The sequence below is a fragment of the Ranitomeya variabilis genome, chromosome 1 (genome assembly GCF_051348905.1).
Source record: "Ranitomeya variabilis isolate aRanVar5 chromosome 1, aRanVar5.hap1, whole genome shotgun sequence".
NCBI classification, from domain to species: domain Eukaryota; kingdom Metazoa; phylum Chordata; class Amphibia; order Anura; family Dendrobatidae; genus Ranitomeya; species Ranitomeya variabilis.
Window position 1 is genome coordinate 216810413 of NC_135232.1, and position 68716 is coordinate 216879128.

A 68716-nucleotide genomic window follows, 5' to 3' on the forward strand; every position below is an offset into this window, starting at 1 on the left:
TATTGTGTACATTCCTTGTATCAGTTTAGCAAATGTGTAATGTGGCCAACAAATGAGTTTGTCAAATGATGACTAGCATGTTTACATGGGCCAATTGGTGTGAGGGTTCTTGAGAAGACCCATTCATGGAGCACAAGTCTCTATTTCTATAATATTCTGGGTCAGACTGCTAATTAAGTTTAAATGGGTGCAGAGTATAGTGTTAAGGTGTCAATTAAAATTTCCACCGATCCTGTCACCTCAAAGGGCAGAGAAATTTCCCTCATGTTGTGCTGCTGACAAGTCTAAGGGACAACATCTATAGGGACCACAGCAATCATGGCCAGGTGCTTAATTCAGGGGACTCATAGTTCTATTGCACCACATTACTGTGATAGCCAGAATGCTAAATCCGTAGGTGTAGTCATGACTAATGTGGCCTGTATAGCTTTGTCACTTTTAACCCCTTCACCACCTTGGGATTTTCCATTTTTGCATTTACGTTTTTTGCTCCCCTTCTTCCCAGAGCCATAACTTTTTTATTTTTCCATCAGTATGGCCATGTTAGGGCTTGTTTTTTGCATGATGAGTTGAACTTTTGAAAAACACCATTGGTTTTACCATATAGTATACTGGAAAATGGGAAAAAAATTCCAAGCTCCCCATCCACCAAAATAAATTCAGCAAATTCTCCACTCTCAAATCCAAATGCCCCCCACATATTGCATTCACATTTGGCATCTCTGAAGTGATGAGAACCCACCTAACTTATGGGTGCATGTCACCAGAAGCACAGGCTGGGCATAATGTACTAGTGACTGCAACGTACTGGTCACTACAGCATACTGGTCACTACAATGGCAGTTTGCAATTTTCACTTGGAAACATTCATTGCTGCTTGTTCCTGGAAAATACCCATGGAGTCAAAATCGTCACTACACCTGTAGATACATTTCCCAAAGAGTATAGTTTCCAAAATGGGGTCACTTAAGGGGGGATTCTGCTCTTCTAGCAATTAGGGGCTCTGCATAAGGAGTCCGCAAACTATTCTAGGAAAATCTGCACTCCAGGAGGCAAATAGCGCTCCATTCCTCTCGAGTTTCTCGGAATGGCTAAGTAGTACTGTACAGCCACATATGGGGTATGGCCACATTCAGTGGAAATTGTGGGACAAATTTTGGTGCCATTTTGAATAATAATAATAATTATTATTATTTTCATATAGCTCTAACATATTCCGCAGCGCTTTAAAGTTTGCAAACATTATTATTGCTGTCCCCGTTGGGGCTCACAATCTACATTCCCTATCAGTATGTGTTTGGAATGTGGAAGGAAACCAGAGTACCCGGAGGAAACCCACGCAAACACAGGGAGAGCAGATGTTGTCCTTGGTGGGATTTGAACCCAGGACTCCAGTGCTGCAAGGCTGCAGTGCTGACCACTGAGCCACTGTGCCATTTCTATCCACTTCTTGTGTGAAAATGTTAAATTTGGAGCTGTTCTGGCACCTCTTGGGCTCTCTCAGTGGGTCATGGCACCTGCAAACCATAACAGTAAAATCTGGCGCTCCTTGCCTTCTGAGCTTTGCAATGTGCCTGAAAAATATTTCCTGATTACCTGTTGGGTATTGGCGCACTCAGGAAAAAATGGGCCTCAGTTTGTTGTTAAAAAAATATCCTATTAACCCTTAAAAAAATTAAAAACTTGGGGCTAAAACAACATTATAGTAGTAAAAATTTAATTTATTCTTTCTTCACCGCTCAGTGGTATAAAATTCTGTGAGGCACATGTGTTGTCAATATGATCACTGCACCAATAGATGAATTCATTTTGCAGTGTAGTTTGTAAAATGAATTCACATATATGGCGTGTTGTTCTGGCACCTCAGGGGCTCTACCAATGTGAAATGGCACCCTCAAACCATTCCAGCAAAATTTGAACTCCAATATGGCGCCTCTTCCCTTCTGAGCGTTGCGCTGTGCCTCAAAAGTAGTATTCCCCCACATATGGGGTATCAGCATACTCAGGAGATGTGATTTTTTTTATTTTCACGGCTCATCGTTATAAACTTCTGTGAAGCACCTGGGGGTTCAATGTGCTCTCTACACATCTAAGTACATTCCTTGAGGGGTTTAGTTTACAAAATGGGGTCACTTGTGGGGGGGTTCCACTGTTTAGGCACATCAGGTGCTCTCCAAATGGCACATGACATCCGCTATTGATTTCAGGAAATTTGACATTCAAAAAGTCAAATGACGCTCCTTTTCTGAGCTCTGCTGTGCCCCGAATCAGTATTTTTCTCCCTCATGTGGGGTATCGACATACTCAGGAGAGAATGCACTACAAATTGTATGGTGTAATTTCTCCTGTTACCCTTATTAAAATGCAAAATTTGGGGCTAAAATAGCATTTTTGTGAGGAAAATGTGATTTTATTATTTTCACAGCTCAACGTTAGAAACTTCTGTGAAACATCTGGGTTTTCAAGGTGCTCATCACGCATCAAAATACATTCCTTGAGGGGTCTAGTTTCCAAAATGGGGTCACTTGTGGGGTTTTTTCACTGTTTAGGTACATCAGAGGCTCTCCAAATGGGACATGAAATCGATTAAGGGTATGTGCACACGTTGTGGAATGGTGTGCGGATTTTTCCGCACTGATTTAGGTAAATCGCAGATTTACTGCGGTTTTTACTCGGTTTTTGTGCGGATTCCATCTGCGGTTTTACACCTGCGGATTCCTATTGAGGAGTAGGTGTAAACCGCTACGAAATCCGCACAAAGAATTGACATGCTGTGGAATAAACAACACTACGTTTCTGCGCATTTTTTTCTGCAGTATGTGCACTGTGGATTTTGTTTTCCATAGGTTTAATTCATGGTACTGTAAACTCATGGAAAACTGCGGCGAATCCGCAGCTAGCCAATCCGCTGCGGATCCGCAGCAAAATCTGCAACGTGTGCACATACCCTAATGATTCCAGGAAATTTTACATTCAAAAAGTAAAATGACACTCCTTCCCTTCTGAGCCCTGCTGTGCGCTCAAACAATAGTTTTCTCCCTCATATTGGCTATTGGCGTACTCAGGAGAAAATGCACAGCAAATTCTATGGTGCAATTTCTCCTGTTACCCTTATAAAAATGCAATATTTTGTGCTAAAAAAATATTTGTGGGGAAAATTAGATTTTTTGAAATTTTTATGGCTCAACGTTATAAACTTCTGTGAAGCACCTGAGGGTTCAATGTGATCACCACACATCTAGAACAGTTCCCTGAGGGGTCTAGTTTCCAAAATGATGTCACTTGTGGGGGATTTCCACTGTTTAGGCACCTCAGAGGCTCTCCAAACGCAGCATGGTGTACGCCAATTATTCCAGCAAATTGTGCATTCAGAATTTCAAATGGTGCTTCTTCCCTTCCGAGCCCTGCCGTGCACCCAAACAGTGTTTTTCTCCCTCACATGGGGTATCGGCATGCTCAGGAGAAATTACACAACAAATTGTATGGTCCATTTTCTACTGTTACCTTTGCAAAAGTAAAAAAAAAAATAAGGTCTAAAGGAAAATTTTTGTGAAAGAAAAGTAAATGTTTATTTTTTCCTTCCACATTCCAAAAATTCCTGTGAAGCACCTGAAGGGTTAATAACCTTCTTGAGTGTGGTTTTGAGCACCTTGAGGGGTGCAGTTTTTAGAATGGTGTTACTTTTGGGTATCTTCTATCATATAGACCCCCTCAAAGTGACTTAAAATGTGAGGTGGTCCCTAAAAAAAATGATTTTGGTAAATTTTGTTGTAAAAATGAGGAATCGCTGGTCAACTTTTAACCTAACCTAACAAAAAAAATGTTGGTTTCAAAATCGTGCTGTTGTAAACTAGACATGTGAGAAATGTTGCTTATTAAGTATTTTGTGTGACGTATCTCTGTGATTTAAGGGCATGAAAATTCAAAGTTGGAAAATTGCTAAATTTTCAATAATTTTCACCAAATTTCCATTTTTTTCCACAAATAAACGCAGGTAATATCAAATACATTTTACCACTATCATGAAGATAAATATGTCACAAAAAAAAATCTCAAAATCATCGGGGTCCATTGAAGCGTTCCAGAGTTATTACCTCATAAAGCGACAGTGGTCAGAATTGTAAAAATTGGCCCGGTCATTAAAGTGCAAACCACCTTCGGGGCTTAAGGGGTTAATAGACTCCTTCAGAGACTTGAATCTGTGATCTCCTGATTGACTGTGTTACACATAGCAGGGCTGAAGCTCTGCTATGTGTAGCAGAAATGCTCATCTGCTACGAACGCCGGCCACGGAGCTGGAAAAGATGCAAGCTCAGCACTGGAGCCCGCATCAAAAAGAGGGAGGTGACCTATGACGTGCTTATACGTCATAGGTCGTAAGACATATCTATCAAGTACAATGGGTATTAGAAGTACATTTTCTAATTTAGCTTTTCTTTGTTTTCCAGGCTGATAAATATTGGAATATCTTCATCAAAATATTCAATGATGAAATATGTGCAGTGCCTTGACAGCGTATTCATACCCAGTAAACTTTTTCACATTTTTTCACATTATACCCACAAACTTAAATGTATTTTATTGGAATATTATGTGATATACTAATGCAAAGTAGCAAGTATTTGTGTAGTGTAAAGGAAATAATAAATGGTTTTCTAAATATTTAAAAAATGTAAATCTGAAAATTGTGATGTGTATTTGTTTTCATCCCCCCTGAATTAAAACTTTGTAAGACTATCTTTCGCTGCAATTACTGCTGCAAGTCTTTTGGGGTCTGCCTCTACCAGCTTTGCACGTCTAGAGAATGATATTTTTGCCCATTCTTCTTTCCAAACTATCTTTAGGTCAATAAAATGGGACAGAGGCATCTGTAAACAGCAATTCTGAAGCCTTGCCATGGATTCTCAATGGTATGTTAGTCTGGACTCGGACTGCTTTTTCACACATGAGTATGCTTTGATCTAAACCATTCCATTGTAGCTCTGACAGTATGTTTAGGGTTGTTGTCCTGCAGGAAGGTGAACTTATGCCCCAATCTTTTGCAGCCTCTAACAGGTTTACCTCCACGATTGCTCTGTATTTACTTCCATCCATGTCCCCATCAACTCTGACCAGCTTCCCTGTCTCTGCTGAAGAAAAGCATCCCCACCATGTTTGACTGTCAGGATGGTGTTTTCAGGGTGATGTGCAGTGTTAGTTTTCCGCCATACCTAGCATTCTGCATTTAGCCCCAAAAGTTATACTTTGGTCTCATCTGACCAAATCATCTTCTTCCACATGCTAGCTGTGTCCCCGACATGGCTTTTTGCAAACTGCAAACTGGACTTCTTATGGCTTGCTTTCAAAAATGTATTTTTTCTTGTCACTCTTAAATACAGGCCATATTTGTGGAGTATACAACTAAGTATCCTGTGAATATATTCTCCCACCTGAGCTTTGGATCTCTGCAGCTCCTCAAAAGGGGCAGTGGGTCTCTTGTTTGCTTCTTGCTTCTCTAAATTGTGCTCTCCTTGCTTGGGATGTCAGTTTAGGAGGACAGTCATGCCTTGGTAGGTTTGCAGTTGTGCCATACGCCTTCCATTTTTGGATGATGAATTGAACAGTGCTCCGTGAGATGTTCAGTGTTTGGGCTTTTTTCTATAACCTAACTCTGCTTTACTTTTCTTCACAACTTTATCCCTGACCAGTCTGGTGTGTTCCTTGGTTTAAAAGATGCTGTTTGATCCTTAATTTTCTCAAGCAAACCTCTGAGGCCTTCACAGAATAGCTAGCTGTAGTTATACTTTGAATAAATTACACAGAGATAGACTCAATTTACGTTTTATGTGACTTCTGGAGGCAATTGGTCATTCAGGATTTTATTTAGGGGTATTAGAATGCAAATGCACGTCACAATTTTCAGATTTATATTTTTAAAATAATTAGAAAGCCATATGTGATTTCCTTTAGATTTCACAAATACTTGCTACTTTGTGTTGGTATATCACATAAAATCCTTATGAAATACATATAAGTTTGTGGGAAAACATAAAAATTGTGGAAATGTTTACAGTCTATGAATACTTTTTCAAGGCACTGTAGAATGGAGGTGTAGAAATATGATTTATTAATTTATGACCTGTCACACAAATGTTCACATTTTATTGATTTTGTGAGACTTGTCTCTTAGGTAAAATGTCCCTTAGTAAATGTCAGAGATTTCCAACCATTATTAAAAATCCCACAGATTGTTCATGATGTCCTACAGCTCTGGCAAAAAGTAAGAGACCACTGCAAAATATTCAGTTTGTCTGATTTTTCTTTTTATAGGTATATTTTTGAGTAAAATGTAAATTGTTCATTTATCCTATAAACTTCTGACAACGTCTCCAAATTTCCAAGCAATAAATTTAGTATTTCTTTTCTGAAAAGGAGAAATGGTAAACCCGATGCTTTCAGACCTCAAATAATGCAAAGAAAACAAGTTCATAATCATTTAGAAACAACAATACTAATGTTTTAACTCAGGAAGAGTTCAGAAATCAATGATTTTTAATCACAGCTTTCATGCATCTTGGCATGCTTTCCACTAGTCTTTCACACTGCTTCTGGTGCAAAAATATAAGCAGTTCTTCTTAATTTGATGGCTTGTAACTATCCATCATCCTCTTGATTACATTCCAGAGGTTTTCAATGGGGTTCAGGTCTGGAGATTGGGCTGCCCATGACAGGGTTTTGATGTGGTGGTCTCTTAATTTTTGCCAGAGCTGTAAGTCATAGGGGTTTGTGAGAGTAATGAAAACAATACTAACAGGATAGTAAGCAAAGTCAAGACTATTGTTTATTCCTCTTTCTCTTCACCATGGGTGATAATATGCACAAGGTTTTTGTAGTTTAAGTTTCCAGTCACGTCAGGTGGGAAAGCTGTGAACATCTGGTCCACCTTTTAAAAAATAAAGGACAAAAGAAAGTCAAGAAATGTATACATCTACTGGTGTTTCTGCAAAAATTGTAACAATAGTTTTTTTTTTTTAAAGGGTCCCCTGACTAGTTTTGCATCCAACAGGAATTAATTACAATAAAAAAAGTTTGGAAAATGGCAGTAGAAAGATGCCCCAAAAACACTGGAAAAAAAAACCTTCAACATCAAAAATGCATTCAAAATATGATTAAAAATGCTATAATTAAAAGATACTTTAGCTTTACAAAGCGCAAAGAGAAAAGTTGAAGTATCTTTCATATGAAAAATTATGATTCTGACTGCCTAAAAAGAGTCTTTTTGCAGAGTTTTTGTTGTAGAAACTCCCAATTAGGGAGGATTATTTTGTAGAATTTCCATTCTATTTCAGCTTCAAAGACTCACACCCTTAAAGAGTTTTCTCATGAAAGAGATTTATTACTTACCTACCCAGAATAGGTGATAAATGCTTGATCTCTAGGGGTCCCCCATTGATCGCAAAAATATGGGTCCTGATCCCCTTTTCCTCCTCACTTTCGTCAGGATTGAAGGGAGTATCATGGCTCTCCATGACCTCCACTACTCTATCCATGTCTATGAGACTAATGGAGATAGTTGGACACTTCACTCTGCTATCTCCTCGACTGCACATATAATGGGCACCAGGTAAATGTGCTGTTACATGAAGCCCAATCAAATGTTCTCTTAGGTGCAGCTCTATGTAACAGAAAAGCCCCAAGCAGAGAACATTAATTTTCTATTTCGAGATAAAGACAAGAAATTCTGACATTATTAAACCCACCACGGTATATTCACTCTTAAAACCCCAAATAAGCTGAATATTCTAAATTGATTATTCTGTCACACATAAGTACAGTAAATGAGCTGAAAATTGCACCTCTTCACTTGAGAACCTCTCAGCCTGTGTCATCAGCATTTCTCTTATGCTAAAAATAAAACATAAGAAAGAATTTAAAGACAGCGTAGAAATTGGTCCCAGCACAGCAGCTCTGCAGTCACCTGTACTTACTGATCTGATTTAAGAAGGCCACTGCCTTCAGGGTCGAACACTTTGAAAGCATTTAGAATTGTTTCCTCTGGATCGGCTCCTGCAAATTTAAATAATTACCTTTTATTATTAAAATACATCATAGGAACACAAAATATGCAAAGCTGGAGCACTTCTATCAATTGTACACAGTAGGTTTTGACATTCAGACTACAGCATCCACATCAAGAAGGCATTACCCTCATTATGAAACACTCATTGGCCACCACATGCAGACATGGTTTCAGATGCATTTACCATCTGGAGAGTGAAAACCCAGCCTTACGATATACTAATCTAGCTTTATAAAAGTAGCTATGTGCAATGAAAAACAAAGACCGAGAATGGACCTTGATGCACAGACTGACCAAGGATCTCCTGACCTGACCTCATATACCTATGAGGCTCTCAAGTTCCAGTCAAGAGACCCGCAGCTACATTTTTGGAGACATTTTGTATTAGGGTTATTTAATCTATTTGCTGTCTTCATGCAGAAAATACAGTGGATATAAAAGGTTTACGAACCCTTGTTAAAATGCCTAGTTTTTGTCATGTCAAAATATCATACCAAGAAGAGCCATCTTAGAACATTTTTCACCTTAATGTCATCCATAATCTGCACAATTCAATTGAGAAACAAACTGACGTCATTTTGAAGGGGAAGATAGAAATAACAAAATAAAAAAAATGTGGTTTCATAAATCTGAGCATCCTCTCTCTTATAATTGGGGATGTAGTCGTGATCAGAAATAGTCAATCACATTTATGCTCATGTTACATAGTGAGTTCACAGCTATCATCATTTAGAGTGATTTTGATTAATCCTACAGTTTAGCTGTTCTAGTAGAATTTTCTTGACATTTTCTTAGTTACATTTTACAGTAATGGTGCATAAATGTGCTATTCCACTCTCAGGTAAGGAGGGGCACTGCACAGAACCCTAATACCAGCATCCAACACTAGACACTTCAGTCAGGACATCTGGGTGTACCCTTAGGAAGGATGGCCTCATTCCAGTCTGGAGAGGGTTAATAGGTAGAAGATGTTGGTGGAAAAAGCAGAGATGTCATGGAAAAAGAAGGTGGAGTCAGGAAAGATCTAGAAAGTTAGTCAGTAAGTGAGAGGAAGTGAAAAGAAACAGACGTGCTGAAAAGGAGCCCCCTGTCAGAGGGAGCTAGAGAGAGAAAAAGCTGAAGGAAAGTGAAAGTACTGAAAGAAGAGAAGGAAGGTGTCCTAGAGGCACGGTAATGATAAGTCCACCTGTGGGGTTCGCATTCTCGCTGACCATCGTCAGGTGGAGGGACCAGGTCACAGTCGGGACCGGCCCCATTCTAGTGGAGAAACTAAGGACTCAGCTAGATAACTGGAAGCTGTGGCTTTTGCAAGAAGCACAGCCACATCTGCACACATTCGCTGAAAAAACAGCCATATAGGATCCAGGGGGACTTAGAGCTTGCTGCCCGACAAGATCCGAGGCTGCTGGCTTGGGACACTGTGTGGCAGGCGCAAGGCAGGAGAGGCGAAGCCAGCGCAGAGAAACAGCCAGGAAAGGACATAAGAAAGAGGGTTCTGTAAAGGGTACCCAAATTGCTTGAGAGCTGGCTGGCCCACATACTCAGAGGATACATCACCCCGGCTGGGGCAACTAAGAACTGAGTAAAGCATTGAAAACTTCACGCTGCTGTGTCTTCACACTTATTTACTGCGCCATCCACCCTGCACTACATCCACCATCAGCATCTCCATCTTTTACAATCTAAGTGCCCTGGGACTAAAGCTCTACCTGTGGAGAGCTGTACCAACTCTGCTGCATCACCATCAGCCCCAGCGGTCTCTTTAAGCAGCGGCGGCTAACACCTTTATTGCCGAATACCACAGATGGCATCACGAACATTTACAATTCCCTTTTTATTTCATTGACTCTTTTACTGGATGCCCAGGGCCACGGACCGGGTCACTGCTGCCGTGACCACTTTCCCCTTAAGAACCGGCCCGGTACCAAGTCCTCCCAGTTCCCTGGTGAGCACTCCATAAACAGCTTACAAAACAGCAAAGGAATCTCTTTGTTGAAAGTTATCAGTCAAGACAAAGGTACCAAACAATTTCCAAGGCATTAAATATACCATGGAGCACTGAAAACCGTCATCAATAAGTGGACAAGAGTTGCTACACCTAGAACTGGATATCTCTCAAAAATTAATGAAAAGGTGAGAAGAAAATTTGCTTGGGAGGCTGCCAAAAGGTCTACAGCAATATTAAAGGAGCTGCATGAATTTCTGACAAGTACTGGCTGTGCACTGCATGTGACAACAGTCTCACATATTCTTCACATGTTTGGAATGTGGGGTAGTGTGGCAAGACAGAAGGGGCAGCATGGTGGCTCAGTGGTTAGCACTGCAGCCTAGCAGCACTGGAGTCCTGGGTTCAAATCCCACCAAGGACAACAGCTGCAAGGAGTTTGTATGTTCTCCCTTTGTTTGCATGGGTTTGCTCTGGGTTCTCCGGTCTCCTCCCACATTTCAAAGACATACTGTTAGGGAATTTAGATTGTGAGCTCCATAAGGGACAGCGGTGATAATGTGTGCAAACTGTAAAGCGCTGCGGAATATGTTAGCACTATATAAAAATAAAGATTATTATTAAAGATTATTATTACCAAATAAAAAAAACTATCTATCCAAGTCAAGCTATGTTTTGCCAAAACCTACATCCAATCTGCCAAAAGTACATGGGAAAACATGTTATGTTACTATGAGATCAAGACTGAACTTTTTGACCATAAAGCAAAAAGATATATTTGATGCAAAACCAATCCTGCACATCACCAAAAGAACATACATACCCACAGTGAAGCATGGTGGAAGCAGAATTATACTTTAGGACTGTTTTTCAACAGTTGATACTGGGGCTTTAGTCAAGGTGGAGGGAATTCTGAACAGTTCCAAATATCAGTCATTTATGCATCAAAACATTCAGGCCTCTGCTAAAGCTGAAGATGAAGAGCAATTTCAACAACAACACCCTTAAGCATACCTCCAAATCAACAAAAGAATGGCTTCAGCAGAAGAAGGTCAAAGTTTTGGAATGGCCCAGCCACAACCTAGACCTGAATCCAATTGAAAATCTGTGCTTTGACCCGAAGAGGGCTGTACTCAGGAGATGCCCTCTCAATCTGACAGATGTGGAACTCTACTGCAAGGAAGAGTAGGCTAAAATAGCTTATTCTTGATGTGCCATACTGATAGACTTCGGCCCAAAAAGACAGAATGCTGCCATAAATTCAAATGATACCTAAACAAAGTATTAGTTTAAAGGCCTACATATTTATGCAACCACATTATTTTAGTACTTTATTTTTCTTTTTCCACTCAGCAAGATTTCTGTTTATTTTTTAATTCAGTTGTACAGATTATGAGTGACATTAAATTTGACTAGATTTCTTTCCTCCCCTTCCCAGTTTCCCTTTTTCCTACATTTCTAGGTTACCGTGGCATGTAAACGTTTGGGCAGCCCTGGTCAAAATGAACAGTTAAGCAAGTTGAAGATGAAATGATCTCTAAAAGGTCTAAAGTTAAAGATGACACAATTCCTTTGTATTTTAGGCAAAAAAATATATATCAATTGTCATTTTTTTCATTTTAAAAATTACAAAGAGGAAAATGGGCCGATGCAAAAGTGTGGGCACCCTCGGAGATGTGTGTGCACAGATAACTTTGACCAAGGTTTCAGACCTTAATTAGCCTGGGTTGTGGCTTGTTCACTATCATTGTTAGGAAAGGCCAGTTGATGCAAATTTCCCAGTTTTATAAAAACTCAGCCATAGATTCTTCTAAGCAGCTGCCTAGCTGTTTCCTCTGTTTGAAATGTAGTTAGGAAATGGCAGTTAACAGGAACAGTGGAGGTCATGTCAAGGTCTGGAAGACGAAGCAAAATTTCAGTGAGAGCTGCACATAGGATTGTCAGAGAGGCAAATCAGAACCCTCATTTCACTGCAAAATACCTTCTGAAAGATTTAGCAAACTCTGGAGTTGTGGTACATTGTTCTAATGTTCAGAAACACCTGCACAAATATGGCCTTCATGAAAAAGTCATCAGAAGAAAACCTCTCCTGCGTCCTCACCATAAAATTCATTGTCAGAAGTATGCAAAAGAACACCTAAACAAGCCTCAAGCATATTGGAAACAAGTCTTGTGGACCGATGAGGTTAATATAGAACTGTTTGGCCACAAAGATCAAAGGTATGTGTGGAGAAAAAAGGCACAGAATTTCAGGAAAAGAACATCTCACCAACCAATAAGCATGGGATGGATCAATCATGCTTTGGGGTTGTTCTGCAGCCAATGGCACGGGAACATTTCACGGGTAGAGGGAAGAGTGGATTCAATAAAATTTCAACAAATTCTTGATGCAAACATATCACCATCTGTAAAAAAGCTGAAACTGAAAAAAGATGGCTTCTACAAATGGATAATGATCCTAAACACTTGTCAAAATCCCCAACAGACTACCTCAAAAGGTGCAAGCTGGAGGTTTTACAATGGCACTCACAGTCCTCTGTTCTGAACATTGTTGAAAATCTGTGGCTAGACCTCAAACTAGCAGTGCATGCAAGACATACCAGGAATCTCACAGAACTGGAAGAATTTTCCATGAAAGAATGAATGAAAATCCCTCAAACAATAACTAAAAGACTTAGCTGGCTACAAAAAGTGTTTACAAGCTATGCTATTTGCAAAATAGGGTGCTACTAGGTACTAACCGTGCAGGGTGCACAAACTTTTGCATCTTCCCATTTTCCTTTTTGTAATTTTTGAAATGTAAAAGATGAAATAATATTTTTTTTTGCCTAAAATACAAAGGAAACGTGTCATCTGTGACTTTAACCCTTTTAGCGATCATTCCATCTTCAACTTGCTTAACTGTTCACAATAATTGTAATTTTGAACCCAAAATTTTTATGCCATTGTATGGTTTTCATATTATTGGTTGTATTACTTATATAATATGTTTAAGATAATAAAAAGAACTCTTGATAAAGGGTGACATTAAAGGTGAAAAAAGTTCTGAAATAATTCTTCTTGGAATAATTTACCTACATGACAAAATGACAAAAACCTGACAAATCAACTGGGGTGCGTAGACTTTTTGTAGCCACTCTAAGTGTTACAGTGCGTTTTACCATAGATCTGTATTCTGCCACAGTGAGAATAGTGCAAGTTTTTGTTCTGCACCTTATACTCATTGTAATTGCAGTATGTTTTTCTCTATTCACCTTTGTATAAAAGAAAACACACCGCAACTGTGTTTGTCACCAGGGCCACAGCTGCTTTTCCCACAAGCTCTTCGGGACCCTTAATCCTGCAGTTACTCTTTAAATGAATGGGGGTGCAGGTCCTTAGAGAATTTATTTACTTTGCTACACTCCTAACCAGCTGCTTTGCATAAAATTGCAATTCAGCCCCATTCAAGTGAAGGTACATGTGTAAAGATATCTGAAATTTTTGAAGTGTAGTATTTTAATCAATTTATTTGAACATATGGCATTGTTTGTTGCATTAATTTGGGGTTACAAACAAGTGCTACATTTTTAATTGTATCTATTGTATTTGAACAATAGTGTGTGTATTTCATGCTAGTAATAAATCATTAGGTAAAGGAGGCTTTTAGAGTTATAGCCCAAATATTTAGCTCTGTAGTTAAGGATGGGCATATTTCTAAAAGATATCGCTAGGCAAGTTTTTGGCATTCTAGTAATAACTCCTCTTGCTAGCATTTTAGAAAACTTGGACACATACATCTAAGATTCTTGGTACAAATTATAAAATACAAACCTTTCAGCTTCTCTCCAAACATTGTTAAGAACACTGTAAAATTGATTGGTCCTGGAGCTTCTTTTAACATTTCTTCCAGTTCTTCATTTTTTACATTCAAACGCCCTTTCAAGACAAAAGCATGTGAGCACAATAATATAATAGCTATATGTCATTCATTAGGTGGAAGTGTTGTACGTTTGTGCCCTTAAAGAGGTATCCACTATTTTGTCATTGATGACCTATCCTTAGGACAAGTCATCAATGTTTCATTGGTTGGGGGTCCGACACCCGGCAACCCCACTAATTAGCTGTTTTTGGTGGCAGTGGTGGCGCTGTAAGGGGATGTATTATGTCCTTGCTTCTTACCACATGCTCTGTTTGATGTAATGTTTTATTACTGATATTGTAAAATGTCCCATGTTGTATGTATTTACTGTTGCTGCTATGTACATATTTACTACTGTAAGTATTTAGTAAGTAAGTACAGTGTAGTACCCAAATTTAGCCACTAGATTGGGGCGTTATAGTATATGTAATATACAGTAGTATAGTGAAACCAGTTAGTAAACAGTTAAATGTAGGAGGGGTAAGCTGCAGCTAAGAGAGGGAGCACTTCCTCATTTGAGTTAGAAGGCCCAGGTGCCCGAATAGTCCACACAGGCTTAAGTGCCCAGGACAATAGCAGTTACCAAGCAACATTCTTTTATTAATAGAGAGAGCCCAGCCATCCACAGCATCGGGCCAGAACAGCAGAGGCCAGTAAAGCAACAGGAAAGGAGAAAGACAAGACAGGTAGCCCTAAGATGTGGCAGCTTATAGCTTGGGCGGATAACCTCAGTACCAGGGCAAAACGGTTGCCGGGGGAGCTTCCAGAAGCAGCGACCCTGAAACAGGACGATGGGTCACGACAAAGTACAATACTGAAGGGCAGGACAATCACCAGGAGGTGACTAGCTTCGGAGATGGAAACTCTCTTGTCTGGGGTGAAACAGACTAAGGAAGGCCTAACCGTAGCAGAGCTGAATTGGGAGGACACTGAGGAATCGTGCGGCACGGTCCGACCCTGGTATGTGTTATGTGACAGCAATGAATGTGCAAGGAAAGAAGAGATGTGTAATGCGAATTCTGTTGTAAATGCTGTGAGGAATATGGATGTGCTGTGTAAAGCTAACTGTAAAGTTATTTGAAACTTGAAAAGGACTGTGTATCAATCTTTATTACACCGACTGAAGGGAACTCACAGCAAAACAGAGGTGACCCTGACAGTGCAGAGAATGGAGCCACAGGTACACAAAGTGATGGACAATGTTTTTATGTATTGGGAGACCAGGCACTGATGTACCAGAGTGTTCGGCCAGGACTACGGCCCTGGTCGAGCCCCTTACAGCGCTGCCAGTCGAAATGGCTTGATTTTGGAGCTGCTCAGTCTCCTGATAGTGTCCTGATAGTAGGTACTGCACATCCGCCCCTATTGATGTTTTGTTTTTATTCTTCACATTCGAGAAAATCGGATCACACACTGAGTCTAATCAGAGTGTTTAGGGATCACTCACACTTGCGTATAAATTGGACTAGTGCAATCCAATAAAAAATCATATTGTACTTGGACCAATGTTACTCAATGAGGCTGTGCAGATCGGCTCTTTTTTTCTCACCTGTATTCAGCGTGAGGATAAAAAAAATAAATAAAGCAGCATGCTGTGGATAGATGCGTAAATCAGACAAGACTCGCCAATGCACGTCTATGGGTGCGAGAAATAATTGGACGACACACGGACCATCAGTATGGCATTCGATTTCTGCGCACACATCTCAAGGGATCCAGCCAAGCAGATTGTAACATTAGGTCTTGAGAATAGATTTAGAGATATGATAGAGTGTTAGGGTACCGTCTCACTATACGATTTACCAACGATCACGACCTGCGATACGACCTGGCCGTGATCGTTGGTAAGTCGTTGTGTGGTCGCTGGAGAGCTGTCACACAGACCGCTCTCAGCGACCAACGATGCCGAGGTTCGCTGGTAACCAGGGTAAACATCGGGTTACTAAGCGCAGGGCCGCGCTTAGTAACCCGATGTTTACCGTGGTTACCAGCGTAAAAGTAAAAAAAAACAAACCGTACATACTCACCATCTGTTGCCCGTCAGGTCCCTTGCCGTCTGCTTCCCGCTCTGACTGAGTGCCGCCGTACAGTGAGAGCAGAGTGCAGCGGTGACGTCACCGCTGTGATCTGCTCTCACTTTCCGGCCGGCAGACAGTCAGAGCGGGAAGCAGACGGCAAGGGACCTGACGGACATCAGATGGGGAGTATGTACATTTTTTTTTTTTTACTTTTACGCTGGTAACCACGGTAAACATCGGGTTACTAAGCGCGGCCCTGCGCTTAGTAACCCGATGTTTACCCTGGTTACCAGCGAACGCATCGCTGGATCGCTGTCACACACAACGATCCAGTGATGACAGCGGGAGATCCAGCGACGAAAGAAAGTTTCAAACGATCTGCTACGACGTACGATTCTCAGCGGGGTCCCTGATCGCTGCTGCGTGTCAGACACTGCGAGATCGTAACTATATCGCTAGAACGTCACGAATCGTGCCGTCGTAGCGATGAAAATGCCACTGTGTGACGGTACCCTTAGATATAGATAGGAATGGGAAAGTGCAGTGGAGGGCACAGTAGAAGCAGGAAATAGATAAGTCCAGCATAGGAACAATTAAAGCATCCAGGAACAGCCCCAGTTTGAGAGGGGCAAGGATAGTTATATTGGGAAACAATTCCTGGATTTAGCCAGATAGAGATAAGAGATTAGATAGGAGAACTGAACTTGTGGAGTTCATGCCCAGAGGGCTGAAAAGCACAGGAAAGCAACTGTGTCAGGAAAATGGGTCGGAACCCATGAAAGCTGCAGAGCCAGACAGAATATTTCAGGGGCCAGGGGTGCCAGACCAGAATGGGATAACTGAAGCTGAAAAACATGTGACTGTAACATCATATCGTGCTGTAACTAAGTTGGAAGTTGGAATATTCAGCAAAGTTCACTTGTTTGAAAAGGATCAATTATCTCCTATTCAATGTGCAGCTGATCCAAGAACCAGGAACGCAGGGTTAGTGATGTGTAATCTAATTCATACAATGCACAAGGGAGATGGGACATTATTTACTAGTGTGGTGCCAGAGGGTGGGAACACAGCAGCCCCTCAGCCATGACTAACGCCCTGTGCGCCTTACAACTGTTTAACCTAATAAATAAATACATTAAAAAAAAAGACGTGAGGTCCCCCTATTTTATGAAACCAGCAAAGGTAAAGCAGACAGCTGATATGATGCATAGTTATTGGACCTTTACCAGCCTAAAAATATCAGCCGTCAGCTGCCCCAGAAGTAGAACATTACAAGAGGTACTGGCACTTTGCCGTCACTCTTCCCGATAACCCTGGTGTGTTGGCAGTTGGGGTAATGGGGCTTGGGGTCACCTGCGCTCCACAGGATGAGGTGACGTGAAGAGCTATGATGTCAGTAATGTTACTGCCCTTCACAGTTGTTGGCCGTGTGGCTGTTGCTAAAAGCCTATGGAGTCTCAGAACAATGCTCCATAGGCTTTGGACTATGTCGGACCTGCGTAGGACTTTTTTTTTGTAAATTGGTGAGCGAGGGAAGTGTCTTGCTTTTATTTTTCTCTTTATATGTTTTTCAGGTTTCCATTTGTGGACTATGTCGGATTCCTTGGATTACATTGGACCTACTTGTTTTTTTTTTTTGTTTAACAATAAATTGGTGAACCAGGGAAGTGTTTTCTTAAACTATTTTTAAGTGGATGTTTTTTACTTTTTAGTACTGTGTTAGTAATGGGGGTGTCTGACACCTCTCCATTACTAACACTAGGGCTTGATGTCAGCGGGTTTTTGAACAGTTTACAGCTTATATCAACCCCAAACTCCATTACCTCTATTGCCAACGCACCAAGGCAGTCAGGAAGAGCGATGGCGAAGCATCAGACTTGGAGCAACTCGTGATGTGCCTCTTTTGGGGTGACTGAGGGCTGGTATTTTTAGGCAGGAAAGGACCCAATAACCATGGACCTTCTCAGCATGATAATATCAGCTTACAGCTGTCTGATTTACCTTTGATGGTTTCATAAAATAGTGGGGACAGCAAGTCATATTTCTAATTTATTTATTTATTAGGTTAAACATCTATCTATATCTTTATGTATGAATGCTTTATTATCTTTGTCAACTAGCTTTTAAGTTTACATAAACTTAGTAATATAGTATGTAAAAGGTGATGTTAAAAACACGTCATACGGATCACATATGGATCAGAGTTTAATAAAATAATCTTACACTTGCATGACAAAAAGTAAACCATACAGATTCCACTTGTCCAACTTTTCTGGATGAAAATCGGACCGATTTTTATACACTTGTGTGAGCTAACCCTTAGCATAATCGGACTGATTTTTGGGATGGAGAACACACGGTTCTCTGACCCCAGCCTTAGCGTGGATACACCTATAATTAATATCACCTAATTGTTAATGTAGTCAGCGATCATCAAGAGGAATAAACAGAAGAACACCAAAATGTTGGGTTTTAAGAAAATAGGTTTTGGAATTTTGATTCTTAAGCAGAAATATCGGGAGACATGACAGGTCCTCTTTAAATGGATGTTACTCCCCCAGTTAGCAAATACTTACGAGTTTGCCTTAAGTAAAATAAACCCGCTATTTTTATCTATCACTAACTCTGATAACAGCTGTATTCTCTCCAATGACAATTGAGGCTTGTGGATCCTACACAATTATGTGGATAGCGTTACAGTTTCATGTGCGGACATGGCAGTGTGGTATGTGTGACATTTAGATAACTTATGGACAGTATATCCAGGATGTAATAATGAAGGATTAGCTTGTAGCATCATTTCCATAAACTGCTCATATATTATTGGCAACATGTTCTCAGATATTGTACTAGCCGCCTGTGTCTAATTTGCTTTGAAGTTATTTTAGAAGCTTCTTTATATTTAGTAGGAGAGTGGACTATGTACACACATACATATGTAGCCTGTATTACCTAAAGCTGCAAAGGTATCTCTGAGATCTTCTTTATCGATGAACCCATCTCGATTCTGGTCCATAATGGTAAAAGCCTCAATTAAGAAGAATAAAATAGAAGTCAATCATTTTTATTGTAAGCATTTTGTATTTTTTTTACTATGTTTGATGAATTTGACCTGTGTGGTCTTTGTCCAGTGCTCTATAATGGGATGTGTGGGGCCTAATAAGAGTTATATACAGTAATAGATAAATCCCACAAAAAGATATAGGTTCCAATTCATCAAAGCTTTTACTCCAGTGTTCTGACATAAAAAGCTTTGAAAAGTCGCAACATTTTGGCGCAACTTGAGGCTGCGCTAAAATCTGGTGACTTTTGGCGTTCTCATTCATTTTCACCTAACTCAGACAAAGTTTGCTGTGCATAAGTGGAACAGATGGCGAGACGACCACCACTCGTCAAATTCATGAGAGGCAGCGTTCACTACGCCACAAATCTTACTCCAGCAGGGATTGGAGTAGGATTTGTGGCGAGGCACACACAGAGGTGCCTGCCACTTTTACGACGCTCCTGAATCATTAATAGGTGTATGCCTCTTCATGAATGAAGAGTGTTTGACTCAAGCACATACCTTAGTCAAAACTGATGTCAACAAGGCCATTTTATTTATCCCAGTTTACAATTTTTAACAATAGCATGAATACAACATAAAATTAATTCCAGGCCAGTACTTCAGGCATGACTAGGCCTCTGACATCCTTGCACGCAGTGAAGTCTAAAGTCTAGATGCACTGGATGCCAGGGCCTCGAGTGAAGCAGTTGAGAGCATTGTGTGTGACAGGGAAATGAGAAAAGAAGAGGAGTGGAGGAGCGGACGGTGAGCTGTTGGGACCGCAGGACAGGTGAGTGGTGAGGTATTATTTTTTTACATCCTACTTTATTTTGACCATGGTAAGGAACAATCAAATTGCAGGGAATAACTTCCCTGTGACCCAAATTTCCATGAAAAATTTGCACGAATTCAAACGTCGTCCGATTCGCACATCTCTAGTTTTCTAAAGGTACCTGAAGCTAGGGATGCCTTAAATAGACGAAACCTAGAGATGTGCGAATCGGCAACTTTTTAGTGGAAAAATACTGCTGTGGCTCTATGACGCTGAAGTCGAGCACTAGTTTTGGTCGATATCTGATGTCATAGAGCCAAAGCAGTATAGTAGATTCTGACTGTACCATTTACCTACGCACATCATTTACCTCCTTAAATTCTTGAATCTGGGTTTGCTCAAACATGGAGAATACGTTGGAGTTGGCCCCTTCTGCCCTCTTCTTTGCTTTCTTGGGAGACTTGAGAGGTTATGAAAAATAAAAAAAAATACATTTTATATTTGCATGTTATCAACGGGCTACTTCTGTGCAAAAAAAATATCTAATTTTACTCAGTAGGCTAAGTACGAATGGAAGAATAAAGAGATTTTAGAACTGTCTGCTAGATTACGATTAACCTCTTCATAATTATAATAGTCTGGTTAAGCACTCTGGTTACTCATCTATTATTTAAAGGGAACCTGTCAGTCTGCCAGTCTGATATACCAACCAGTGCCCTGAATACACTCAACTATGTTTTACTCTGTAGTGTTGAAAAAAGTCTAAGAAAATATATTGGGTGGCTCAGCGGTTAGCGCTGTTACTTTGTAGCACTGGGGTCCTGGGTTCATATCCCACCAAGGACAACATCTGCAAGGAGTTTGTATGTTCTCCCCATGTTTGCGTGAGTTCTCCGGTTTCTTCCCACACTCTACCGACATACTGATAGGGAATGTAGATTGTGAGCCCCAATGGGGACAGTGATGATGTCTGTAAAGCGCTATATAAGCAAAGCATAATAAACAAATAAATATATAAGTTTATAAACTGCCTGGTCAATATAAAGTGTCCAAAAAGTGCCCCTCTAGCTACTTCCCATCTAGCTGGATTTAAAGTACACCTCACAGATGATACATGCTGCCCAATCTGTGGGCAGCTTATTTCAGATTGTGGCTGCACAATCTCTGCAAGGTATATTTTACGTAGAAATGCTGGGGTATTTAAGAGAATAGCCGCCAGAAAACGAGCAGTGCTTTAGACTAGTTGAATAAGCAGGTCCCCGGCAGCTTCTGTCCGATCACTGTCCTGGATTGACAAATCTCTGCCTACATGCGCATATAGGCAGAGACATGTAAGTCATTGGCATTGGGTGAGGAGAAGCTGACGGGGACCCACCTGTCCGACTAGTCTAGAGCACCGCTATTTCTGATACATGCTGCTCACGGATTGGCTAGCATGTATCAGATGTAAGGTTCACTAGAGCCAGTTTTTGTTCTTATTTTATTCTCACTGCTCACTGAGTGCTCTGTTTTGTGTTTTTTTAATCTACCATACAGTTCCAATAATATGGGCCTGTTTATCAAGTACTATTTTTTATGGTCTTTAAAGAGTAACCGTCATTTAAATTTTTATTTTATGTCAATACTACCTGTGAAAATAAGCAAATTTATAATATATTTTATCAGAGAAATCTGCTTCTTTCTTTCTCCTCCAGGACTGATCATTTATTTTCAAAAGTGTAAATTCAGTGGTAAAATCTGTATTCAGTGAAGACAGATTGTTACATTCCTGATATAGGAGATGGCATTTGGTATTTTAAAAAATTCTGTGTAGAAAGAGGGAGGAGAGGAGAAGGGAGGAGATCTGGTTCTAGCACCTTTCTCCTCCTCTTCTCTCCCCTCTACTTAGAATCTTATAAAAAAAAAACAGTTTTCCTGTGTACTACTGATTTAGGGAATAAAAATGAAAACAACTGTTACTCTTTAAGGGAACATGGTTCACAGAGTAATAATGCAGAGCAACCTAAATATGTGCCCCCAGAGAATCCCGTGAGCCACATCCCCTTAGAAAAGTCCATTAAAATTATCACTAAATAAGAAGGTTCTAGATCTCTGGAACTGTAAAAAACAAACAAGTAAACAAAAATAATTGAATACTCAGAGGAGCAGCAGGAATAAAATAGGAGCAAAAACGAGCAACTTTTGACTCAGTGACAGGTCCTCATTAATGTGCAAGTCTCTCCCTGTTTGTACATAGGAAGAATCCCGTCAATCTGTCTGAGACAGGCGGGTACAATTCGGCAGGGAGACGTTCCTCAGATACTGTACATCTCTAAGGCCTCTTTCACATTTCCGTCGGTACGGGGCCGTCGCAAACCATCGGCCCTACGTACCAACGGACGTTGTGCAAAATTGTGCACGCATCCGCTGCCCATTCTGAAGTTCCGGGAGGAGGGGGCGACGGACGGACGAAAAAACGTTCCCTTGAATGTTTTTTCGTCCGACGGTTCGCAAAAACACGACGCATCCGTTACACGACATATGCGATGTGTGGCCATCCGTCGCAATCCATCGTCAATAAAAGTCTATGGCAAAAAAACGCATCCTGCGGGCACATTTGCAGGATCCGTTTTTTTACCAAAACGACGGATTGCGATGGATGGCAAAAAACGGAAGTGTGAAAGAGGCCTAAGGCACTTAGTTAAACTCCATATCTTAGAAAATAATTCCGCCAATGTAAATATAGGACCAATATATGAACCATCCAGCAGGGATGTATGGCGTGGAACACCGCAGCCCAGTACATTGCTTAGTGGCTGCTGCCGAGTGCTGCACTTTAATTCCCATTCATGAGATGTCGTGTTGATTACATATAGATGGTTCATCAATATGTCAGACCCAGAAAACGCCTCTAAAGTTATCTGTATAAATCATGAGATGATTAAAAAAGAAAAAACAATTGACCATAAAAAATGTGTTAAAAAGCAAACCAATTTTTAAATACTGTCCCCAAGTTCAGCACTCTCTCTGCTTCCTGCTATAGTTTTTGGTGATCAGCTGCAGTGTTGACATCACATCAACAATACTGCAAGCAATCATTGAGCTCAGTCGCTCTGCCAATGAAAATGGCACGAATTGCTGGGCACAGTTATTGGCTGCAGCGTTGTCACCATGATGTGACTGTTGTATCTGATCAAAGGAGACGGGGGCAGTGGCGGAGATACCGTGCTGGACCCAAGAACCCAAGAACTAAGTAAAATGTGCTTCTTTTTTTAAACATAACTGAGCTTAATGGCAAAAGTTTTTTGAAAAGAGGCAACCCCTTTAACAGTCATATAAAACATAAAAATATACTCTGGATAAAATAACTACACATATGTCTGCTGCTGAGAGTAACTGCTGAGGCAGGAAAAGGAGGATGACAACTGAATACTTCAACTTTATTTTTTTCTTAATTTTTGCCTGAAAGATTTTACAGAATTTAAAAGCATTGTTAAAGGGAATCTGTCAGTAAGATAAATCCCCCCAAAACAGTTTATATAGGTATGTTGGTCAGTGAAAGAAAAACACAGGGGAACCTTTCTAACCATTGTCGATTGTCTACAGAAATCCATGATATTTGCAATATGCAAATGAGTCATTAGGTGCTTTATCATGCTCAGAGAACTTAGCGAAACTCTGCCTCCTGAGGTCACTTCCCTCCTGAGTGCCTCCCCCTCAGTGTATCTGTGACATTTTGTGCTGGCCATAAAATCTAGTGTCTGTGTAGATCACTTTCCTCGCTCCTATGCCCTGCTAAGGGGGGCACCGGCCTCAGTATTGAACTGTCTGCGCTTACTCTGCCCAGTCATGCTGATCTCCTCCTTGCTCTTCTTCCTAGTGTACACTGGGGCTCGGCAGCACATGCACAGTTAAAAGCTGAAGTCAATGTCCTTCGCAGGTCACTTTAGTGCACAGAAGCATTGAAAGTGTCGATCTATGCAAGCGTTAGATTTCCTGGCCAGTTCCTGACATCACAGATACATTGAGCTACCACTCATATGGAAATAACCTCAGGAGGCAGAGTTTTGGTAAGTGCTCTGGGTGGGACAAAGCACTTAATGCCTCATTTGCATATTGTGAAAATTATAGATTTCTCCAAATTCAGGCAGTAGATAGCGGACATAAAGGCACCAATGTGTTTATCTTTCACTGATCTACATGCCCATATAATCGGTTTAGGGGAGGTCGATCTTGCTGACAGGTTCCCTTTAAACAATGCAGTAAGGTAAATATGTGATTTACATGGTTACACAAATTTTAATATGATTGTCAGTATTATAGCATTTATGGTAAAAATTTCCTATAAATGTAACAAGGTTTTAGTTTTGCCCATTGTGAGATAGTAAAAGTGTCCTATAAAATAAACATATGGGGCAGATTGACTTTTTGAAAGTGCAAACTTGGACTAGATAGTGTTAACATGCCCCTGATTTATCGGCGGTTTGATACATTTGGTGCATGTATAGACTATGTTGAGTTGAGTCTAGGTCTTTACTACCTATTTGTCGGTTTACTTTTTGCCATCAGACACTTACTAATGAGTCGTGTCCACTTTCAGCAGGGCCACGCCTCATGTTAATTGTGTCTTGGAAAGTGTCTAATGTTACATTCACACTCCTGTGTGTTGCGTCCTTTGTGCACAGAACCGGCCCTAAGTCTCCTGACCCAAACTCAACAGCCTTATAGGCATATGTAGTCTATGCATCACAGTCCTTACTCGGACCGCAACACACGGATGTGTGAATCCAGCCTCGAACAAATAATGACTGTGGTGAGCTGCAATGCAGGTAAGAAGGCTTTTTGGTGCCAAGTAAGGCAGAAGTAAAGAGGATGTCCACTACAATATATAATGCACCCATCAGTTTAAACAGTGGAAAAAAGTATTTTTGTAAATACCTCTGGTTGCCATTCTTGCCTGTGAGTGGCACTATTGCTGACTGCTCACTGGGCATCACGTGACCCCAGCTGCAGCCGCCAAAGACGTCACGTCAAGTTCTGGGAACCCAGAGGTGTGACCCAGTGGCATGCACCCCCCTGAGAGACTGGGCAGTGGGCGGTCATGAGACCCTGATATGTTGAGCCTATCTTAGTGCCCCCTAACGATCAGCTGTAATGTATGGGGATGCATTGCAGAGCACCCATTTAAATTATCATGTGATCTAGGTAAAGGCAGTTTCACATGTATTGTTTTTGCATACTAGAAAAAAATGACCAATTTTCATCAGTATTTTGGATCAGATTTTCATCAGTGTTTGTCCCATGTGTCAGTTTACACCATAGTGTGTCTTTTTCTTTTTTTGCATACAAGAAAAACTTAAAAGTGGATGAAGATTTCCTGGCTTACTGTGGGAGAAAAATGGACAGCACAAGTATCCTATCTGTGTGCTGTCCGAGTTTTTCACAGACCCATAGGTTTGAGTGGATGATTTTGATCAGTGACCAAGATCAAAACTGGACATGTCTCTTTTTTGGCAGGCATGTAGTGCTCAAAAAAGTGGACATGTGAACAGCACAGCACACCATAATGAAAAGCATGGATAGAAGACATAAGAGCAAAATGGACCGTGTGAAGGAAGCCTTACTTGGTCCTCCAGAAGGTTTTCAAAATCAGCAGCACAGTCTAATAACATGTGATCCGAAATGACCAGGTGAAAAAGCAGCTAAAAGTCCTGACTGCTCAGATTCTGTATCACACAGAATAGATGGAAACACCACAACAATTTATTAACAAACTGATGTGAATCCTTCATACTCACAAATGTCCGCCATCCTAAGCATGTCTGTGTAAATTAGGCTGGCTTCCCCGAGGGTGGCTGACCCACCTGCGGCCACCAATGAGTGCACGAGTTTGAGGATTACGAGGCTAGTTGCCAAGTCTTGTGCTCAGCCGCCCATACAGGTGGAGGTGGCTGTGCTGCCGCACGCGGAAACAGTCTCAAGGATTCACAATTATTTATTAATGAAGTGTTGTGATGTTGCCATTTATTCTGAGTCTTCCTGAGTGAAAGGGGCTTTTTCACTCCTCAGGTTGGGCCATGTTCAGAATTTGGTCAGGATTTTACATTAGTATTTGTAAGTAAAGCCAAGAATGGGTGAAAAATACAGAAGTGGTGACGTGTTTCTATTATACTTTTCATCTGATTGTTCATCTCCTGGTTTTGACTTACAAATATTGATATGAAATACTGTTGAAAATACTGCTGTGTGAATGAGGCCTATACGCGAGTGTCTTGAATAGAATTTTCTATTGAGGGATATATAAATGCATGTTCTACACTGGACAACCCCTTGGCGGACTCTCAAGTCCATAAAACTATCTCGATATTGATGAAGGCTGACTATAATATAACACCTGCAATTAAGGTTTATGTATCATACTTAATTCTGACACTATAAATGGAATAATTAGAAAAAAATAAAGTTATCTAAAATACTATAAAGCAATTGTCATGCAATAATTGCAAGCAAAATATTGTCAATAATGTTCAGCAAAAATGGTAACAAGCAGATATATTGTATATACTATGTGTTAAAAGACATCATTGCAAGGTATGAAGTAATTAGTAACACAGATGATGACATTTGTAAAATACCAGTTGTTAAAAACCACCAATGCCTTTAGTATACCAGTAACACATGTTAGATGTGGATTTTCTACCATCACTCTCCCACTACAGAACTCTCATCCCATCCAATTTACATGAACCATAACTCTCTGCTCCGACTCTTAATTCATGACTCTCCACTAGTGATGATATACACTGAGGTCACAAATGTCCATGTTGTACTTACCATGGTTTGGCTGGCACTTGGGGTGCTACTGTCAGGGAACCTCCTAGACCTGATCTGTGAGCTTTGCCCAGTCACACAATAAATATGCCCCATACTAGTTATAAATAAACTCATGACCACTTTTGGCAGTCTAGGGTAGCCCCATCCTCATACATGCCTTTCCCTTGTCTCCAAACTTGACACATTGTTGTACACGCTGATGATATGTGAGACAAAGAAGATCTGAAGGTTATGGAAACCCAACGCTTGTGAAGCTCCATCCCGTGTGCGGTCTTATTTAAAGCAACAATACCACAGCAGATGCTGCATACACCGCTCATAACAATTGCTGCAGAATGCCAACTCTTTTCTATTGTTTGTCATTTCTTCTTTTAACTACCTAAGTAGTGGTCTGCTGCTTACCCAGGGGATGACAGAGATGAAAAATAATCTTGTAGATTGTAAGCTTGCGAGCAGGGACCTCACTCCTAATGTCACTGTTTAAATTGCCTTAACTGGTACTGAATTTATTGCCTGTACATGTCCCCGCTTAAGTGTAAAGCGCTGCGGAATATGTTGGCGCTATATAAATAAAAATTATTATTATTTTTTTTTTTCTTTTATATCATCATGTCATAAAAAACCACCAATGCCAAGATTTTACCAATCTCCTCTAGATTGTAAGTGGCTCAAATGTTCCTCAATGTTTCCATAAAGACTATAAATTCACAAATCTAAGACAGCACAGTCTCACACAAAAAACAACATAATTTAAGGATGCCAGTAGACCATAGAAAGCCATGGGACATAATGCCTTTTTCAAGTCAATCAGAGCTATAAAAAATACAAATATCCCCATATGTAATATGATTGGGTAGCATGACTCATTGATACAGATAGAAATTAATCTTTATTTAATCTTTATTTTAAGAAATATGTTAAGAACAACATTTTGGGGCACTTTCTAATATATACATATTACAGGTCCTCCTCCTGCATATATCAGTGCCTGCTTATAGAGGTGCTTGTGACCAGACCTGTCCATCAGCCTCCTCAAATTGAAAAACACTTCACATGGGATAGCTGTTTTTCACTTGGAGGAAGGATTCACGTGGATGAACAAGGTCTTGTCATAGGAAGAGAACTTATAATACTTATATATTATTAAAAGGGTTGTCTGGTCTTAGGATACAAGTCTGCGGTGACTGCTGTGAGGATTCTCTGGCGCCAGGAGCAGCAGGCACATGGGTGTAAGTATGCAATTTGCATACATGCATGTCGCCTAGATGCACATGGCCTCACTCAATTATTATATATTTTTTATAGCGCCATTTATTCCATGGTGCTTTACATGTGAAAAAGGGGGCATATATAGACAAATACAATAAACATGAGCAAAAAACAAGGCACTAACAGGTACAGAAGGAGGGAGGACCTCACAGTCTGCAGGGGATGGGTGAGGATACATTATGAGAGGGTAGAGCTGGTTGTGCGGCTGTTCAGTAGGTTGAGGATCATTACAGGCTTGTCGGAAAACGTAGGCCTTCAGGTTCTTTTTGAAGAATGGTAGGCGAGAGTCTGATGTGTTGGGGTAGAGAGTTCCAGAGTATGGGGGAAGCACGGAAGAAGTCTTGGATGCGGTTGTGGGAAGAAGTGATAAGAGGGGAGTAGAGAAGGAGATCTTGTGAGGATTGAAGGTTGCGTGTAGGTAAGTACCGGAAGACCATGTCACAGATGTATGGAGGAGACTGGTTGTGGATGGCTTTGTATGTCATAGTAAGGGCTTTCAACTGGAGTCTCTGGATGATAGGAAGCTAGTGAAGGGCTTGGCATAGGGGAGAGGCTGGGGAATAGTGGGGAAACAGGTAGATTAGTCAGGCAGCAGAGTGAAGGATGGATTGGAGTGGTGCCAGAGTGCTGGAGGGGAGGCCAGAGAGTAGAAGGTTGCAGTAGTCAAGGCGGGAGATAAGGGCGTGCACTAGTGTTTTTGTGGTTTCGTGGTCAAGGAATGCGTGGATCCAGGAAATATTTTTGAGTTTGAGATGGCAGGAGGAGGCAAGGGCTTGGATATGTGGCTTGAAAGAGAGGGCAGAGTCAAGGATCACCCCGAGGCACCGAGCATGCGGGACTGGGGAAAATGAGCAGCCATTGACATTGATGGATAGGTCTGGTGGATGGGTAGAGTCAGATGGGGGATGGATGATGAATTCTGCTTTGTCCATGTTCAGTTTTAGAAAGCGAGCAGAAAAGAAATAGAAGTGTAATGAGCAAAGCCAAACATGTCTAGTTGGAATGTGACCAGAAGTATGAAAATCACATACTTGCGGTTATATGACCGCTTACCCCCGGTACCGGAGAATCCTGAAAGCCCGCTCTTGGCATTAGTACTGGAGAACTCTCACAGTGTCAGGGCAGATTTACATAGAGTGACTGCAGACTTGTACTCTAAGGCCAGACAACCCCTTTAAGTGTCACAAAATCATGTCACCAGCACATTTGATAAAAGATTAACAAGGTGGCCAACCCCTTTAACTATTGTTGTGTAGCCCGAGCCTTAAAGTACCTATACAAATTTGACGAATGTTGTTTGAATCTTCCAAGTTTGGTGGACCTGGTCAATCATCTAATGTCTATGGTGTAGGGAGTAGTAAATCACGTTCTTGAGTCCTTGTGAATAAGATGGACATAACTGCAGCAAAGGAGCACAAACAGAATCCATTGGAATTTTGTTTGTTTGAATGGGTCTGTCCTGCTCACAGGTATTCAGAAAAGCACTGGATGGAACCATCAAACCAGTGTTTAACACAGTGCGTACCTAGATATACTAAACTGTGAAAGGAAGACATACTTGAGGTTTAACTCAGGAAAATAACTGACAGTAATGTCCGTGATCTGCTGTCAAAACCACAAGTAAGGCTACTTTCACACTAGCGTCGGGAACAACCCGTCGCTGTGCGTCGGGCCGACGTTCCCGACGCTAGCGTGGTCTCCGCCGCACAACGGGGGCAGCGGATGCATTTTTCCCACGCATCCGCTGCCCCATTGTGAGGTGCGGGGAAGTGCGGGGAGGTGGGGGCGGAGTTCCGGCCGCGCATGCGCGGTCGGAAAAAGCGGACCGTCGGGAGCAAAAAACGTTACATGTTACGTTTTTTTCTCCCGACGGTCCGCTACCACACGCCCAAGCGTCGCAAAACGGACGCAACGTTTGGCAATGCGTCGCAAATGCGTCGCTAATGTTAGTCTATGACGAAAAAACGTATCCAGCAAGAACTTTTGCTGGATGCGTATTTTCGGCAAAACGACGCATTTGCGACGTATTGCAGTTAACGCTAGTGTGAAAGTAGCCTAAGATAATATTTAGTCTACATGATATACAGTAGAGTACGGTAAGTTTCTGCTGTCCACCAGGAAATATCTAATGATTCTGACTTTCTTCTAATCTAGAAACTGTGAAACTGTAGAAGGCGTGAGTCAGTATTTCATCACTAGCATTTATCTTCTATTCATTCTTACTACGTGCTTTTCAATATCGTTCCTACATTTCTAAAAGGATTTTTTTTCTTACATAGACTTACTTTCTGGCAGTTTTCAATTTTGTAAAAACATGGCATTTTTTTTTTTTTTTTTTCAAGCCAAGGTTTTCAATTAGCAACTGAATAAATCTGATGCTTTTCAAGGAAGCCAACGTCCAGTGACATAAAAACCATAACATTAAACTTGAAATGTCTCTTAATTAAAGATAATCTATAAGATGTGAATTTTAACTATTTGTAAATCAATTGGTGAAAAGCACCAAAAAATGCCCTCTGGCTTTTTACACAATTCACAACATTGCATTAGTAACAGAGTGCTAACACGATCTGAGGCACGACTGTGCAGGCTTCCCTGTAATGCTTTATAGCCATTACAAAATATTACAAAACGTGGTGTATCCTAGCCTATCAAGAGGGACTATCGGGGCCTGTAAAAAAGCAGAGGCAGGGAGTACAGCAACCATTTTATGGTGATTTTTGGATAGTGAGAACATTAGAGCCTACAACTCAACAATAGAGATAGGAATAGTATGACTTAAAACAATATACAAATACTCCAAACAGTAATGTGTATTACAACTACAGCACTGAAGAAAATGAGAGTAGAAGTCTGGGAATAATATAAAGATTCAATTGATAGAGGTAAGAGAGAGAAAATGGAGGTGCCAGCAGTGCTAGACTCTATTTGATTGATCAGTGGTAGGGCGTGTGCACGTGGCACGTGGCCGTATTATCGGTCTGAGTACAATCTGACAAAACATTGCATCGTACTCGGACAAATGATATTCTATGGGACCATGCATATAAAGATTGCTGCATGCCCGAGTTGGCTCTGATATTCAGATCGCACTCAGCCATGCAAGTCAATGAGTCCATGGAAACCATTAGACTGCATTCTGATGACATCTGAGTGCAGTCCAATTTTCAGTGACTGACTGAATGGAGAATGTGATGACACAGTGTCAATCTGGCTACTGGTGCGGAAGTGAATTATTCTTAATTATGCCAGACGTACTGTTCCTTTGTTCAGTAGGTCAAGGGACATGAGTCAGTGTTTCATATGAGACTGTCTGTTGACCCTTGTTGTACGTTAAATATGCATTATAATTTAACAGTCAAACAATGAGGGATTGCCTCCCACCAGTCCTGTGGGACATTTTCCTGAAATGAGAACTGTGGGATATAATAGGGCTCTGCTCCTGTCAGCCCAAGAACTATGGTTCTAGTTGGTGGAATACAAATCTGATCCACTGCCCATCACTGAGCCCACAAAGTTGTTTGGAGAACCTAGGTTGGGACAATCAAGTCACCTGGCCAAATACCTTGCTGTGCTCTGTTAGCTTGCTAAGCTTCCTACTACATCTTCTCTGTGGGTGCTCACCAAAAGTGGGGTGCTACTGGTTGGGGTAGCGCTGGATACACTGAAGTCGCGGAGGTCCTAATCCCCAGTGAGCCAGCAGAAGGGTAAGACTCTGTCATTTGCACTGTCTTACGTACTTGCTGGGAAAGTATTATACTGTATATTGTTGAACTGAACTGCGGTGAACTCACTGAGCTCAGTGCTGCACTGAGAGACTTTTTCTCACGGTGTCCAGGTCAATGCAGTTCAAGGGATCAGCTGGGAATGCAGCCTCAGTGACCCACGGTAACCTCGAAGAGGTCACCACTGGTCACTGACACTGCGCTCACAGCAGCTCATTCCTCAGTGGTTCTCAGCCTGGATGGTCTCATCTTGGCACCATCCATGTTTAAAACTATTTATCCCAGACATGGATTATGGCGTGGGACAGAACGACGGAGAGGTGAGGGATTTGGTGTTTTTCTATTTTTGTTTTATTACAGGAGACGAGGGCTTCATTGGAATGGTCATTAGGTGAGTATAACTGTGTGTTATTTTTTAAAAAAGGAAAAGTATGTTTTGTTTTATTTCAAATACAGGACTTTATTCTTGCCGTGTCTTTATTTACCATATAACTATAGGATTAGTAATGGATAGGTGACTTATAGACGCCGCTCCATTACTAAGCCGTAGGCTTCATGTTACTGGACAATACAAAGGTCACATCAACTCCACAAATACTACCCCAATTGCCCCCGCCACAGGGCAAGTGGAAAAAAACGGGCAAAGTGCCAGAATTGGCACATCTAATGGATGCACTTCTTCTGGGGCAGCTGTGGGCTGATATTTTTAGGGTTGCAGTCCACAGCTGTCAGTTTTGCCTGGCTGGTTTTCAAAAATACAGGGGAACCTCATGTCATTTTTTTAATTCATTTATTTATAGAAGGCAGCGACTTTTGAAATCTTCCATTAGCCGCCGCCTGCTCTTGCTGTTATCAGTTCAATACAACCCTCAACATTGTCCCCTGCTAGCACTGATCACAGTAGTATTTAAATGGCTGGCGTATTGAAGCAGTGGCTATAGGGAAAAAAGGAAGTTTTATTCTTCCTGCAGCTGCTTACATTCAGTCATCAAGGAGGTGGAGAGAGTGGTTACAGTCTATATTCACAATATAGATAGCACATTGTAGTCATTTCCCAAGACTTTGATTGACAGCCTGATCTGCTCTTGAGTGTGTGTGTGTTGAATTGACTGTCAATTAATGTGCCAGGGAATGATTACTGCCGTGCTTACTATACAGTGAGCGGTGACTGTTACAGCCCCCTGCACCATCCATTGACTGCATAGGAGAGCCTTGAAGGAGAATAAAATTTATTTTTCTCCCAGTAGCCGCTGCTCTAGTAAGTTAGACAAACATGATTTAACCAATATTTACCTGCAAATTACCACTATATCTGCAGTTAGGTAGTGTTTTTACAGGTGATAAATTCACATTAAAGCCCGGTTTACACACAAGTTCATTAAATAATGGTAAAAAGATTAATGTTGGAATAAATTTAAAGTAGGCTTGGGTATTAAAATTATTGGAGACGCTAAATTCTAAGCAATTATTGTATCCTGGAGGAGCTATTCTCAGAACTTTCATCATTATCCAGTATATTTGTGCAAAACTTTAAACAAACGCTTTGTGAGAAGGAAAACGCTCTGACCAACCCAGCAGATCATCCATGCTTCACCCACTGCATTAGACGATGCTTACATGTCCAGTAGTTTTTTGCATTTTTGGATCTGTTTTGGGATGCCAAAAATTGAAATCCCAAAACTGGAGATCCAATCATTAAAATACAGTAAGAACAGAAATTTCTACAATTGTCTTCTGTTTCATTGCAATCCAGCTGCAATTTGTCTTTTATATGGATCAAAAATTTTAGTCTGCACAACATTTTTGTCCTGCCAAAAGAAAATGTCTGGATCCATTTTTTAAAAACACTGAAATTTTTGGGAAACGCAGCATAAGACGTGGCAATTTATGATGTCATCAGCTAGTGGATCCATTTTTTAAGCACTGCACCTGCCCAGAAGACTAGAGTTCTTCAAAGACCCCTCTAGTAAAAACGGACCCATTACTGACTAATCAAAAACGGATGCAAGAGAGAATCTAAAGTTTACATTTGTTTTTGCTCCATTTGTAAAGAATCTATTTTTTAAACACTGGATCCAATGCATACAGATGAGAACAGGGCATAATAGTACTGACCAAAATATCTATCAATGGCTACATTCAGATAAAATCTTGCAATACAATTTTCAAGTTGTTTCATAAAGGAAGGCTTTAAAATGTTTTCTTATCATTCTTTTTATCTTTGCACATAAGGTCACCAACATAATGGAATCCGTATTGTAACAATGCCCCCACATCGGAGTTCTTTCATGAGTTTGTTCTTTTCTGGATTCATGAGATGAGAGCAGCTGTTGCTGTGGTTGCATGGTGGTCCCGAGGTATCATGGCATTGTTACAGCTGAACCTGTTCTTTCTTCTCAGTGTTACAAGCTAAATAAAGCTCAGGCTTCTCTTCACAAACTATATTTATTAAGTCGACAAAAGGACACAGCCTCTATTGTCATACCTCAGCTATTCAAAGGTAGCGTAAATTGGTATTGTATAAATATACGAATAAGGGTACTGTCACACAGTACCATTTTGATCGCTACGAAGGTACGATTCGTGACGTTCTAGCGATATCGTTACGATATCGCAGTGTCTGACACGCAGCAGCGATCAGGGATCCTGCTGAGAATCGTACGTCGTAGCAGATCGTTTGGAACTTTCTTTCGTCGCTTGATCACCCGCTGACATCGCTGGATCGTTGTGTGTGACAGCGATCCAGCGATGTGTTCGCTTGTAACCAGGGTAAACATCGGGTAACTAAGCGCAGGGCCGCGCTTAGTAACCCGATGTTTACCGTGGTTACCAGCGTAAACGTAAAAAAAACAAACAGTACATACTCACATTCCGGTGTCTGTCCTCCGGCGTCTCAGCTTCTCTGCACTGTGAGCGCCGGCCAGCCAGAAAGCGAGCACAGCGGTGACGTCTGACGTCACCGCTCTGCTTTCCGGCCGCTGTGCTTACACAGTGCAGAGAAGCTGAGACGCCGGAGGACAGACACCGGAATGTGAGTATGTACGGTTTGTTTTTTTTACGTTTACGCTGGTAACCAGGGTAAACATCGGGTTACTAAGCGCGGCCCTGCGCTTAGTAACCCGATGTTTACCCTGGTTACCCGGGGACTTCGGCATCGCTCCAGCGCCGTGATTGCAACGTGTGACCGCAGTCTACGACGTTGGAGCGATAATCATACGATCGCTGCGACGTCACGGATCGTGCCGTCGTAGCGATCAAAATGGCACTGTGTGACAGTACCCTTAGTAAGGTGGGTATATGGCAGATTTGACCACAAGAACCTCCTAATTCTAGATCTCAGTTGGCTGGGCCGGCCATTGTTTAGATTCAGACAATTATGCTAATATGGCTAATGTGATTTACATTTTATAGGAGGAAGTGTGCCTCACCAAACGTTAATCCTTCTATTGGTGCCACAACATAAAATTTCACTTAAATTAAATCACCTTATTGTTTATGGACCATGGAACTGCTTTACCCCCAAATAAGTGACGTTTGGCAAAGGCTTCAGTCAGGTGCCCCTTTTTTTCCCCAGCACATTAAAAAAACAAACCATCATCAGTGATTTTGTCGTATTGTAAAAAAAAAGAAATCACACAGCTTCGCCTCTCTTTACAATGTTAAAAATGTGCCATCCAGAGATTTCCATGGACCTGCAGACTTATATTGGTGATTTTGATCCGTGATAAAGAAACAGACATGTCCGTTAATTTTTTTTCTTGATGAATACAAAGTCCGCAAAAAAACCCCACAGAACTATGTGCATATGTTATCTTTTAGACACTGGTGTAGACGCATTTTTATTTAGGCCACTTCAGGAAACCACTGGAGCTATTTTCCCTGAAGTGTCCTTACTGACGTCTTTTGTCTTTGAAGCCTGAAACGGTTAAAAGAAGTCACAAAAGATGGAAATTGTGCACAGCAAGTCATATTGACTTTGCAGTGAATATGTTGATTTGTTCATTTGTTAAGTGATTTTTAAGCCAGCAAGGTTCCAGGTTGTGCGCGCACGCCTTAAAAATGTAGTCCAGGCTTGGGGTTGAAGTCTGCAGTCACATTCCAACTAGACGTGTCTGGCCTGACACAATTCTCTTGTATTGAATGAGGCTTTACTCGTCTAGTCGGCATGTGACTACATGTATGCAAATCAAATACTTGTAGTCACGTGATCACGCTCTCCCGATGCCGGCACTGGAAAATCCTGAAAGCACGAAGCCTGTGCGCTGTGAGTATTCACATGTCTGCAGTCATGAAGAGTGTCTTCAGACTTGAGCCCCTAGCCTGGACAACCCCTTTAATGAGTACATGCTCTGTCTGTGAAAAAGTGACATCTGAATAAAGTCCATCTTCTGGAATAATGCAGTATAAAATCTGAAACCGAAAATAGGAAAGGATAAGGAATTACCAAGCGTACAAACCAAACAACAGTCGCTTATGACTCCTTCACATACCAACTTCTCTCCCTCTTTAGCCATGCAGCAAAAAGCTACTCTGATGAGGATTAGCAATAGAACCCAGATTATGTAGTGAAAAGCAGTGGCTAACTGAACACAGCTGAGCACAGGGATTTCCAACATGGCCGATTAACCCCTGTTCTGCTAGAAGAAATAAACACATTTAATAAGCCGGGGAAGTGCACCAGAGTAGGAGCAACCACACGCTATGGTCCTCTGGCTCCGCTCCGTCGCTGTAACACCATGACATTTCATCGGCTGTAAGCCATAATCATCAACATTAACAGAAATAAACACTTGAAATAGATCACTCTGTTTGTAATGACTCTATATAATATATAGTTTCACTTTTTGCATTGAAGAACTGAAAGAAATTAACTTTTTGATTATATTCTAATTTTTTGAGAAGCATCTGTATATCACTTTTTGTGTTTTGGCGCTTCTACACAGTAAAAACTATTTTGTAGACTAAATAATTATTTTGCATCACTTTTTTATTTTTCCACTTATGGTGCTGTATGGCCGATGTTTTTTTCAGGATAATATGACAGTTTTAGTGATACTATTTTTATTTACATTCGTCTTTATGATCACGTTTTATTCCACTTTTTGTTCGGCGATATAATGAAAAAGCATTGTTTATGTTTATTGCCCCATTTTTTTTTTACAGTGTTAGGGCTCATTTCCACTTGCGAGGAAAACGAACGAGTGCCATCCGATAAAAAATCGGATTGCACTCGGACCAATGTTATTCAATAGGTGTCTTTTCATTTGCGATTTTTTTCTCAGCCGAAATCGGACTGAGAAAAAAATCGCAGCATGCTGCGATTTGCTGCGAGTCTCGGACGAGACTCGCCAATGCAAGTCAATGGGTGCGAGAAAAAAAATCGCACAGCACTCGCACCATGCGAGTTCTGTCTGATTTTTATGCACCGGTGTCCTTTGAAAAGCCGGCAATTCAGTGCGGTGTACAGTAAAATCACACTGACAGGTTAGAATAGAGTAGATATATACACATAGAATAGGTATGTATACATATATATGTCAGTGAGACACCTATATATATATATATTTATATTTAATGCAGCGCTAGATAGCATAAAAGCCGCTAATTCAATTGCCGGCTTTTGCTCTCTCCTTCACAAACCCGACAGGATATGAGACATGGTTTACATACAGTAAACCATCTCATATCCCTTCTTTTATTACATATTCCTCTTCACTAATGTAAGAAGTGTCTGTGTGTCAAATTTGGGGGCTCTAGCTATTAAATTAAAGGGTTAAATCGCGGAAAAAATTGGCGTGGGCTCACGTGCAATTTTCTCCGCCAGAGTGGTAAAGCCAGTGACTGAGGGCAGATATTATAAGCCTAGAGAGGGTCCATGGTTATTGGCCCCCCCTGGCTACAAACATCTGCCCCCAGCCACCCCAGAAAAGGCACATCTGGAAGATGCGCCTATTCTGGCACTTGGCCACTCTCTTCCCACTCCCGTGTAGCGGTGGGATATGGGGTAATGAAGGGTTAATGTCACCTTGCTATTGTAAGGTGACACTAAGCCAGATTAATAATGGAGAGGCGTCAATGATGACACCTATCCATTATTAATCCAAAAGTAGGAAATGGTTAATAAAACACACACACATTATTACAAAGTACTTTAATGAAATAAAGACACAGGGTGTTGTAATATTTTATTATTCTGTTAATCCACCTAAAGACCCTCGTTCTGTAAAAAAGTAAAAATAAAAAATCAACAATATCCCATACCTTCCGATGATCAGTCACGTCCCACGATGTAAATCCATCTGAAGGGGTTAAATAATTTTACACCCAGGAGCTCTGCTAAAGCAGCTGTGCTCGTTGGTGTAAAAATATGGGGAATGAATGGAGTGCAGGGGAATGTCCTGTAGTTACCTTGATTCGCGGTGATGCACCCCCTGCTGGATGTCCTCATATGAACTCGAGCGTGGGAACTTTTCCCAGGCTCGAGTTCATATGAGGACATCCAGCAGGGGCGCATCACCGCGAATCAAGGTAACTACAGGACATACCCCTGCACTCCATTCATTCACAACATTTTACAGACAGGAGCGGGTGCATTAGCACAGCTCCTGGCTGTAAAATGATTTAACCCCTTCAGATGGATTTACATCGTGGGACTGACGGAACGACAGAAGGTATGGGATATTGTTGTTTGTTTTTTTTTACTTTATTTCAGGTGACAAGGGTCTTCAGGTGGATTACCAGTATAATAAAATATTAAAACACCCTGTGTCTTTATTTCATTAAAATACTTTTTAATAATGTGTGTGTGTTTTATTAACCATTTCGTACTATTGGATTAATAATGGATAGGTGTCATAATTGACGCCTCTCCATTATTAATCTGGCTTAATGTCACCTTACAATAGCAAGGTGACATTAACCCTTCATTACCCCATATCCCACCTCTACACGGGAGTGGGAAGAAAGTGGCCAAGTGCCAGAATAGGCGCATCTTCCAGATGTGCCTTTTCTGGGGTGGCTGGGGGCAGATGTTTGTAGCCAGGGGGGGCCAATAACCATGGACCCTCTCTAGGCTATTAATATCTGCCCTCAGTCACTGGCTTTACCACTCTGGCGGAGAAAATTGCGCGGGAGCCCATGCCAATTTTTTCCACGATTTGACCCTTTAATTTAATAGCTAGAGCCCCCAAATTTGACACACAGACACTTCTTACATAAGTAAAGAGGAATATGTAATAAAAGAAGGGATATGAGATGGTTTACTGTATGTAAGCCATGTCTCATATCCTGTCGGGTTTGTGAAGGAGAGAGCAAAAGCCGGCAATTGAATTAGCGGCTTTTATGCTATCTAGCGCTGCATTAAATATAAATATATATATATATAGGTGTCTCACTGACATATATATGTATACATACCTATTCTATGTGTATATATCTACTCTATTCTAACCTGTCAGTGTGATTTTATTGTACACAGCACTGATTTGCCGGCTTTTCAAAGGACACCGTGAAAATCGGACAGCAATACGGGTGTCATACGGATGTTGCGATAAAAAAAAATCGCATGACACTCGCATGACACTCGCATGACAATCGCATGATTTTCCTCCGTTTTTTCGGTCCTTAAATCGGACCGTTTTGTCTCTTGCAAGTGGAAATGAGCCCTTACACGCGAGTGGATCGCGATTCCACTCACCGCTATTGCGCGCACATGTCAGCTGTATAAAACAGCTGACTTGTCGCGGCTTTGATGTGGGCTCACCGCCCATGTTGTGTATGGAGGTCACTTGTTCTCTTTGATATCAATAAGGGGAAGATTCTTTATTTCCAATAGAGATGAAATACTTAGGTGTTTAACTCTTCCCTGTCCTGTGACTATTAGGCCGGCGTCACACATGCGAGTTTTACGGACGTAAGAGCGCAGAAACTACGTCCGTAAAACTCGCATAACATACGGCACAATTATTCTCAATGGGGCTGCTCCTATTAGCCGTATATTACGGTTCAGTATTATACGGCTTTCTACGGCCGTACAAAATCGCAGCATGCTGCGTTTGTCAGCGTATTGCGCAAAAAATTCGCCAATGAAAGTCTATGGGGGCGAGAAAAATACGGATTCCACACGGACCAGCAGTGTGACTTGCGAGAAATACGCAGCGGTGTTAGTGAAAAGTCGGTAATTCAATTGCCGGCTTTTCATTTCTCCTTCACAAACCCGACATGATAGGAGACATGGTTTACATACAGTAAACCATCTCATATCACCTTTTTTTTTGCATATTCCACACTACTAATGTTAGTAGTGTGTATGTGCAAAATTTCAGCGCTGTAGCTGCTGAAATAAAGGGTTAAATGGCGGAAAAAATTGGCGTGGGCTCCCGCGCAATTTTCTCCACCAGAGTAGTAAAGCCAGTGACTGAGAGCAGATATTAATAGCCTAGAGAGGGTCCATGGTTATTGCCCCCCCCCGTGGCTAAAAACATCTGCCCCCAGCCACCCCAGAAAAGGCACATCTGGAAGATGCGCCTATTCTGGCACTTGGCCACTCTCTTCCCACTCCCTGTAGCGGTGGGATATGGGGTAATGAAGGGTTAATGCCACCTTGCTATTGTAAGGTGACATTAAGCCAGATTAATAATGGAGAGGCGTCAATTATGTCACCTATCCATTATTAATCCAATTGTTTGAAAGGGTTAAAAAAACACACACACATGATTTAAAAGGATTTTAATGAAATAAACACAGCGGTTGTTGTATTCATTTATTGTTCTCTCAATCCATTTCCAGGCCCTCGCTTGGCAAAATAATAAACGCACAAGATACATACCTTCTGATGTCAGATCACTTCCCACGAAGTAATCCATCTGAAGGGATTAATAATTTACAAGCAGGAGCCCTGCTAATGCACTCGCTCGTGCCTGTAATTCCCCGGCGAATGAATGAAATGTAGGTCATTGACCTACATTTCCTTCAGTCGCGGTGATGCGCCCCCTGGTGGATGTCCTCATATGACCTGGAGCGTGGGAAAAAGTTCCCAGGCTGCAGTTCATGAGAACATCCACCAGGGGCGCATCACCGCGACTCAATGTAAGTACAGATCCAGCTTTCCTTTCAGCACCCGGGGATTACAGGCACGAGCGAGTGGTTTATTGCAGCTCGTGCCTGTAATATTAGTTAACCCCTTCAGATGGATTACCTCGTTGGACGTGATCTGACATCAGAAGGTATGTATCTTGTGCGTTTATTATTTTGCCAAGCGAGGGCCTGGAAATGGATTGAGAGAACAATAAATTATTACAACAACTGCTGTGTTTATTTCATTAAAATACTTTTTAATCATGTGTGTGTGTGTTTTTTAACCCTTTCAAACAATTGGATTAATAATGGATAGGTGTCATAATTGACGCCTCTCCATTATTATTCTGGCTTAATGTCACCTTACAATAGCAAGGTGGCATTAACCCTTCATTACCCCATATCCCACCGCTACAGGGAGTGGGAAGAGAGTGGCCAAGTGCCAGAATAGGCGCATCTTCCAGATGTGCCTTTTCTGGGGTGGCTGGGGGCAGATGTTTGTAGCCAGGGGGGGGCCAATAACCATGGACCCTCTCCTGGCTATTAATATCTGCCCTCAGTCACTGGCTTTACCATTCTGGCGGAGAAAATTGCGCGGGAGCCCACGCCAATTTTTTCCGCCATTTAACCCTTTATTTCAGCAGCTACAGAGCTGAAATTTTGCACATACACACTACTAACATTAGTAGTGTCGAATATGCAAAAAAAAAGGGGATATGAGATGGTTTACTGTATGTAAACCATGTCTCATATCCTGTCGGGTTTGTGCAGGAGAAATGAAAAGCCGGCAATTGAATTACCGACTTTTCACAGATGTCGCGCTGAATGAAATCTAAATACAGAATATATATATATGTGTCTCAATGACATATATATATATATATATATATATATATATATATATATATATATATACTGTATATATGTTTTCCCTAACATTTGAGCACATAAATCCATTAGATGTTGGTTTTGCAAGCCTGCGCGAAAATCTCGCAGTACGGATGCCATACGGATTACATACGGAGGATGCCATGCGCAAAATACGCTGAAACACCCTGCCTACGGATCACTATTTTGGGAACATTTCTCCGTATTACGGCCGTAGTACGGACGTATAATACGTGGCGTATTGTCTTACGCCAAGTGTGATGCCGGCCTTACACTATTACTACTGGTTACGGTACTACTGGTACTACTGGTGTACCAGTAATTGGTACTGGTTCTACAATGAAAACAAGTAATCAAATATCCTAAGGCCATTTTCACATGTTCAGTATTTGGTCAGGATTTTACAAGTGTATTTGTAACCTAAAACCAGGAGTGAGTGAAAAATGTAGAAGTGGTGACGTGTTTCTATTATTCCTTTTCCACTCCTGGTTTTGGCTTACAAATACTGATGTAAAATATTGACCAAATACTGAATGTGTGAATGTAGCCAAAGAAAAAGTGATGTTATTGATTGGAGTGGATCCGACTGCACCGATCTCCAGAATGTGCAACGTTTGTCCTCATTAGTATGGAGCGGCATGTACGACTTGGTCACTGATCCATTAATTCCCTAAATCGTTGCTGAGTGTTGCACTTGGCTTTTTCTAGAAGCCCCAAACACGATGTATGGAGATGCGGTCAGACATCCCACCTGCCACTCCATTTTACAATTGTGATAAAAGTCCCATGATTTTTCCATTCAGTGCTGTTTCCAATGGTTGAATTCCATCAATCAAGTTATCACCTACTAAGCCTATGGATCAGTGATAATTTTTTTTCATCAAAGAACCCCAGTTATGGTGGCGTACAGTAGATGTGCAGTCAATTCTCCCTGAGGGCCCAAGACACCCCAGTCCGACCCAGCACATTTACATTTGCAGCAATTAAAAGACTCAGACCAGTGATGAGGGAATATACTCGTTACTCGAGATTTCCCGAGCACGCTCGGGGGTCCTCCGAGTATTTTTTAGTGCTCGGAGATTTAGTTTTCATCGCCTCAGCTGAATGATTTACATCTCTTAGCCAGCTTGATTACATGTGGGGATTCCCTAGCAACCAGGCAACCCCCACATGTACTTATGCTGGCTAACAGATGTAAATCATTCAGCTGAGGTGATGAAAACTAAATCTCCGAGCACTAAAAAATACTCGGAGGACACCCAAGCGTGCTCGGGAAATCTCAAGTAACGAGTATATTCGCTCATCACTAACTCAGACCCTATCTTTGGTATTGAAGCATCTAATGAGCGTGTTCAAATATCATTGTGAAGAGAGTGAGCAGGGTCAGCTGTGATATTGCATATTGTGATTGGTGGATCATGTGATATGTGGATCATGTGATATCTGTGTATAAAGGAATTACCGGTCATTGTAATCATACCTCTAATAATTAAAAATTGGTTGTAGTAAGATTTTTGGCTAGGAACACACCACTATTCAGATGCTCCTGATTTATTAGGAGGCATGCTGCTTTTAATTACTCAGGCACCTCTGACCGCAGCATACCCCTTTTTCAAGATCAGAATGAACACTGCCACCTGTGATAAATCGGGGCAATAGTGTTTTATTTCATTGTTAGGTGTCGAGTTCCTGCCACTACATAGGGGGAATCTCGAACTATGTCCGCTGCCGTCTCTCATTCTTCTCCAGCCGCAGTGGAACATGCTCAGCAGATACATCGGTCCCAGCGCCTGGCTCAGACAGATACTGCACATTTGGTTACTGCTGCCCTTCCAGGTTCAGTCATTATAACCAGTATTGTTCGGCAGCAAGCAGGCACTCCTGGGACTAAGTCCTGCTTTTCTCCGTCTGAGCATGCCCAAGGGAAGACCTCTCATTGGAGGTCGGGGGTCACACGCTCAGGTCCTGTAGCAGCTCCTATTGATCCACTAGGAAGGTCCTGGAGAGCTACAACTATAAAAGATTTGCATGGCCACACGGCCATGCGCTAGTATCATTTGTGTTTGGCTGTTGCCAGTGGATACTCTACCACTCAGTTCATATATTGTGTAAGTCTGTTTAGCTTTGAGGCTGTACACTCAGGCAGGCAGCTAGCGTCAATGGGGGCAATTAGCCTTGGCTCAGCACCTGATTCCTTCATGTGTGCGGTTAGCACAGAAGAGTTCCAGAGCAAGCTCAACCCTACTTAGGGTATTATTCCATGTGTACAGCGCAACTCTGTGAGGCAACAGAGCTCGCTTTCATTTCACACAGGGTGAAGTTTAACCCACGTGTGAGCTCAGTTTCCATCCGCCATTACTTTGCAGCAGGTATCTCTGCACGGAGGACCCCGGGCTGCGAACACACCTCGTATTAATCTCTCTATTACTTGGTGCGTTTCGCTAGCCCTAACATTTCATATTCTCTGAAAACTGCAGAGTCAGGATCCAGGTTGGCCTCCAGATAACAAAAGCCTGATGAAATGAAGCTGGCAGGCACAGCTGTCCTTGGAGACACAACGAGGATTATGAAGCTTTTTACATCCGTCACAAGAGCAAGTGAAAACATTTTTACTATTTTGGCAATGCCCTCAGAGATTTAAATAGATAGCCATTGTAAATGAGGAGACAAAGGAATTACTGAGCATGTGTTATGAATGAATGGAGAAAACTGAAGGGCAAGTTATAACTAAGAAAACACTTTCCCCTTCAGACATTGTGCCTTCTTTTGCTTTATGAGTAGCGATTTAGATATATAGCTTACATTAGGCTTCCTCCACTCTGCTTTTTTTTTGCTGTTTTTAGATTTTTTTAAACTTAGAAAGCATTTTAATTTTTTTAACAAGCATTTTTAATCCTAAGGTACAATATGACATGTTGTGTGACAACAAATTTCAGACAAGTTGCACAGCCAAAAACATTTGTGCATCTTTTCTGTGACTTGAGTGAGTATTTTAGAGCTGCTAGTTTTTGAAGTAAATAAACCGACACATGCGACGGTCATAGACGATTTGGTAAATCATGTGTGTGACTTTGTGACTTGCAACCAGCAACACATAATCGAAACAATATGAAAACACTACCTATACGTCTCAGGTCGCCATACAACACCAAAGTAAATGCCAAAATTTAACATTGCGATTTCAATGTCACCGTGTAGGGAGTTTTTCATTTTGTCATTTTTAGAACATGCAAAGAGGAGCCTATGGGAAACATGCCAGAACAAAACTGCAACACCTGCAACACGAAAATGTCTCCAAGATAGAACTTTTTTGGTAAAGCACATCATTCTACTATTTACTGAAAAGGAAATGAGGCTTACAAAGAAAAGAGCACAGTACCTACAGTCAAATATGGTGGAGATTCGAAGATGTTTTAGGATTATTTTACTGCCTCTGGCACTGGGTACCTTGACGGTGTGCAAGGCATCATGAAATCTGGAGATTACAAAAGGACTTTTTGGGTCACAATGTAGTGCTGAGTGTCAGAAAACAGGGCTTGCGTCCTAGATCGTTGGTCTTCATGCAGGACAATGACCCAAAATATACATCAAGAAGCCCCTGGAAATGGATGGAAACAAAGTGATGAGGAGTTCTGAAGTGACCAGCAACGAGTCTGGATCTAAATCCCATCTGTGGAGAGATCTTAAAATTGCTGTTGGGAGAAGTCACCCTTCAAATTTGAGAGACCTGGAGCAGTTTGCAAAAGAAAATTTGTCCAACATTCTAGTTGAGAGAAGTAAAAACTTGTTGATGGTTATAGAAAGCAAATGATTGCAGGGTGTGCAACCAAATATTAAGTTGAGGGTACCAACATTGTGCAGTGATTTTGTGCAGTGATATTGGTTTACCTGGTGAAAATAAAAAAGTGAGATGGGAATATATTTGGCTTTTATTAAGTTGCCTAATAATTCTGCACAGTAATAGTTACCTGCACAAACAGATATCCTCCTAAGAAAAAAATACACTCCAACTTCCAAAAATATTAAGCTTTGATATTTATGAGTCTTTCGGGTTGATTGAGAACATAGTTGTTGATCAATAATAAAAATAATCTTCTAAAATGCAACTTGCCTAAAAATTCTGCATTAGGTGTCCAGGGTGGTGATGTACCTGGCTGACCCTAGCCTCTCAATAAGCTCCTCGACCCGGGGCATTGGATACACATCAAAGTTGGACACCTCATTGCGGTTTCTTTTTTCATTACAGAACCGCCACTCTCCATTTGGCTTCAGCACCAGGACAATAGGGCTAGACCAGACACTTTTTGACTCCTTCCTCGATGACACCCAGACTCAACATTCACCTTCTGGTAGATCACCTCACGGCGAGCTTCAGGAATCCGATACGACCTTTGGTTCACCCTCACATTTGGTTCAGACAGGATTTCGTGCTCCACAACCTGCATACATCCTGATAACTCCAAAAACAGGTCTCGTTTACGCTCAAGCAGCTCATGGCACTGTTGTTTCTAGGCCGGCGAAGGTGTTTCTGCCACTGTGACATCCTCAACCTTGGCTTCAGGATGGGCCCCTAGGCACATTGCTTCTACCAGATCCCTGTCTCGCGACGGTGCCAGCAGGTTGATGTACACTTGGTACGGCTTTCTTCTCCCTGGTTGGTGGACCTTATTGTTGACATCACTCAACTTCTCAACCATCTCTTATAGCCCTCGCCACTTGGCCAGGAATTTGCTTTCCACGGTGGGGATCAACATGAGCACCCAGTCCCCAGGGCTAAACTGTCTCAGCCTCGCAGCTCGGTTGTAATAATAATAATCATAATCTTTATTTTTATATAGCGCTAACATATTCCGCAGCGCTTTACAGTTGCACATATTATCATCACTGTCCCCAATGGGACTCATAATCTACATTCCCTATCAGTATGTCTTTGGAATGTGGGAGGAAACCTGAGTACCTGGAGGAAACCCACGCAAACATGGAGAGAACATACAAACTCCTTGCAGATGTTGTCCAAGGTGTGATTAGAACAAAGGACTCCAGCGCAGCAAGGCTGCAGTGCTATCCACTGAGCCACCGTAGAACCTCACCTAGGCTTCTTATGCTTGAAGGAGACTCTCCTTCACCATCGGCACCACCCTTGTGATCTGGAAACCTGAGTACCTGGAGGAAACCCACGCAAACATGGAGAGAACATACAAACTCCTTGCAGATGTTGTCCAAGGTGTGATTAGAACCCAGGACTCCAGCGCAGCAAGGCTGCAGTGCTATCCACTGAGCCACCGTAGAACCTCACCTAGGCTTCTTATGCTTGAAGGAGACTCTCCTTCACCATCGGCATCACCAGGGCCGTATTTGCCACTAGGCACTTGAGGGCACGTGCCTAGGGCGGGGACAAGCGGGGGGGGCGGCACCTGAGCAAGTTTTTTTTTTCTCTCTCTTTTTTTTTTTTTTTTTTTTAAATACTAGTTCTGTGCGTCCCTTCCTGAAGACAGGGGGCGGCAGAGCGGCAGCCAGAACACGTGGTGCTGGTGCCGACTCTCCCTACTCCCCCTGCTGAGACACAGTCAGTGACCTCACTGACCCCCTGCTCACAGCCTCACTGGTGGTGCCAGCCGGAATGTGAGTGACTGCTGAGGTGGAGGGGCGGCGCCCTGTGTCCCGACCCTGGGTCCTGTCCTGGACTCACATTGCCTGCCTGGAGGAATCGCAGTAGAGAGCAGTACATACACAGTGAGTAGTGTACTGTCTCTGTCTGTAATGATCAGCCTCCTTGCTCTTGCCCGCGCGCTGCCTGCTGCACGGCTGTCCTTCCTTCACATTCCTCAGCCTCGTTTCTTCCTGTAGTGCCTGAGGCTGGAGGAGCCGTGCAAACACAGCAGCCCTTGAATGTATGATATCTGTTCGATCTTTCCTCCCGGCAGACGGACCCAGAGAGTGAGTGGTGGGGGTGGGGTATAATACACCCCCACTCACTCTATCTGTGTGTGTGTGTGTGTGTGTGTGTGTGTCTGTGTGGTGCTGGCTGTATGTGTGTGGGGCTGTATGTGCGTGTGTGTGGGCAGCGGAGCTGTATGTGTGTGCGGGCAGCGGAGCTGTATGTGTGTGTGTGCGGAGCTGTATGTGTGTGTGTGTGAGGACCTCTGTGTGTGCGGAGCGGAGCTGTATGTATGTGTGCACAGGCAGCGCAGCGGAACTGTATGTGTGTGTGTGCGGAGCTGTATGTGTGTGTCTGTGTGTGAGGACCTCTGTGTGTGCGGAGCGGAGCTGTATGTATGTGTGTGTCTGTGTGGTGCTGTATGTGTGTGTGTGCGGGCAGCGGAGCTGTATGGGCATGTGTGCACGGGCAGCGGAGCTGTATGTGTGTGTGTGCGGAGCTGTATGTATGTGTGTGTCTGTGTCTGTGCGGACCTCTGTGTGCGGAGCTGTATGTATGTGTGTGTCTGTGTGGTGCTGTATGTGCATGTGTGCGGGCAGCGGAGCTGTATGGGCATATGTGCACGGGCAGCGGAGCTGTATGTGTGTGTGCGCGGAGCTGTATGTATGTGTGTGTCTGTGTGTGTGCGGACCTCTGTGTGCGGAGCGGAGCTGTATGTCTGTGTGGTGCTGTATGTGCATGTGTGCGGGCAGCGGAGCTGTATGGGCATGTGTGCGGGCAGCAGAGCTGTATGTGTGTGTGTGCGGAGCTGTATGTGTGTGTCTGTGTGTGTGCGGACCTCTGTGTGCGGAGCAGAGCTGTATGTATGTGTGTGTCTGTGGTGCTGTATGTGCGGGCAGCGGAGCTGTATGGGCATGTGTGCACGGGCAGCGGAGCTGTATGTGTGTGTGCGCGGAGCTGTATGTATGTGTGTGTGTGTGTGTGCGGACCTGTTTTTGCGGAGCGGAGCTTTATGTATGTGTGTGTCTGTGTGGTGCTGTATGTGCGTGTGTGCGGGTAGCGGAGCTGTATGGGCATGTGTGCACGGGAAGCAGAGCTGTATGTGTGTGTGTGCGGAGCTGTATGTGTGTGTCTGTGTGTGTGCGGACCTCTGTGTGCGGAGCTGTATGTATGTGTGTGTCTGTGTGGTGCTGTATGTGTGTGTGCGGAGCTGAATGTATGTGTGTGTCTGTGGTGCTGTATGTGTTTGTGTGTGCGGAGCTATATCTGTGTGGGGCTGTATGTGTGTGTGTGCGGGCAGCGGAGCTGTGTGTGTGTGCGTGCGCGGCTCGTACGTGTGTCTGTGTGTGCGCGGAGCTCTGTGTGTGGAGCTGTATGTATGTGTGTGTCTGTGCGGTGCTGTATGTGTGTGTGTGCGGAGCTGTATGTGTGTGGGGCTGTATGTGTGTGTGCGGGCAGCGGTGCTGTATGTGTGTGTGTGTGGGAAGCGGAGCTGTATGTATGTGTGTGTCTGTGCGGAGCTGTTTTTTGTTGTCTGTGCGGTGCTGTATGTGTGTGGGGCTGTGTGTGTGCGGGCGGCGGATCTGTATGTGTGTGTGTGCGTGGGCAGCGGAGCTGTATGTGTGTGTCTGTGCGGAGCTGTGTGCGGAGCTGTGTGTGGAGCTGTGTGTGTTTGTGTGCGGAGCTGTGTGTGTTTGTGTGTGGAGCTTAATGTGTGTGTGTGCGTGGAGCTGTATGCATGTGTGTGTCTGCGGTGCTGTATGTGTGTGCAGAGCTGTATGTGTGTTTGTGCAGAGCTGTGTGTGTGTGTGCGGCGCTGTATGTGTGTGGAGCTGTATGTATGTGTGTGTGTGGAGCTGTATGTGTGTGCGGAGCTGTCAGTGCCAGTGTGTCGCCCCATCCCGGACCAACTTTTTACTATTGATGCTGCCTATGCAGCATCAATAGTAAAAAGATATAATGTTAAAAAAATTAAAAATTGTGCTATTCTCACCTTCCGCCGTCCACTGATACGCACGATGCTGCCGCCAGCTTCCGTTCCCAGTGATGCACGGAAGCTGGCGGCAGCATCGCGCGCATTGGGACAGCTTCGGTGGATGCCGGATGGTGAGTATATAACTATTTTTTATTTTAATTCTTTTTTTTTAACAGGGAAATGGTGCCCATACTGCTATATATTACGTGGGCTGTGTTATATTCTACGTGGGCTGTGTTATATTCTACGTGGGCTGTGTTATATTCTACGTGGGCTGTGTTATATTCTACGTGGGCTGTGTTATATTCTACGTGGGCTGTGTTATATACTATGTGGGCTGTGCTATATACTGTGTGGGCTGTGTTATATACTGCCTGGCTGTGTTATATACTACGTGGGCTGTGTTATACACTGCGTGGGCTGTGTTATACACTGCGTGGGCTGTGTTATACACTGCGTGGGCTGTGTTATACACTGCGTGGGCTGTGTTATACACTGCGTGGGCTGTGTTATACACTGCGTGGGCTGTGTTATACACTGCGTGGGCTGTGTTATACACTGCGTGGGCTGTGTTATACACTGCGTGGGCTGTGTTATATACTGTGTGGGCTGTGTTATACTACATGGGCAGTGTTATATACTGCATGGGCTGTGCTATATACTGCGTGGGCTGTGCTATATACTGCGTGGGCTGTGTTATATACTGCGTGGGCTGTGTTATATACTGCGTGGGCTGTGTTATATACTGCGTGGGCTGTGTTATATACTGCGTGGGCTGTGTTATATACTGCGTGGGCTGTGTTATATACTGCGTGGGCTGTGTTATATACTGCGTGGGCTGTGCTATATATTACGTGGGCTGTGTTATATACTGCGTGGGCTGTGCTATATACTGCGTGGGCTGTGCTATATACTACGTGGCTGCTATATACTACGTGGCTGTGTTATATACTATATAATACAGCACTGAGGGGGTATAGAGCTGGAGTAACAGATCTACTCCCTCATTTGCATATGTATGCAAACCGATTTCAGATGAGTGGACTGAGCATGTAAAAATATTGATGGAATTGTCTTTGAAAGAGCTACATGGGCATATACATAGATTTGGACCCCTTACTGATTCCCTATGGGACTTGTGAACATGTGCAGCACTTGTGGTTTTACAATTACGATGAGACAAAAAAACACTGCTAGCAGCGTTTTTTTTCTGTTGCTGCAAGTACCGCATTTACCGGATCGCGGCAAAACTGCAAGTGCAGCACATGTCTGCAAGTCCCACAGGGAATGAATGAGACCGAACGCAGTGTTGCAGTAAGTGATGCGTTACGTGGCAGATGCAGAAAAACTGCCGGATCTGCCACAAATGGTAAAAATCGCTGATTTGTAAGTAGCCCAAGTCACTGCCGACAGTGTCTGCATTAGTCATACTCACCAGTGGGGGAGGCAGCACGAAAAGTGCCTAGGGCAGCAGAAACTCTAAATACGGCCCTGGGCATCACCCTTGTGATGCGGTCCTGCATTTAGGCCACATGATCGATTACGCTCCGGTGGGGGGTAATTTCTGCTTCCCAAGTCTCCTTTGCAATATCTAGCTAGCCCTGATGAGGAGGGGAGTTACCCCTTGAAATGCATAGGAAAGCGTCCTACCCACACACCCGTCCTTCCTTACAGTGACGTCACGTCAGCCCCGCCCCTCATCCTCGCCGCGTCCTCAGCGTTTGCTTCCGACCGGGGCACGCTAGGTGCAGGCGTCTCGTGCTTTCCCCTATTCCCCGCTGGGGAACTGCAAGTGGCAAAGACATACTCCTGACTTAACAGCGCCAGACAATTCCGCTAATACTCAAGTAAGTGGTTTTCAGACATACGTCTTTACGGGACGCCAGTACATGGTAACACAGAACCCATAATAAATAAAGACTCAGGCACTCAAGTTGGAGAACAATGGCCGTGTTGTTTATTCAGGGTTACATGAATAACTTAAATAAATAGTAAACCAAAAAACCATCAAACTTTTTACCAAACCAATCCACCCGTATACAGGGAAGATTTTACCCACAAATGAACAACCACGACAAAAGGAAAATGACTTAAAATAGGGAGGGAGGGCGGGATCTTCTTTCTTCACAGTAGCTGTAATGAGCAAAACTGAGGGGAATCTCAAACTAAATATAGAATACTCTTCCCGCCTTTTTTCAAACTGCCAATCAGCAAGCAGGAAAATGGCACCACTATCAACCAGCTATAACCAGAAAAAAAACAGAAAACTGACAGAAAAAATTGATCTCTGACTAAAAGAGAAAAACATTGAAATAAATACACTTAATGAAGAATTCAATATAATTCAAATTATCATTACAAAATAATAGGCTCTGTGTTCCCATGCGACCCCCCCACCCCATACTGTGCCACGGGGTGGGGCTTTCAGGATCCCCTGACGATATTATCCTCATACTATCCAGCAGCTATACCTAGCCGGCTCCATTGGATACCTTGCTTAATATAGCCAATCATTTAATGATGGACTAAGAGCATTAACATAGCACACAAGCCAACGTCCGATTAACTGCTTACTATCAGCAGATATATCAATCAGTAAGTAGCATTAATTTATAGGTATTTTTTCCTGCAATACACTGTGGTCCCAATATATTCCCAGTATCATTACATTTGTAGCCAGCCATCTTTAAGTCTCTCATGGAGATCCAGCATATCTTCACACCAGCAGACAAGTTTTTTTGTTTTTTTTTCTTCAATCCTTGCCTGTCATCGGATTTCCACTTTTGGACATTACATCCTCTCACGTCACCAAGAGAAATTGCTAACCTTCTCCACAAGAGTAAGTAGACTCTACTTTTTTGTCCTTTTAGACCAATTGGTACAACAGTAGCGCGGTGAATATATATATATATATATATATATATATATATATATATATATATATATATATATATATATATATATATAATTTGTAGTCACCAGCTTGGGTATAAATGTATATGTATCTATTAAACTGTAGATCTGTGTGTAATAAATATATTTTATTGATACACAGTTTTGTTTAAGTTACAATATAGTATAAGGAACAGATAACATTATTGCATCACTAAGTTGTACGTTAATTGTTACTAGTCAAGCCTGACATTAATAATTAAAATCGGAACCCAATAGAGTTGTAGGAGTTCCCTCTAAATAACTATTATATTTGGAGGGAAGCTTCTCAACCTTTTTCATGTGTTCCTAACGGTAATGTTTGAGACTGTGGTCCCAGCTTTCTTCAGGTCATTGACCAGTTCCTCTCGTGTAGTTCTGGGCTGATTTCTGACCTTTCTCGGAATCATCCTTACATCACGAGGCGAGATCTTGCATGGAGCCCCAGACCGAGGAAGACTGACACTAATCTTGTGTTTCTTCCATTTTCTTATAATTGTGCCAACAGTTGTTGCTTTCTCACCAAGCTGATGGCCCATTGTCTAGTAGCCACCCCAGCCTTGTGCAGGTTTACAAGTTTGTCCCTGGTGTCCTTAGATAGCTCTTTGGTCTTGGCCATGGTGGAGAGGTTGGAATGCGATTGATTGTGTGGGCAAGTGTCTTTTATACAGGTAATCAGTTCAAACAAGTGCAATTAATACAGGTAATGAGTGCAAATTAGGAGGACTTCTTAAAGAAAACCTAACAGGTCTGTGAGAGCAATAATTCTTGCTGGTTGGTAGATGATCAAATACTTATTACATGAAATAGAATGCAATATAAGTTTAAAAAGCATACAATATGATTTTTTGGTTTTTATTTTTAGATTCTGTTTTTCACTGTTGAAGTGTTCCTATAATAAAAATTACAGACCTCTCCATTCTTTGTAGGTGGGAAAACTTGAAAAATTGTCAGCGTATCAAATACTTATTTTCCCAACTGTATGCCCCCAGTCCTTCCTGTGATGTATATGTACTGCTGCAAGTTTTATGCCCCAGCATCTCCTGTGATGTATATGGTCCAGTGTCTCCTGTGATGTGTATGCCCCAGCCCCTACTGAACTAGTGTCTCCCGTTACATATATGCTGCCAGCTCCTCCTGTGATGTATATGCCCAAGCCTCTCCTGTGATGTATATACAGGGCCGCCATCAGGGCAATACAGCCGATACTGCTGTATGGGGCCCGGTCAGCAGCAGTGCACAGAGGGGCCCGCAGATCCGGGGCCCCACTGTTGTGCTTCTACTGACCGGGCCCCATCGTGCACTATAATACTGTGCACTGCGGCGCACATGTCGGCCTGGGGCCCGGGAGCCTTTTTGGAGCTGTGCACGGCCGTCTTACCTAGTCGGCTGCACAGCTCCTGCTGAGTGCTCGGCTGTAGCTAGAATGTATGGGCTCGCTGCAGGTCCTGACTACAGCCCATCCATTCTAGCCGTCTCAGTAGTGAATGTGCTAGAATGTAGGGGCTCCTGTCAGGTCCTCTCAGCAGCACATACATTCTAGCTGCTGCTTCACTGCTGGAAACACTAGACGGGAACGACTGAGGTAAGTATAAAAAACGTTTTTGTTTTTTTTAAATAGGTGAGGTGAGGTGGGGGGGAGTGAGACTGCAGATGATGAAGGGTGTTTTAGGGAGTACTGCACATGATGAAATAATAGGGGGCTGCAAATGATGAATTGTATTTGAGGGGGTACTGCACATGAAATGATAGGGGGCTGCAAATGAAGTAAGGGAGACTGCAGATCAAGTGAAGGGGGATAGGGGACTGCAAATGATGATGTGGGGGTGATGGGGACTGCAAATGATGTGGGGGTGATGGGGACTGCAAATGATGTGGGGGGACTGCAAATGATGTGGGGGACTGCAAATGATGTGGGGGTGATGGGGACTGCAAATGATGTGGGGGTGATGGGGACTGCAAATGATGTGGGGGTGATGGGGACTGCAAATGATGTGGGGGTGATGGGGACTGCAAATGATATGGGGGGACTGCAAATGATGTGGGGGTGATGGGGACTGCAAATGATGTGGGGGTGATGGGGACTGCAAATGATGGGGGACTGCAAATGATGTGGGGGTGATGGGGACTGCAAATGATGTGGGGAGACTGCAAATGATGTGGGGGTGATGTGGACTGCAAATGATGTGGGGGGACTGCAAATGATGTGGGGGTGATGGGGACTGCAAATGATGTGGGGGGACTGCAAATGATGTGGGGGACTGCAAATGATGTGGGGGGACTGCAAATGATGTGGGGGTGATGGGGACTGCAAATGATGTGGGGGGACTGCAAATGATGTGGGGGTGATGGGGACTGCAAATGATGTGGGGGTGATGGGGACTGCAAATGATGTGGGGGGACTGCAAATGATGTGGGGGGACTGCAAATGATGTGGGGGTGATGGGGACTGCAAATGATGTGGGGGTGATGGGGACTGCAAATGATGTGGGGGGACTGTAAATGATGTGGGGGTGATGGGGACTGCAAATGATGTGGGGGTGATGGGCACTGCAAATGATGTGGGGGTGATGGGGACTGCAAATGATGTGGGGGGACTGCAAATGATGTGGGGGTGATGGGGACTGCAAATGATGTGGGGGGACTGCAAATAATGTGGGGGTGATGGGGACTGCAAATGATGTGGGGGTAATGGGGAATGCAAATGATGTGGGGGGACTGCAAATGATGTGGGGGTGATGGGGACTGCAAATGATGTGGGGGTGATGGGGACTGCAAATGATGTGGGGGGACTGCAAATGATGTGGGGGTGATGGGGACTGCAAATGATGTGGCGGTGATGGGGACTGCAAATGATGTGGGGGGACTGCAAATGATGTGGGGGTGATGGGGACTACAAATTATGTGGGGGTACTGCAAATGAAGATGTGGGGGTGATGGGGACTGCAAATGATGTGGGGGTGATGGGGACTGCAAATGATGTGGGGGTGATGGGGACTGCAAATGATGTGGGGGTGATGGGCACTGCAAATGATGTGGGGGTGATGGGGACTGCAAATGATGTGGGGGGACTGCAAATGATGTGGGGGTGATGGGGACTGCAAATGATGTGGGGGGACTGCAAATAATGTGGGGGTGATGGGGACTGCAAATGATGTGGGGGTAATGGGGAATGCAAATGATGTGGGGGGACTGCAAATGATGTGGGGGTGATGGGGACTGCAAATGATGTGGGGGTGATGGGGACTGCAAATGATGTGGGGGGACTGCAAATGATGTGGGGGTGATGGGGACTGCAAATGATGTGGCGGTGATGGGGACTGCAAATGATGTGGGGGGACTGCAAATGATGTGGGGGTGATGGGGACTACAAATTATGTGGGGGTACTGCAAATGAAGATGTGGGGGTGATGGGGACTGCAAATGATGTGGGGGTGATGGGGACTGCAAATGATGTGGGGGTGATGGGGACTGCATATGATGTGGGGGTGATGGGGACTGCAAATGATGATGTGGGGGTGATGGGGACTGCAAATGATGATGTGGGGGTGATGGGGACTGCAAATGATGATGTGGGGGTGATGGGGACTGCAAATGATGATGTGGGGGTGATGGGGACTGCAAATGATGATGTGGGGGTGATGGGGACAGGAAATGATGTGGGAGTGATAGGGACTGCAGATGATGAAGTGTGTTTGAGGGGGTTCTGCACATGATGAAATGATAGGGGGCTGCAAATGATTAAGTAAGGGGGACTGCAGATGAAGTGACGGGGGATAGGGGACTAAATGATGAAGTGGGGGTGATGGGGACTGCACATGAAGTGAGTGTGAGGGACGTGGACAGCAATTGAATTGAAGGTGGGGGTGGGAGGAGCAAATGGGGTATTGAAGGTGGGGAGAGCAAATAATGAATTTTGAGGGTGGGGGAAGAGCAATTGATAATGAATAGAGGGTGGGAGAGAGAGAAGACATGACAATTAATTGAGGCAGAAGGGGCATGTAATTATAATGAATTGGGGTAAGGGTTAGAGCGGGAGGTAAATAGTGGGGGTCGTTGAGGATAAAGTGACTGGTAATAAATTGGGAGAAAGAATACAGGTGCTAATTAATTTATATATTACATGGGGAAAGTGGCTATATACAGATAGTGGGGGCACAGTGGCGGATTATAATTTATATTTGGAATGGTGGGTTGCATAATAACCAATTATATATTAACGGTGGGTGAACGTCTGTAGTCAGATTTGTAGTGTAGAAGAAAGGGAAAAAATGGGGAATGTGCTCTGGAAGCGGTGCTCTAGATAACTGTGTTATTTTATGCAGAGACGAGTCCTGGCTGAAAGAAGTGATGGCAGCCTGCGCTGGATTAAAAAGAAACGCAAAGATGAAGGACTTTAGCTAGAGACGTCACTGGTGAGTATATTACCTGTACACTGACACCATACACTGTATACTGTATACAGAGCTCCTGTGTATAATGTCACTGGTGATCACTATATTATCTGTACACTATACACTATATACAGAGCTCCTGTGTATAATGTCACTAGTGATCGCTGTATTACATGTACACTGTACCCTATATACAGAGCTCCTCTGTATAATGTCACTGGTGATCCCTGTATTACCTGTACACTAACACTATATAAAGAGCTCCTGTGTATAATGGCATCGGTGACCACTGTATTACCTGTACACTGACACTATATATAGAGCTCCTGTGTATAATGGCACCGGTGACCACTGTATTACCTGTACACGGACACTGCATACTAAGTACAGATCTCCTGTGTATAATGGCACTTATGGTGATAGTATTTTTTTAAATTAATGATCAGTACTGTACTATTCAGTCACAATATGGTGGTAATATGTTGTCCGACCATGGTGTAGCAGTATTTGTTCCTTGTATGTGCTATTATTCGGTCACTGTGTGGTGGCAATATGTGGTCTGTTCATGTTGTGTTGGTATTTGTTCCTTGTATGTAGTTGGTCACCATGTGATGGTAATATGCGGTCTGGACATGCTGCGGTGGTATTTGTCCCTTGTATGTGATATTGTTCAGTCACTGTGGTGGTAATATGTGGTCTGCACATGGTGTGGCGGTATTTGTTCCTTGTAGATAGTATTATAGGTCACTATGTGGTAATAATATGGTGTCTGGTCATGGTGTTGTGGTATTTGTCCCTTGTATGTGGTATTATTGGTCATTTGAAAAATTGAAAAATAAATAAAAATACACCTAAATTGTATTGCATATTTTAACAAATGTTTAATAGGTTAGAGCAGAGTAGAGCCCGGCCAAAAGAGTCTACCTTGTTGTCGTCTCAGATTAAAAAAAAACCTTTTGGCCAAAACAAACGCTGCTGGCTATGTGTTTGATCTGGTGATGGGAACTGTTAATGTGTGATTTGTGAGAAGTGGAGTTTTGCTAAGAGACAGCGGTGGGACTGTGGACAGTTCGAGGGGTGGAGGCGGGGCTGGGGTGGAGCCTGGGCGGAGTCTTAAGGGGGCCCTGAAAATTTTGCCAGTATGGGGCCCTGAAATTCCTAGTGGCAGCCCTGTGTATATATGCTGCTGTGTGAGTTCTATGCCCCAGTGTCCCTGTGATGTATATGTTCCAGCGTCTCCTGTGACGTATATGTCCCAGCGTTTCCTGTGATGTGTATGCCCCAGCCCCTCCTGTACCGCATATATTGCCCTAGCCCCTCCTGTGATATACAGTACATATGCCCTAGAGTCTCCTGTGATATATATGCCCCAGTGTCTCCTGTGATGTATAGATGCTCCAGCCCCTCCTGTGATGTATATCTACTGCTGTGAGTTCTATTAAAAATTCATCTCCAAAGAGTCGCTTGCTCTCCAGACTGATGCAAACCTGGAAAATCAGTTGTGAGTAGTATTATCATCTATACCATGTAACATCACAGCCGCAACAAAGAAAAACAGCTGCTGCCATCACATTAAGAATGAGGTAATTAAACGGTAATTAAACGTTTGACCAAATATAGTAGAATAAATTTCAAGTTGATAATTTTGTGCTGCCCCCGAAGGATGGAATAAATATCCTCCAAATGTTCACTGGCAGAAAAAAGGATCCACACTGTCTTAGGCTATGTTCACACGCTGCGGTTTTTGCTGCGGATCCGCAGCGGATTTGCAGCTGCGGATCCGCAGACGTTTTCCATGCAGGGTACAGTACAATGTTACCCTATGGAAAACCAAATCCGCTGTGCCCACTTTCCTTTTTTCCGCTTGAAAATCCGCGCTGATTTTCTGCGGAAAAAAAGAAGTAGCATGTCAATTCTTTCTGTTGATTCCGCAACGGTTTTCCACCTGCACTAATAGGAAAGTGCAGTTGGAAACCCGCAGTGGAATCCACAGGAGAAACCGCACAAAAAAACGCAGGGAAATCCACCGCGGATTTGCACTGCGGGTTTTCCAAATCAGGACCTGAAAAATCCGCAGCAAAAAAAGGATAGTGTGAACAAGCCCTTAGGCTGGTTTCACATTTGCGGTTGTGTCCGCAGCGTTTGTGCCGCAATTTTCTGCATGCGTCGTGTATTCCTATCTTTAACATTTGGGACGCATGTGTCTGCGATTGTTTGCATTTTGCCGCGTTTGACGACGCATGCGTCGTTTCATCATCTGCAGTTTGGCGCGGTAAACTCTACAATGTAGTAATTTTAGAGGCATCAATTTGCCACCTAGAAACGTATGCGGTTGTTAGCGGAAGGAATGCGGCAAAAAAACGCATTACAGTCTATGTGAACGCATGCATTCACAAGCACATGCGTTTGCTTGCGTTTGTGAATGCATGCGTAGCACCACAGAAAAACACTGATTAGCCACCCCCCCCAAATACAAACTGATAAAACAAAGGAGTGGGCATTGGCAGGTCACTATACAGCAGACTGGGAAGTAGACCAGACAGAGGAAAGCACCTTGGAGGAAACAAGACTCTGAACAATGTGAGTATATCAAAGCCAATGTCTTTATTTTCTTTTATGTCTCTATATGTCCTAATTTCTGTCATTTTTTTCTTTCTGCATGCATCAGAGTGTCATCTTCTTCTGAGGAGGAGCAACGGCCAGGGCCTGCACAAGCCGAACATGTCAGTGAAGTGAGTACTCACCTCTTCGGATTGGTAAGTATTTACTGTCACATCTACACGTGTCAATTTTTTTTTTCCTTTTTTTAGAGCAGTTCTTCCACTGTGGCAGAGGCTGAGCAGGAGCAGCGTGGAGACGCTCAGGTGGCAAGGCGGCAGCATGTACGTATACCTGGCTGACTATTGTATCCTGACTTTACTATTCTTGAATGTTCATTTCTTTACTTTCCTCTTTCTTTACCTTTTTCTTCTTGACTCCTTTTTTTTCTTGGCTTTCAATATTCATGCCAGTTTTCTGTCTCAGTCTTCTTTCCTTTCCTTATGTTAATCTCTCCAACATTAATGTCTTTATTTATTTTTTAGGTTCCAGAACTGGATGAGGACCTCATTGAAAATGACCTCCTCATCTACCTTGTCCATGAGCGAGTCTCGTTGTGGGACACCCGGGTTCTGCAGCACTCGGACAACGTGATGATCCGGCGGCTATGGAATGAGGTGGCCAAAGCGATGTGGGATGGCTGGGACAACGCCCCGACTCTGGACCGAAATGCATTTTGTAAGTATTGCAATGCGGTCTACTGCAGCAGTGACCTTGGCCGGGATCACACAACTGTGTGTGATGAGAGAAATTCTCAGGAGTTTCTCTCATCATACACAGTTGTGTGATCACGGTCAAATGTACATTGTCTAACCATTATTTATATTTTTCAACAGTGCTCAAAGTCAAAACATGTTGGCGTTCGATAAAGGATCGCTTCAACAAGGACCTTCATCAAGAGAGCTGGGTTCCTAGTGGTTCTGGAGCAAGGATATGCAAATACAAGTATCACCGCATCCTTGCATTTTTGAGACCGGTCCTTGCCCAGAGAACGTAAGTATTTTTTGTGGTGTAATGGGTTGTGTTGGATTGTCTAATCTGTATTTTTTTAGTCCACAGGAGTTGGCGCTTTACTATTGTAAATGTTTTGTAGTAATGTGCTTTTTTCTTCTTTTTTCACAGCACATGGAGCAGCACTCTTGACCCTGGTTCTGGAGCGGTCCTTCATCAAACAGCCACGGACCTGTCCCAGCCTTCCAGCAGCGCTGCAGCAAGTGGGCCTGCCACACAGACTGGAGACCAGGAAGCTGGTCCATCAGGTGTTCCCCTGTCCCAGTCCTCTGCCTCTTTTTTGGGGGGCTCTTCCTGGCAGCGGCAGAGGGCATCGGACAGGTCACTCATGCCCGAATTTTTGCACTTGAGCTCGGTCTTTCATGATGGACTCAAGGCGATGGGTGACCGACTGCATAGTGCCATAAACCATATGAATACATGTATCCAGGATGTCACCAAAAGCCTTGACCAAATGAAAGCCGACCTCCAGAGGCCAGCACATAATTTTTTTTAATCAAATTGAACAGGGCATGTCGGAACATCTTACTCCTGATCTCCAGCTTAGTGTCATGCAGGCCTGCAATGCTGCTTACGTGCAGGCTATGCAGCAGAGTCGGTATTTTCAGCAGACAGTGGCGGCATATTCACCTGTGTCAACACTGTCACGCTTGACCTCAATACCGAGCTCTGCTGCATACTACTGCACGGCCACCTCCATTCCAAGCACTGACGGACACCACTACAGCACCACCACCATGCCGAGTGCTGTTGAACAGCCCACCACCACCACCATGACAACTGCTGCTCCTGCTTGGACCTCCTCCACTGCCTCCACCAGGCAGCAGCAGGACCCTGGCATGGCCTTCCGCACCACAACCATGCAACAGCAGCAGGACCATGGCATGGCCTTCCGCACCACAACCATGCAACAGCAGCAGGACCCTGGCATGGCCTTCCGCACCACAACCATGCAACAGCAGCAGGACCCTGGCATGGCCTTCCAACCTCCAACCGCAACCATGCAGCAGCAGCGGCACACGGACCCTGAGAGGCCGGCCACTATGACCAGGCCGCAAGAAATGAGCTCACCGAGGCTCCCCAGACCGCAGCACCAATCCCAAAAAGGGAAAAAGAATCAGTGGACTATCTCAATTCCTCCCCCATCACCTCCCAATGTGTCTGTAATGTCAGGTTTGTCTCACCCTCCCAGTGTGTCTCTGTCTTCTCATGCGTCAAGCCCCTTCCCCGAACTTCCAGACCCCACTACTTTAATTGCCCCTTCTCCTGCCACCCCTGCGTCGTCTACACTTAGCCAGGCCTCACAGCTACACAGCCCACAGTTCTGTCACTCTACCCCAAGCAGGCGCAGTTACATTTTTTTATTAACAAAATAAATAATAATGTTTTTTACCCCCAATAATGTTTGGTTATTTGTGTATTTCGCCACCCGCAACACACACCGTGCGCCTAATAAAACACTGCGCCGCACACTATATTGTTTTGCCAACTCATAGCTCCAGTAGTTATTAAGAACAAGAGTGCAGCTTTGTGTGTTTGGTATAGAGCTATGAGGTGGCAAAAAATAAATATAACTTGTATTTTCTCCATAATCTCTTCAGTCGGATTAATCTGTGTCGCAGACTGAAGAGAAAATGGTGGTAATACAAAGCAGAACTATACTCAACAGGTCATGTGTCATAAATAGTGAGTTCATGATGCACAAAACTATGCGTCTTGAACTCATTACTTATGACACCTGACCTGGTGAGTAGAGAACTGCCTTGTATAACCTCCATTTTTTCTTCAGTGTACGTAATCTATTTCACACATACGATGCAGGTCATACAAGGCATATCTATACTCACCTGAACATATGTCAGAAATAGTGAATTCATGAGGCTGTTATTTGTTTATCATGAATTCATTATTTATGACACCTGACTTGATGAGTGTAGATCTGCTTCGTATTATACCTCCATCGTCTCTTCACTCTGCGTTCAATAGATACTGCAGAACAGAATCAGGACGTAATGACGTCAACTACCTTACCACTAACAACATAAGTGGTTTTTAGAGGAAATACATAGGAGACTGGGTCAAGATATCAAAACACAAATTTTATTAACAAAAAACATTATTAACATTTAAAACATAACTGGTAAAGACCCAAACCCAACAGGATATTTTACACGATATTGTCTTGCCATGCCACACGTCCAATATCAGAATCAAAATAGGCAGCAAATTGGTCCCGCATTGTAATAATTATAGGGGATAACTCAGGAGACTCTTTGCATGGAACAAGACAACTACAGGACACAGTTTTATAAGTGGTAAAGTCTATATTATCACACGGTGATTTAAACAGGTGCAGAGAGAAACTCAAGTCCACAATACTTGGTGTAAATATTAAACGCAGCTTAGCAGTCTATAGGGAACTTCAGAGGAAAATGCAATCACGCAGAAAGTCTATGAAGCACAATTATTCTTGAGGATACTTGACATGAATAAGTCCTTGCTTAGTCCAAAACACAGATAGATATGCTTATAAGGCAGTTCAAATAATATCTTAGCTCAACCAGGGAGGCCTGGGTAATAGTCTCAGGTTTTTGCAGAGCAGCAACAGCTTACATGTCCAGCAAATGCAGATGGAAGTAAACACGAGCAGCAGATGAAGGAGGATTACTGGAAACTTTTGAATGCAGCAGGAACTCAGAGCAGAGTAGCAGGATCACCACATAGGTTCACAGGAGCAGGTATACAGCCAGGGAGTAATCAGAGTCAGGAGCTGGAAGCAAGGCAGAATACTCTAGCACAGACTGAAGGCTGGGGTGGAGTTTTATAGCAGGAAGACATAGTGCACATGAGACCAAAGACTCCATCTTGGAAAAGGGCAGTAATGCATAAAAGGTAAAAAAATGTTCAGAGTCCTGACATTACTCCCTCAGAAGCGGCCTCAGGACGATCCTGGACCTGGTTTCTCAGGGAATCTCTGATGAAAACGAGAAATCTTCTGTTGGGCATTGATGTTTTCCACAGGTTCCCAAGAGTCTTCCATAGGGAGATATCCCTGCCATCTTATCAGATATTGGAGCCGATTCCTGCGAATCCTGGAATCAACAATTTCCTCCACCACAAATTGTTATTGCCCATCAATCACCACAGGCTGCGGAGGTGGCACAACACATCCCTGGAAGGTATTAGGAGATACAGGCTTTAGTAAAGATACATGAAAAACTGGATGTACCTTCATAGTCCTAGGCAGCTTCAGCCGGCAGGCCACAGAGCTCACAATACCGTTGATCTTGAAATGGCCAATGAATTTCTGTCCAAGTTTTTGTGAAGGAACGTTTAACTTCAGATTCTTAGTTGCTAACCACACGGAATCTCCTACCTTGAACATGGGTGCAGGTTTACGGAATCTATCAGCCGATCTCTTATAATGTTCTTGAGCTGTGGTCAGGGATTCCTTCAGAACCTCCAGATTTTGCCTCCACAGTCAGCCTTTCCTCCACTGCTGGAACCGGAGAATTAATTGGAGACCTAGGTAAGATACACGGATGATAACCCAGATTGGCAAAGAAAGGTGTAAATTTAGTGGAGGCGCTCTGAGAATTGTTATATGAAAATTCGGCTAACGCAGCAACTCCAACCAATCTTCCTGGAGATGGCTGACATAGCACCTTAGATATTGTTCCAGCGTCTGGTTGGTACTCTCAGTCTGACCATTTGTCTGGGGATGGTAAGCGGAAGAGAGACAGACATTAATATTGAGTGCAGAGCAAAACCCCTTTAGAATCTTGAAGTGAACTGTACTCCACGGTCAGAGATGATCTCATCCGGCACCCCATGCAACCGAAAGACATTCTGTATAACCAAATTCACTGTATCGTTAGCTGTGGGGAGGCCGGTGCACGTAACAAAATGAGCAGCTTTAGTCAGGCGATCAACTACCACCGTGATTGTATTCATGCCCCCCGATGTAGGCAGCTCCACAATAAAGTCCATTGATATAGACCTCCAAGGGCGGGACAGAACAGGTAATGGTTGTAGAAGACCCGTAGGTGCCACATGAGTCTTGTAACGAGCACATACCTCGCAAGAGAGAACATAGTCCTTGGTATCCTTCAGGCAAGTTGGCCACCAGAAGAATCGGCTCAGGAACTCTTGTGTCTTCTGTACCCCCCTGTGACCAGCCAACTTGGAGTCATGTACCAACTTGAGGATCTGCAGATGGATGACCTCAGGGACGTAGATATGTTGATCTCTGAACCACATGCCACCCTTAAAGACAAGATTAATATCCACAGGTGGGTTGGCCAGAAATACATCACCCATAGGCCTCCCTGCACTCCTTCCACAAGTCCTGATCGTGGATAACTCCGATGAAATTGGCATCAGATAGAAGGGTCTTGGACGGGGCTCCAGGTACGGAATCCGCAGCATGGATTCGGGATAAAGCATCAGCCTTCCTATTACGAGAACCTGGACAGTACGAGATAACAAAGTTAAACTGATTTAAAAATAAGTTCCAATGAGCCTGACGAGGAGAAAGACATCTAGCGGATCTAAGGAATTCTAAATTGCGATGGTCAGTTAGCACTATGATCTGTTGTGCAGCTCCTTGCAGATGATGCCTCCATTCTTTGAAAGCCGCAATAATTGCCAGCAATTCCTTGTCTCCCACGTCGTAATTCTTCTCTGCTGAGGTTAGTCTATGGGAAAAGAAAGCACAAGGATGTAGCAGACCCTTCTCTCCAGTTCTTTGGGAGAGAATAGCCCCCAAAGCATTATCAGAAGCGTCCACCTCCACAATGAAAGAAAGCGTTGGATCTGGGTGTATCAACAGCGGTGCTGATGTGAAACAGATCTTAAGCCGATCAAAAGCTTCTTGAGCCTGTGATGACCACTTAAAGGGCTTTTCCTTCTTTGTCAAGGAAGTAATAGGACGGACAATATCAGAAAAATTTCGAATGAAACGTCTGTAGAAATTTGCAAAACCAATAAAACGTTGGACCTCCTTAACGTTCTTGGGTGCCGGCCAGTCAAGGATAGCCTGAATCTTACCAGATTCCATGTTCAGCCCCTGGGGAGAGATGAAACAACCTAAGAACTGTGTCTCAGAACGATGAAACTCGCATTTCTCCGGCTTAATATACAGATGGTTCTCTTTCAGACGTCTTAAAACAGTTTTGACATGTTCTTCATGTTCCTGTAGAGAGTCAGAAAAGATTAGTATATCGTCCAAATAGATCACCACAAACTGGTCCAACAAATCTCTGAAAATGTCATTAGCAAGGTGTTGAAACGTTGCAGGGGCGTTACAAAGCCCAAAGGGCATCACAAGATATTCAAATGTCCATATCGGCATCTGAATGCTGTCTTCCACGCATCCCCTGGACGAATACGCACCAAATTATAAGCCCCACGAAGATCCAGTTTAGAGAACACCTTAGCATGGCGGACTCTTTCCAGTAATTCGGGAATCAGAGGCAAAGGGTAACGTTTTTTTACAAAAAATATAGGTGCCCCTGCTGGTGAGGAAGGAGGACGTATGAAGCCTTTGGCCAGATTTTCATCAATATACTCCTTTAAGGCTTGAAGCTCAGGTGCCGCCAAAGGGTATACATTACCAAAAGGAATAGCTGCCCCAGGAAGCAGCTCAATGGGACAGTCATAATGCCTGTGTGGAGGAAGTTGATCTGCATTCTTCTTGTCACAGATGTCAGAGAACTCTTTATATGCTGGAGGTAAAGAAAATACCTGTACATGTGGTTCCGTAGCCGTGGACTCAGGGACTGTTAACGCTGAGTTGCTCCTTGTTGGAAAGATAATCTCCTTGGTCTCCCAGTTGATAATTGGGTTCTGAGAATGCAACCAAGGAATGCTTAAAATCACAGGAAAATGAGGAGAAGAAATTAGCAAAAAAGAAAGTTGCTCCTGATGATTAGGCTCCAACAAAATTTCAAGGGGTATGGTCTCCTAATCCACAGGCCAGAGACTAAAGGTGACCCATCCACTGTTTCCATGGTAATTGGAGAGGCTCTTTGCTGAATTTCAATACCATGTTCCTTGGCAAATGCAATATCCATGAAATTGCCACTTGCCCCAGAGTCAATCATAGCTGCACTGGAAATCCACTGTCCTGAAAACAGGATCTTAATAGGGAGAGAACAGTGAGAGTTCTTTTCCTTAAGCTCCTTGGGGGGTGAAGTCATAGAAAGTGAATGGAATACAGCATTTAAAGGCAGGCTACATTCAGAGATGTCAGACTCATCATCACAGTTGTCATACTCCCCTACTGCTGCTAGCACCTTGTTAGGCTGTCTAGGACACTTAGGACAATTGATCAAGAAGTGGTCAGACTGGCAGCAGTAGAAACATAGACTTTCACGAAGGCGATGCTCCCGGCGCTCATTGATCTCACGCCTCTGAACGGAATCAATTTGCATGGGCACCTCCTCCACCTCCCGAGATGTTTTACCTGTAGGCTCTTTGGAAGGAAGGGAAAAGTTAGAAATACGGTTATATGCAGCAAAATTCTCCTGCCTACGCTCAGTAAGGCGAATGTCAGTGCGCACACAATGCTGTATAAATGTCTCTAGCTCTTGTGGTGACTCAGAGCGAGCTAGTTCATCTTTTACAATACTAGGCAGACCCCTTTTAAAAATAGGCAATTGTGCATAACTGTCCCAATTGGTATCTACAGCTAATCTCCTGAATTCAGTAGCATACTCAATAACAGAACGTTTAGCCTGACGTAAAGACAATAAAGCAGATTCAGCGGTTGCACGGCGATTAGGATCATCAAACATTAATGCCATAGCGGCCAAGAAATCATCCAAGTTATTTAACCGTGGGTCACGAGACTCAATCATCGGATTCGCCCAGGTGAGTGCTCGTGCAGTCAGCAGCATTATTACACACAATACTTTAGATCTATCATTAGGAAAACGGTCAGCATGCACATCAAAATATAGCATACATTGATTCACAAAGCCACGAAATTTGTCGCGATCACCATTAAATCTGAATGGGGCAACTTAGGTGGGCTAGCTGGTGGCGGTTGCCCAGAGGGTAAAGTCGCTTGTGCAGCTATTTGCGTGCTTATGTCCTGAAAAGCCCATCCATACTGGCACTCTATGCCAGCAAGTTTGTTTTCCTGGACTGCCATGCAGGTGCTTAAGTCCTGCAAAGTCTGTCCAAACACTTGTTGATTGTGTTCAAAGCTTCCAAATTTCTTTTGCAGACCTTCCACATCTTTCTGCAGTGATCTAATTATGGAAAACACCTGCTCTAATCTGCTTTCTGCAGTCATTGTTCCAGCAGTCTCCTCTTTTATGGCTAGAGTATCCTGTAATAATTATAGGGGATAACTCAGGAGACTCTTTGCATGGAACAAGACAACTACAGGACACAGTTTTATAAGTGGTAAAGTCTATGTTATCACCCGGTGATTCAAACAGGTGCAGAGAGAAACTCAAGTCCACAATACTTGGTGTAAATATTAAATGCAGCTTAGCAGTCTATAGGGAACTTCAGAGGAAAATGCAATCACGCAGAAAGTCTATGAAGCACAATTATTCTTGAGGTTACTTGACAAGGATAAGTCCTTGCTTAGTCCAAAACACAGATAGATATGCTTATAAGGCAGTTCAAATAATATCTTAGCTCAACCAGGGAGGCCTGGGTAATAGTCTCAGGTTTTTGCAGAGCAGCAACAGCTTACATGTCCAGCAAATGCAGATGGAAGTAAACACGAGCAGCAGATGAAGGAGGATTACTGGAAACTTTTGAATGCAGCAGGAACTCAGAGCAGAGTAGCAGGATCACCACACAGGTTCAGCTGTGTGAAGTTGGCACCCCATGTTCTCAAAAGATGAATAAAAATACACCATTCGTTTGTGCTGCGTTTGTGCTGGTTTGTGCCGCAAAAATGAACGTTTGCGCCGCTTTGGTTCCCGAGATATTGCGCGTTATATTTTTATGAAGCTCCGCCCACTTTCCACCCCATGTTCTTAAATTTTAAAAATGAATACACCATTCGTTTGTGCTGCGTTTGTGCTGGTTTGTGCTGCAAAAATAAACGTTTGCACCGCTTTGGTTTCCGAGATATTGCGCGCTCAATTTGCGGAAACTCCACCCACTTTCCACCCCATGTTCTTATATTTTAAAAATGAATACACCATTCGTTTGTGCTGCGTTTGTGCTGGTTTGTGCTGCAAAAATAAACGTTTGCACCGCTTTGGTTTCCGAGATATTGTGCGCTTAATTTGCTGAAACTCCACCCACTTTCCACCCCATGTTCTTAAATTTTAAAAATGAATACACCATTCGTTTGTGCTGGTTTGTGCCGCAAAAATGAACGTTTGCGCCGCTTTGGTTCCCGAGATATTGCGCGTTATATTTTTATGAAGCTCCGCCCACTTTCCACCC

The 68716-nt window shown here is 43.1% G+C and overlaps 1 protein-coding gene across 1 annotated transcript; it reads right to left on the minus strand.

Annotated features, from left to right (window-relative positions):
- Positions 1-6802: 6802 nt before the first annotated feature.
- Positions 6803-26713, minus strand: MYL2 (myosin light chain 2). The gene is made up of 7 exons (XM_077292544.1): positions 26555-26713; positions 20112-20201; positions 18876-18951; positions 13818-13922; positions 7968-8046; positions 7836-7884; positions 6803-6922 (listed from the first exon to the last, which is right to left on the minus strand). Exons 1-7 carry the CDS (start codon positions 26666-26668, stop codon positions 6821-6823), a joined length of 615 nt encoding a protein of 204 aa, XP_077148659.1. The 5' UTR covers positions 26669-26713; the 3' UTR covers positions 6803-6820.
- Between the last annotated feature and the right edge of the window lie 42003 nt (positions 26714-68716).

What these genes read in the sequence shown, in the direction of transcription:
- MYL2 (XM_077292544.1), bottom strand. Translation starts at nt 26,668, where the DNA reads ATGAGTTTATTTATAACTAGTATGGGGCATATTTATTGTGTGACTGGG. An exon ending in CAAGTGCCAGCCAAACCATG is followed by an intron (nt 20,202 to 26,554) that starts GTAAGTACAACA and finishes TAACCTCTCAAG; the next exon opens with TCTCCCAAGAAAGCAAAGAA. An exon ending in AGATACCTTTGCAGCTTTAG is followed by an intron (nt 13,923 to 18,875) that starts GTAATACAGGCT and finishes TTGTCTTGAAAG; the next exon opens with GGCGTTTGAATGTAAAAAAT.